The 70,441-nt window shown below is 37.6% G+C and overlaps 4 protein-coding genes across 20 annotated transcripts; 2 read left to right on the forward strand and 2 right to left on the reverse strand.

Moving 5' to 3' along the window:
- Positions 1-5,900: 5,900 nt before the first annotated feature.
- LOC144703306 (amino acid transporter AVT6A-like) lies at positions 5,901-8,335 on the reverse strand. Of its 2 annotated transcripts, none has more exons than XM_078575455.1 (6): positions 7,902-8,335; positions 7,531-7,683; positions 7,204-7,407; positions 6,512-6,977; positions 6,286-6,409; positions 5,901-6,222 (listed from the first exon to the last, which is right to left on the reverse strand). In XM_078575455.1, the coding sequence occupies exons 1-5, from the start codon at positions 8,320-8,322 to the stop codon at positions 6,286-6,288; spliced, it is 1,368 nt and encodes a 455-aa protein (XP_078431581.1). In that variant the 5' UTR covers positions 8,323-8,335; the 3' UTR covers positions 5,901-6,222. The 2 variants fall into 2 exon arrangements, with proteins under 2 accessions (XP_078431581.1, XP_078431589.1); XM_078575463.1 differs by having other exon boundaries at positions 5,901-6,236.
- Positions 8,336-17,103: 8,768 nt separating this feature from the next.
- On the forward strand, positions 17,104-20,921 carry LOC144703321 (amino acid transporter AVT6A-like). The gene is made up of 5 exons (XM_078575474.1): positions 17,104-17,805; positions 18,745-18,897; positions 18,985-19,188; positions 19,617-20,082; positions 20,476-20,921. The coding sequence occupies exons 1-5, from the start codon at positions 17,376-17,378 to the stop codon at positions 20,615-20,617; spliced, it is 1,395 nt and encodes a 464-aa protein (XP_078431600.1). The 5' UTR covers positions 17,104-17,375; the 3' UTR covers positions 20,618-20,921.
- Positions 20,922-26,846: 5,925 nt separating this feature from the next.
- Positions 26,847-33,520, forward strand: LOC144703332 (putative transcriptional regulator tpeD). 5 transcript variants are annotated; one of them, XM_078575498.1, is made up of 6 exons: positions 26,847-27,214; positions 28,763-28,898; positions 30,176-30,277; positions 31,120-31,190; positions 31,282-31,931; positions 32,003-33,520. In XM_078575498.1, exons 5-6 carry the CDS (start codon positions 31,881-31,883, stop codon positions 32,795-32,797), a joined length of 846 nt encoding a protein of 281 aa, XP_078431624.1. In that variant the 5' UTR covers positions 26,847-27,214; positions 28,763-28,898; positions 30,176-30,277; positions 31,120-31,190; positions 31,282-31,880; the 3' UTR covers positions 32,798-33,520. The 5 variants fall into 5 exon arrangements, with proteins under 5 accessions (XP_078431624.1, XP_078431643.1, XP_078431618.1 ...); XM_078575517.1 differs by lacking the exon at positions 28,763-28,898 and having other exon boundaries at positions 30,176-30,274; XM_078575483.1 differs by lacking the exon at positions 28,763-28,898 and having other exon boundaries at positions 26,848-27,214.
- Positions 33,521-36,647: 3,127 nt separating this feature from the next.
- Positions 36,648-55,894, reverse strand: NMNAT (nicotinate/nicotinamide mononucleotide adenyltransferase). Of its 12 annotated transcripts, none has more exons than XM_078575548.1 (12): positions 55,672-55,894; positions 54,935-55,020; positions 53,386-53,441; positions 45,463-45,627; positions 45,023-45,096; positions 43,723-43,823; positions 42,975-43,058; positions 40,123-40,207; positions 39,543-39,622; positions 38,086-38,187; positions 36,981-37,039; positions 36,648-36,863 (listed from the first exon to the last, which is right to left on the reverse strand). In XM_078575548.1, exons 4-12 carry the CDS (start codon positions 45,570-45,572, stop codon positions 36,770-36,772), a joined length of 789 nt encoding a protein of 262 aa, XP_078431674.1. In that variant the 5' UTR covers positions 45,573-45,627; positions 53,386-53,441; positions 54,935-55,020; positions 55,672-55,894; the 3' UTR covers positions 36,648-36,769. The 12 variants fall into 12 exon arrangements, with proteins under 12 accessions (XP_078431674.1, XP_078431665.1, XP_078431697.1 ...); XM_078575539.1 differs by having other exon boundaries at positions 54,935-55,083; XM_078575571.1 differs by lacking the exons at positions 54,935-55,020; positions 55,672-55,894 and adding an exon at positions 54,266-54,348 and having other exon boundaries at positions 43,723-43,808; positions 45,463-45,515; positions 45,594-45,627.
- Positions 55,895-70,441: the final 14,547 nt, after the last annotated feature.

Raw genomic sequence — 70,441 nt, forward strand, 5'->3', positions numbered from 1 at the left:
ATTTGTAAAATGGAAACTGAGAAGAGAGACATTGGAGTAGTGAGAGGATATTGGTGTTAATATAAGGGATTCATGAATGAAATTCAAGGTGAAAGATAGAGATTAGGAGAAAAAAAATACAGATAGGTAGAAGAATATGCTTTGATATTTTAGAGTTGTGGTTAGTAACATTAGGAGGTGTTTCTTGATTAACTGATATCACTAGCATATGTATATTTCTCCCAAACCATGTGCTTTAATCAATAAAAATAGGAGAAATCAAAACAAAAACGACTCACTGGAATAAAATACAACAGTTCAAAGGGCTTGAGGATGACATGTTTCATTCAGACAGCCACTGTTGGTGGAAAGTTTGTAAAGTGAGGAGAGAGAAAATAAATTGGGTTTTATAGAAGAGGCTTGTGTATCCCTAGGTGTCATTTTATTCTCCTAAATCAACCCAAACTAGGAATTTTATAAGATTAATTTGTTTGTCTCCTTTATAGATGAAAATTGGGTAATATATTGTCTAGGAAAATATAAATTTCTGCTCAAATATCCCACCAAAAGTTGGTTTTTGGCTCAGCTCCCTCCATGGTCCTTTAGGCCTTCAAATTGGCACTAATCTTGACTCATCCCATTCACCAGTGGTGCTACTCAATAATTATGTTCCAAGGTTTTGAATATCATGATGAAAAATACGAAGGAACCAACCTGTGTGCTGTGGTGGGGCTGGTGATAGACTTGGTGCTCCTTCTTCAATGTGCATCCACACTCTAAAATGTGAGAATAATTTTGGTTGCCTTAAAATAGTCAAGTGGGATTAGTACCATAAATTAATTAGTGTAGAAAAATAGTTCATAATTTTAACTTATCCACAAACAATGAGTAATATGTGCCCATAATGGAATATAAATTATGAAATTAAGCATACAATCACGTGAGTAATAATATTAATATGATGTTTCAAATCATGGAATTGGTAAGAGACTTTAACAAGTAGAGGGTGATAGATCTATGGAAAGAAATCATTGGATGCCAAAAGGGAGATGACACAAACCCCATTTTGATGCTTTTCCTAAGTTGACTGGTATGCTGACTCCACAATCTCTTGACCAACCATAAAAGTTTTCCCCTCAAATGCACTCTTTTAACAAAATGGTACTTGGACCTCAATTTTTTCGTTCAGATTAACATTCCTAAGGCAAAATTTGGGAAAACATTTATAAAATATCTGGAAAGGGAATCTTACCCTTCATCATTTATCTCTCATACCCTCCTAGATCTGGTGAAAATGGGGATGGGTGCTCAAGATACAACAACGATGGAAAATACGTAGAAACGAACCTGCCTGCTGTGGCGGGGCAACTTTTTTGTTTCACAAAACCACATTTTCTCATCCTTCTACCATTCCCAAAATTACATACCTAATTATATCTATATATACATATACATATTGACCTCTTTCTAAACCCCATATTATTTCTCATTCCTTCACTCCATATTATTATCTTTCTTTATCATTCTCTCGCTACATCACAATAATATTTCTTTATCATTTTATTTATCCTTTTATCCTTCCATTTTTAATATTATTTATTTATAGTATCTATAAATATTAACAATAACCTTATCACCACACAATTTTGATCATATTGTTAGATCTTACCATTTAATTATCAGTTCTTACAGCCTTAAGCATGCTTAAAGAATAATAAATTTCTGATAACATTCCGTACAGAGACAATCCTTTCTTGTAACTAATACCCATATTCTAGAATCTAAAGTTTTATAAGTATTTTTTACTAAACCCAAGTACCGACAAAATAGTTCTCACACCTGATTTTGAGTTTATCAGGAACACCCACCATAAAAGAGTGACCAAGGTAATGAGAAATTTGAGATCCACCCTAGAATTTTAGTATCATACCCATGAAGAAAAATGATTCAATCCTCATGACCACAAGCTCTTTCTGGAACTACAAGAGATTTTATCATGGATGTTCTAGATTTCATGGGGACATTCATACCAAGACATAAAATTTATATTATTAACAAATCTTACTCAAAATATATAGTTTTTTAGGGTCCCACGGTGATTAAAATGTCTGAGGAAAATTCAAGTTCATTGCTAAGGGACTGGAAACTTATTAAGTTGGGTGAGGGGGATATTATATCACAATAATTATAAGAACATTGTGAACATTTCTGTGTATATATGTAAAAAATAATGCTCATAGGTCCTTTGGGTACAATTTTGGATTATGATCTGTTCTGTTTTAAAACATATTGGATTTTTCGAATTTTTCTGTTTTTTATTTACTTATTTTGATGATTTCATCAAATTATATATATATATATATTACACTTTATTTTTCATTCAATATTTGGAAATTTAATAAAAAAATTTCTACAAATAACTTAAAAATAAAAACTGGATGTATACATACATATCCCCACTTTCACACTTCCTAATATTCTATACATCTCTCACCCCTCTCTATCTTCCATAATCCTTTTAATTTATTCCTACATGCACTAAATATTAAAAATATATTATAATAATTTTACTCCGCATCTTTATTAAATAATTCTATCCTTTATGTATCTCATGTATCTTCATCATAAAATTAAGTAACTCACTCCACTCTTACTTTTATATATATTATAATACATCATTCTCATGACTCCATAATAATAAATACCCATTTTATTAATATTATTATTAATACTATACATTGTTAGAAATATATGTGAATTTAAAGCAAATCGCAAATTCCACATATGGTGTTCAATACTTATTGATACAATCTATTCATTATAATGCATAAGTGATGCTTATAATTAGATCATAATACAGTGATCACTAGAATTTAAGCATATATTCTAAATATTCCTATTTAAAGGATAATTGAGATGAACATCAAAATATCAAATTAGAATTACACTATCAGTATGGATTGATAGCAGATAGTGTGGAGACTTGAAGGAGAGACAGTGGGTGGTCTTTGGGGAAAAATATTATTGAATTTATACATATAAATTTATTTATTGGCTGATTCAGTTAATGTGGTGAAATTATTATTAGTATGGCAGATCCCGCAACCATTTGTGGGACACATTAAGGACATATATTGGCCGCTCTTTGGGGAAAATTTTCAATGAATTGATATGTATGAATCCGTGAATGTTGTTTTACATAATGTCAAACAAGATGATTCATGTCATGGTTAAGCAGTCCTTATATCTGAGACACCAAATACACCTTGTGGATATGCAGCTTTATGCTCATTTATGACCTCTGACTCTGTAACCATGAGATTCTAGACTTTCCTAGATGGGATGCAGCATCAAGTGCATGAAAGTGATTGTGTGGTCCAGATAGGATTTTTTGCCCAAGTATAAGAGGAGATAAGTACTAATTGACTCAAGGAATATTATACCATAAAGTTATTATCCAAGGACGTGTAGTTTCTATCATCAGCGACTACTTTTTGAAATACATTAGTACTAATTGGGATGGCCAATGGGGGTTTGATAGTTGACCATATTCAAGTCTTCTAAGAGGCTAAAAGTGAATGATGAATTATATAATAAATATTAAATAATCATAGCATGGTTCAATGAGAGACTTACCATTCTCTTTTGTGTATAGCACGGGGTGTAGCTTGACTCTACAATGTAGCAACTTAACCAATAGGTTGCATAAAATTAATTAATCTCTATGTTGGTATAGTTAATTAATAATCCTTTCCAATAATAAGTTATTGGGCCCATAAAGTCATTAATTAAAGTGATATATGGCCTAGAGAGTCATACACATAATATTTTAGAATTTTAATAGATATATTCCAATTCAGACATTTTTATAAAACTTTCTTGCCAACATGGATTTTTATGAAAATTTGACTAAGAACTTTATGATTTATTTCCCTATGAATTTTATGAAATTCTTGGTAAGAATTTCATGAAAATTTTCTACACAATATAAACAGAGGGTGCACCTTCATGTGATACCTATGTTAGTCACTTTTTAGTGCTCTGCTTTCTTCTCTTGCTCTACGTGAGTGGTGTTGTACTTCTGGTGAAACTAGTTGGTCATAGGGATGGTCCTTTGGTGCGACCGATGTGGATTTAGGCCGATGTGCAGTCCGGTTCGGATTTTCAAACCGCACATCGGACAGCCATATGATCAATCACACCGCACATTGGTCAAGGCCCCGTGCGGTGCAATTGTGCAATTTGCGACCGATTTTTAATAAATTACTCTTTCGACAAATGACAAATCTCAGTACGACGAGCTCGGCAGTGACTACCGCCTCCCCATCTCTGGCTCTCCACCGCGCCGCCACCCACGATTTTCCTCTGCCGCGCCTCGCCGCCGCCGCCACCATTCTATTCCCGCCGTGCCGTGCAGCCGCCCCCACCATTCTCTTCCCCCACGCCGCTACCACCGCCCACCATTCTCCTCCGCCGCGCTGCCGCTGCCGCCCACCATTCTCCTCTGCCGCGCCGCGCCGCCGCCCCCCACCATTCTATCTCTGCCGTGCCACGCCGCCCCCCTCCCACCATTCTCCTCCGCCGCCCCCGCCATTTTTGGATTCCATATGGTTTTACTTAGGGAAATATGAAAGACAGAGACGTGGAGGGGCATATCTATAAATAAAAAAATGCATTCCATTTATGTTCAACGGTCCAATTTTGTGCGATGTGCGGTCCGATTTCGTCGCACAAAATCGGTCCGCACATCGGACAGAGCTTTTGTTCGATCGAAAAATTCACACGCCGGCTGAAAAAATCGGACCGGGCTGCGCGACCTACTCTAGTTGGTCTAGAAATCCTCTCGAATTTATGGCATCTTGATTTTAACTAACTTAGAAGATATCTCACACTCTTAATATTATGTGAATACATCTAAAGGTGAGACATCTGAATGGCTTCAAGAATCTCTTCAGACGAACGGAGTGAGTGCAAAAGTTGTGAGTACGGTGAAATGATCATTCATGTGTTCAATTTTATGATCTGTTTTTAATGCAGTATTCTATTGTGCACTCAATTTTAGATTGCCAAATTGAAACCACAAACCTGAGCACAACAATTTTTATCATATGATTGGAAGAAGATAATGTAATTTCATACATATGTTTTTGATGTCCTTACTATATACCACATTAACAAGAATATTTGGAATATTTGTGTAAAGGCAAGTGATTACCACATTAATCATCTCATATATTACTGGACTTCATTATAAGCATCACATGTGCATCATAATGACTATATTTATATTGATAAATACAAAATGAGATGTAGAATGTAAGATTGACTTGTAGGCCATATCTCATTCCTTTACATCCATCAATCATTATCAGATTTGTTGCATAAGAGATCATCTTACCTTCAACCTAGGTATTGTGAACATTCATCAAAACATTAACTCATCCATTTTGAATCAAATGCATTGACCTTCACTTCGATATTTTAATCAATGTCCAAAACTATAATATATTGACTTGATTAAAAGTTATTATGTGTATAAACCCAATATTGATGAGGTTACTCCCTCTATTTCATTCAGTATGATTGATGGGCAATCTGGATTAATGTAAGCTCTTATTGTATTTATGTGTAAGTGAATGTCATAAGGCAGAAATAACAGAAAGGAGTTGAATGAGAGGGTTTAACAAGAACTTGGGACCACGGTGGGCGACTATTTATGGGGATATTAATTAACTTTCATCTAATTCTAGAGCTTCTACATACAGGAATCAGATGACAAACTATTTATATCCTTTGGTTAAGTCATTCCATTTTTTTACAAATATTGATATAATCCCTAGGAGTTGGCAATGACACTAAAACCAAACATCTGCCGATCAGAAGTAACCACAATAGAGATTTCCTGTCCTTATACAGGGATGTAACAACACCTACTTCGAACAATTTCTACAGTCATAGAGAACTATGTTCTTCAAGAGAGGATTCATACATGGATAACTAGTAGAAAGAATTCTAAATATATGTTATTGTGGAAACTTGGGGAGGTTTCCACAACAAGGAATATCAGCTGCCTTTACAGAGAATTGCTGAAATTTATAACAGATATATTTATAAGATAGTTTGTATAATGCTGGACCAAAAGAAAACCAGGGCAAATTTATTCCTGGCACCCGCCATTATAGATGATGCCAAGCATAAAATGGGAAGAATAACTCATCCAGCGAATCAAATCAAGCCATAATCCTGTGGAGAAAAATCTGAAATCTTTATCAGAACATATTTAAGAAGTATTAAGAAGTAATATACCTAGTTTTTCTGGAATATTGAATACAGATCACTTGATAAAGCCACTGCATTTGCACAAATCGCAAGGATGATCATCACAGCTGATAGAATCTTATCCCTCCTTGTTGCAATCCCATGGGGATCCCTGAAAAAAGATTAGTGCATATTTAATGAAAAATGGAATTGAACGTCAAAGAAAGAGTGGAATGTAAAAAATAAAACTATGATGGTACAAAAGATCACGCACTTTAGGGAGATGGCAGCTGGGAAGATGAACCCTACACAGGCTGCAGCAGTTGCTCCAGTCAGCTGGAAGGCAACCCATATGTTGGGTATAAAATTCGCCCCAACGAAAATCAAACTAACAAGAATTAGAGTAATCAGGATGAATCTCCTGTTGTTCGAAAGAAACGGATCAGCTGAAGAAAATATGAGGCCATCCACATTGAGCCTGAGAGCAAAGAAGACGACCGGGAACACAAACATAAGGTGCACGGCGTAGCTCAACCGCACTATATCATTGATAACCAAGCTAAAGGGAATGTTAAGATCCAAATCAAAGTTGGCAAGCACATCGTCGAGAGTGTCGTCTCCGAACAGAAGGAATCCAAAGAAGCTTGTTGTTATGTAAATGGTTGAGCAAAGTGAAAGTGAAGTCTGAACAGCACGCTTCATTTGAGAGGAGTTTGCTAGTTCGTTGCTCACTGTGTGAACTGTGGCGCAAGCACAACAAAAACGAATGGTTAGAGAAGTTTTAGGTCAATTTTAATCAAATGAAACGACTGAGAATAATGTTTAACATCATGCATAAAAGATGGATACTGATAGAATGCCAACCCCTGTCAGGGTTACTTCCATCATGCTTGATGAACTTAGAAGAAAATATTCAATCACTACGGTTTATAAGAAAGATAAAGAGGATTTTGGGAGAGGTCATACCGTTGTAATGGCAGATGAAGGCAGTAACAATGACAGGGACAACAGTGAAAAGTTTCCAAAATGATGCCAGATCTTTAATTTCGGGAAATAGCCGGACAATTGAAACACTTCCTTGCATCAATTTCACAATGGAGATTCCCACTGTTATAATAACGAAGACTACAGCAAGTGCAACCGATATTGCAGATGTATACTTCAGAGAGTCTGAGGAAGAAAAGAACAGACTTTTGGAGTAAACATTGGGGAAAAAAAAATATATAAGAATTCAAAGAGAAAGAGAAGTAGAGAAATTCATAAAGGAAAAATATATAGTCAGATGTTGATTACCAATACGCCTGAAGCAGGCCAAGGGGAGGAACACAACCAGCGTAGTTATGAGAAGAACAAAGAATCGACCAGTCCACCAGTGAACACCAAGCCGTTCTTCTAAGATTCCTTGGTGATGAACGCCGTTTGAAGAAGTTCCAGAGAGCACATCACCTAAATTCATAATTCTACGGCTTTAGCACTTAGATCTATTCAAATGAACAATTACAAGCTGAGTAGGTAATATTTTTCAAAATTCAGAATCATTCTAATTTTTCTCCCTTACACGAATCCAAGAAGAACTGAATAAGTTAGTTCAAGAAGAACGAGAAATCGAAATTTCAATCATCATTTAGCAAGAATTATTCTAAAAAAAAAAACTGAAATCTCACCCACAATGATCACGTAAATGATTAGCACCCCAATGGCCTTCACAATCACAGCGACCTGGAGAACGATCCTACCCGACGTTCCAAAAGCATCTTCCATGACCCCGGCATAGGATCTAGTATTTCCCGCCCGGCTGAATCGAAGCAGCAGTTCGATCGCGGCATCGGTGAGGAAGGCGATGAAGATGATCAAAGCAAACGTAGGGATCACGCCCAAAACCTTGGCGCAGGCCGGCAAGGCCATGATTCCTGCACCGACGATGTTCGTGGACAGATTGAACACAGCGCTAGCCGTGGAGCTCTTGATAACCCGCTCGCCCCCTCCATCTTGACTCTTGAGAAGAAGGGGAATTCCGCCATCGTCGGCCAAGATCTGGTTGCAATCTCTCCTCTCCTCCTCTCTTCCATCAACGCTCCCTGTCATCTCTGGGACTTAAAAAATTCTAAGAACTCTGGATAGAACTGCCAGAGTTTATATACTGCTGGAAATAATAATATTTTAATACTATGGTTTGAAGGATATTTTACAGTGTTATCCATTTCTTTGTACCCCACTTTTGGAAGTGCATAATTTAAATTCCTTCCTGGGTGACTGGTTAGGGGCCTACTAACTGTATCCAATATACGATATTCGATATCTTGTATCTGTATATCAGGTACGATATCGATATATAAATCTATATCGATATATAGGTAGAAATGGTCGTTCTGTTCTTTTTGTACGAATTTGTGCGAATTGTTCGTTCTGTTTGGTTTTCCGAACAGAACAAAAAAAAATTCGAACAGAACATTGCACAGACCCGTGTGCGGTTCTTTTGTTCGCTTTGTGCGAATTTTGCTCTAGTTTTGTGCGAATGTGCGAATTTTGTTCATTTTTGAAAAAAAAAAGAACAGAACAAAGAACAAGGCCCTCTGCAAATTTTTTGTTTTTTTTAAACGAACAGAACAGAAAAACCATGTCTATATATAGGATATCATCACTATGGTGGATAACAAAAGACCAGCAACAGGACCGAGATAAGGATAGAACAGCCAGTGGTTATATACAAATGTAAATAAGAAGATCTAGTATGGTGTGAACCATATTTTAGTATCATCCTTATATCAGGTACGATATCGATATAAAATCTATATTGATATCGGATATCCTCACTATGGTGGATACCGAAAGGCCAGGAACAGGACTGAGATAAGGATCAAAGAGTCAGTGTTTATATACAAGTGGAAATAAGAAAGTCAAATAGTATGGTGTGAACCATATTTAGTAACATCCATTTTTTTTGTACCCAAGTTTTGGAAGTGCAAAATTTAGAGTTCTTTTGCGTTACTGGTAAGGGGGCTACTAATGGTATCCGATATCTGATATCCAGTATCTTTAAATCAGGTACAATATTGATATTGGATATCAACAGTATGGTGGATAAGGAAAGACCAGGAACAGGACCGAGATAAGGATAGAAAAGCCAGTGGTTATATACAAAATAAGTATACATCACAAAGATTGTTCACAATTTTCTGAATATTTGAGTTCATATTGTACTGTTAAAATTATTTTCTAAACATGGAGAGATTTCAATTTAACTTCTAAGATAGGTTCATAAAATACTCTACCCATGGTTTGTGGACACCTCTACAAACCAAATCATATGGGGATCTTTTTATCTATAATAACTTTGGACCTAAGTTTAAATACGTTGATGTATCCGTCATCCAGATAAAATTTAAAAGATGTAAGGCTTCCCCCCAAGTTTTATATTTTATTTGTTTTAAAAAAGGATGGCTTTTCTTGCACTTTGCAGAAAGTGGGATTAGTGAATAACTGAGCACTTTTAAATTTAATAAATCCATATATTAATATTTAATAAACTCATTCATACTTGGGGTCAGAATTTTAATTGTTAATTGCCTCATTTTAAATAACTGGAACAGGACCAAGATAAGGATAGAACATCCAGTGTTTATATAGAAGTGGAAATAAGAACATCAAATAGTATGGTGTGAAGCATATTTCAGTATTATCCATTTTTTGTACCCAAGTTTTGCAAGTGCATATGTATCCGATATCTGTTATCCTTAAATCAGGTATGCTAATTGATATCTAAATTGATATCAATGTCGGATATCATCACATCATCATGGTATCGCAATAATGATACCGCAAGACCTTGAACAGCACCAAGATAATGGTATCATTAAGTTGATAACCGAATGGACAACACATAACATGAATGATAAACATAATAGTGTGGTTGATATAGAATTCATTATTATATCTTCTACATGTCCTTATCAAATGAGGCTGGTTATGATGCAGGGCTCATGAATTCATTGAAAGTGACTTAGGCATTCAAGAAATGATAGTTTTCTGGTCATTGTCTCAGATATCATCATTGTCATTAACATCATCGTCATATTATTTTCATTCAACTTTTACTCATCATGGTCATCTTCTTTTTATTCTCATTCTTATTTACATTCTTCATCGTCTTCGTGTTGTTCTTCTTTTTCTGGTCATTGTCACAAGCATTGCCATTGTCATGAACATCCTCATCACCATCACCATATTTTTATTCATTTTTTACTCGTTAATCACATATTTATTTTTCGGTGATGAGTTCCACAATCTTTGCAAAACATACTTATCATTCTATAAGAGAGGGTAAAAATAAAAAAATCAATTATTCACAATTTTATGAGTATTTCAGCTCACATTTTAGTGTTAAAATTATTTTTTAATCTTGGAGAGATTTCAATTAAATTTCTAAAATAGTGTCATAAAATACTCTACCCATGGTTTGGGGGCACTTCTACAGACCAAATGATATGGGCATCTTTTTATCTATTAAAATTTTGGACATAAAATTAAATCCTTTAGTGTACCCATTCTCCAGCTAAAATTTCAATGATGCACTACATGGTACGACTGCCCCCCTCTAACTTTAGATATTTTCTGTTTTAAAAAAATATAAAAAACTGATGGCTTTTCTTGGAGTTTGCATAAAGTGGGCTTCAGTGGGAAACCTAGCATTTATTTAAATAATATATGAGTTTACTGAATCAAGAAAGTGATTAAACATAATATTATCATATACATTGTTGTTTAGTTCTAAATTTAACATACAATATCATATTAATTGTAAATTAATAAAGTGGGAGCGCACTGACTCAAAAACCACCTCTGATTTGGGAGGGTTCAGATGGGCCTACTTTGATAATTTAATTACATTCCTTACACTGAATTGAAGTTTTATTTTAATGTTAGTATATCTTGTCTGCTGTCCCCACTGATTAATAATCTGATACTGTGGAGATAGAAAATTATAATCTGCTTAGATATTCATCTATTAATATTTTGATCTCAATGGTTTGGCCCAAAGTTCTTCCTACATGCCACAAGACATGTATTATGTTTGTTTCATTATGCTTATGACCAAATAATCAAAAACGTAGGAAAGAGACAAAATAAAAGCATGTATTATATATTGGGTTAAAAAATGTAGCTAAATGAAATTTGGAGGTCTAGATGCTAAAAAATAAGCCATTGTTGAATTCCATAACTTGATCTGGGACAAATGAATGTATAATGTAAATTTAAAAATGATGTAAAAGAAAGGTTGAGCCATAACCAAATAATGTTATGAAGGATAATACTAAAAATGTATTGAGAGGACAGAAAATTACATTTTTTTTTAGTATGGTCTGATTTAACAAATCCATTTATTAATATTTAATTGATTCATTGATATTTGGGGTCGAAATTTCAATTGTTAATTGCCTCACTTTATGCGTCATGAGCTCCACTTTTTATTTAAAATTTAAAATATTATGTTTAATAATAATTGAAATATAAAAGGGTTCAACCGTGACTAAAGTGTCTTTTTGGAGAATATAAAAATAAGATTGGCAACCAGAACTATAAAAAGGGTAGAAAGAAATGAAATGAAAAAATTGGCCAAAGCGTACACAAGATTAAAGTAATAACAAAAACTTTGGTGGTCCAAACCGGAAAATGAACCAGGGTTAAAAGGTATAATAAAAAACTAAATTAAAAAAAAGAGTTAAACTAACTTAATAGTGTTTTAGAGCATAATAATATTACAATAATATTATAAATATAATAATAATCAAAACAGTAGTTGGAGTCTTCAATCCCAAAACTGAAAACATGTCAAAAAACAAAGGTGCCACATAAAGTAACAATTCAGTTACAAGCAGGGTTAAACCATAACTTTTGCTTTTATATGTTAATGATTTAATAATAAGAATAATCAAACTAGAAATGACGGAGGCTTTAATCCCACAACCGAAAACCTCCCCAAAATGAATATATTCCATATATTAACAAATTGAATAACACACAAGGTTAAACCATAACGAAATAACTTTTATAGGATACAAATATACAATCAACAATAATGAAACTAGAAAAATTAAGGAGACTTTACTCTCACGACTGAAAACCAACCCAAAAATGAATATATCGCATAAACAAGAAATCCAATTTTAAACGTGTTTAAATCATAAATTGTGTAGGAAAATAATAATAATCAAGCTAGAAAATCAAGAAGACTTTACTTCGAGAACTGAAAATTTTCCCAAAAGAAAGGTATGAAGAAAATTAGCTGTTAAGTTAAACAGAGGATTAAACTATAACTTAATAAATTCTGGTGGAAAATAATAATAATCAAAGTATAAAACGAAGGGGACTGATCCAGCAACTGAAAACTTGGCCATAAAAAAGATTTGGAGAAAATTAACATACAGGGTTAAATCACAACTAAATACTTTTTGCATCAGAAAGATATAAAAAGTCAAAAAAGAAACTGAATGACTATTTCAAACTTGCCCAAAATAAAGGTGACACACAATCTAAAAAAAAAACCCAAACAGGGTTAAACCATAATAGATTACTTTTTAAGGACATTAATATAAAAACCACCTGGTATATTAGTGGGAACACATGGAAATCTTTCCCTGTACTGATTATTTAGAGTCTGGATTTGTTAATTTCATTTTTTGATCAAACGTGCATGGATTGGTTGGAAAACTGCTGACAATACTTGAATTGCAAGTTGGAAATCACAAACTTCACACATGAGACTACCGAATTCCAACATTTATTGGTCATGGGTCAATTTTCATTTGTGTAATTTATTATTTCGACCTTGGCTTTAAGTGTGATAAATTATAAGAGTGAATAACGTGTACTCATCCTTGTATCTGGATCGTGTTATGACTGACTTCTATTTGTTAAATAGTTGCTTCATTCTTTGATTCCTTCTTGCCTTGTACCGCTTTCATCAAATTTTCTGAGCTACAATTCAAAATAGAAATCAAGATCCCCTTCATGATATTCGAAATCAGAACTCTCACCCTATGATAGTTTTCATTATTTTCTAGTTTATTTTAATAAATTCTATTCTGACCAAATACATTTATACACTGATCATTCAACTGACTTCGAAAGATTTTGTTTCTTCCTATCTCGGGCATGAATTTTGAATTTTCTTTGTGTCTTATAAAATTGATTTAAAAACCTGTCACTTTTTGGAACAGTTTGTTAGATCCGAGTACTCATATAACTGATTATTTAAGCCCAAAATCAGTGATGAGGTGGCTTTAAAAGGATCATGGTTAGTTTCAATAAAGCAGCTAAGTAAGTTTGCGTGGCCCAAGAAAGGCCTCCCCAATCACTAAATTGCATATATCTAGCTATTTTTGAAATTCTAGCATCTCCTAAAATCAAACGAATTTCAGGTTTTCTGTAATTCTAAATTGATTTTTACTTTTTAAACTACTCTCCGGTGACCAAAAAGTAAGTGCTCTCCTGACTCCTTGCCTCATACCCTTTCATCAAATTTTCTGAGCTACAGTTTAAAAAAATACATCAATATTCCCGTCATAGTATTCAAACTCAGAACTCTCACCCTATGATAGTTATTCTTATTTTCTGGTTTATTTTAATAAGTTATATTCTGAAAAAATACATTTCTACTCTGATAATTCAAGTGATTTCATACGATTTTGCAACTCTCTAGAAAGTAGTTTCAAAAGGATCACAGCCCTATAGAGGCCTTCCCAATCATCAAATTGCAGATATCTAGCCATTATTGAAATTATTTCATGTCCTAAAACTCATTAAATTTCAGGGTTTCTACAATTCTAAATTGATTGTTCGAGTTTAAACTACTTTCTGATAACCAAAAAAGTAAGTGCTCTCTTGCTCCACAATATCAAAATTTTGTTATTATCTTCTACAAGTTTAGTTCCTGATTTTTTATAATTTTTTCTATCATGTCGCATGGGTTAGAACTAATCTGGGTAGAAAAAGCTGCTAACGAAAAAATATATATTAAAAAAAACTAATATATTGATTAATCTTTGATTAACTCGTGGTAGGAATCCAAAGCAGCCAATGAACTGAGACTTAGAAGATTCCTGGCGAACTGTGGGGACCACCAGCTTATCTTTCCACGTGTCGCTAGATAATTGGATGTTTTAATAAGTGGCACGTGCCAGCTCAGCTCGGACCCGCCCACGGAATCTAATACGTGGCTGAGAAATCGCCGCCCGTTTCTCTCTCTACCATTCCACGTCATCAAGGGAGAGGTTTATATCTATCTACCTATTTATCTCTTTCTACAGAGACGCAGTGAAAGCGAGAGGAGAGAGAAACGGACAACATATAGAGATAGAGATAGAAAATAGAGGAGAGAGAGAGAGAAAAGCAGACAAAATGCATGAAATGGAAAAGGAGAGGGGTTGGCCCACGAGAGGATAGAGAGGAGAGAGAAGGGAGGGTTTAGAGAGAGAAAGTAGACAGGGCAGAGGTTATAGAGAGAGAAAGAAAGATTAGAGATAAGACAGATTTTTCAAAAAAAGATTTTGAGACAGATTAGAGAGAGTGGATGGGGTAGAGAGTTTAGAGAGAGAAAGAAGATTAGAGAGAGTAGATGGGCAGAGGGTTTAGAGAGAGAAGGAAAGCAAGATTAGAGAGAGTAGATTGGGGCAGAGCGTTTAGAGTGAGATAGAAAGAAAGATTAGATAGAGTATTAGAGCGTTTAGAGTGAGATAGAAAGATTAGATAGAGGTTTTAGAGAGAGAATGTGTGAGATAGAGAGAGATCAGATGGGTAAGAGAGCAGAAGGGCAAAGAAGTGTTTTGAGAGAGGTATGTGATTAAGATAGGGAATGTGTGAAATAAAGAGAGATGGAAAAGAGAGCAGAAGGGGAATATAAGTTTTTAGAGAGAGAATGAGGTAGAAAGAGAGGGAATGTCTGAGATAATGAGAGGGATGAGATGGGTAGTAGAGAGCAAAAGGACATTAAAGTTTTAGAGAGAGAATGAGGTAGATAAAGAGAGGGAATGTCAGAGATAATGAGAGGAATGAGATGGGTAGTAGAGAGCAAAAGGACATTTAAAATTTTAGAGAGAGAATGTATGAGATCAAGTGAGAGATGTGATGGGCAAGGAGCAGAAGGGCATATAAAGTTTTAGAGAGAGAATATGTGGGATCAAGAGAGAGATGAGATGTGTAAGAGAGAAGAAGGGACAAAGTTTTAGAGAGAATGTGTGAGATCAAGTGAGGGATGAGATGGGCAAGAGACAGCAAAAGGGGGCATCTAAGGTTGTATAGAGAGAACGTGTAAGAGAGAGAAGAGATGAGTAAGAGAGCAGAAGGCTTCTATAAACTTTTAGAGAGAGAATGAGGGAGATCAAGAGAGATGAGATGGGTAAGATAGAGCAGAAGCAGAGAGATTAGGTAGTAAGATAGAGAGAGATGAGATGTATTAGAGAGAGAAGGAACAGTGCATTCTAGAGAGAAAAAAAGAGAGAAATGCGATGTATTAGAGAGAGAAGGAACAGTGCATTCTAGAGAGAAAAAATGAGAGAAATGCGATGTATTAGAGAGAGAAGGAACAGTGCATTCTAGAGAGAAAAAATGAGAGAAATGCGATGTATTAGAGAGAGAAGGAACAGTGCATTCTAGAGAGAAAAAATGAGAGAAATGCGATGTATTAGAGAGAGAAGGAACAGTGCATTCTAGAGAGAAAAAATGAGAGAAATGAGATGTATTAGAGAGAGAAGGAACAGTGCATTCTAGAGAGAGAAAATGAGAGAGATGAGACATTTTTTAATGGCAAAATCACGGTGCCGGCTACGTCCAACCTTGCAGTTGTGCCTGTAGACCAGAGAGATGAGACGTATTAGAGAGAGAAGGAACAAAGCATTCTACAGAGGGAAAATGGAGAGAGATGAGATGTATTAGAGAGAGAAGGAACAGTGCATTCTACAGAGAGAAAAAGAAGAGAGATGAGACATATTAGAGAGAGAAGGAACAGTGCATTCTATAGAGGGAAAAAGGAGAGAGATGAGATGTATTAGAGAGAGAATGAACAGTGCATTCTAGAGAGAGAGATGAGATGTAGTAGAGAGAAAAAGAACAGTGCATTCAAGAGAAAGACAAAGGAGAGAGATGAGATGTTTAAGAGAGAGAAGCAACAGTGCATTCTACACAGAAAAGGAGAGAGATGAGATGCATTAGAGTAGGCTTCGGGGATTCGGACCGATCGTTCGAATGTTCGATCGGATCGGGCATTCGAACGATCGAATCCGAACACCGATCTGCCCCGTTCAAATCCGATCGGAACTCAATCAGAGCATCTGTTCGGATCGGATTGTTCGAACAAGGTGGCTGTTCGGATCGAATGTTCGAATACGATCCGATTCGAACACGTTGTTCGAATCGGATCGAATTGAATGTTCGAATCCGGTGGCGCCAGCGGCCGCCAGCGCGGGCCAGTGGCCGCCTGCGCCGGCCAGCACCAGCCACCGGTGCCAGTGGCCAATTTCGAACAATTTCGAACAAATGGCAATCGAACACGGACGAACTAAATTGTTCGTTCGAAACTTCCGATCGAACACGAACAAAGGGTCTGTTCGAATCTGTTGATCAAGATTCGAACGATGCCTACATTAGAGAGAGAATGAACAGTGCATTCTAGAGAGAGAAAACGGAGAAAGATGAGACGTATCAGAGAGAAGCAAATTAAAGAGAGACCAACGCCGATTAAAGAGAGAAATAAGCAACATGGGTCAGATATTAGGAGAGAAGTACAGAGGTTTTAGAGAGAGAAAGTAAGAGAGAGAGAGAGAGAGAGAGAGAGAGAGAGAGGGAATCTACCATGGGGGGTCGGAGGGGATAAGAAGGCGTGGAGGTCCCCGGCGAGACGTGAGCCACACGGGACTGAGGAAGAAGACGAAGGTGGGCTCCTTCTACGCCGCCGGGAAAGGAATCAGATCGCTACAAACAAGCGAGGCAAGCCACAATCCCGAAAACCCACATCTTCTTCTTCTTCCCCTCTCTTCCCATCTTCTAAAAATCCCAACTTTCACCCGAAAAAACCCTAGATTTGATCTTCAATCGCCTTTTTTCTCGAACAAATCCGCCGAGAATTGATTGATTGCGGAGCTGGGATGGGCGTGATCGCGGCGGACAAGAGTTCGATCAAGGGGAAGAGCGTGATTTGCGAGGTCAGAGAGCCATTGATCGCGACGAGGGATGAAGAGAAGGGGTGCAGCGGCGGGGAGTTCGTCGAGCTCGACGGGGCGTCCTTTGGCGGGGCCGTCTTCAACCTCTCGACGACGATCGTCGGAGCAGGGATCATGGCGCTTCCAGCCACCATGAAAGTGCTCGGTTTGGTGCCTGGCGTGCTGATGATTCTCTTCGTCGCCTTGCTGACTGAGGCTTCCATTGATATGCTGATCCGCTCCAGCCGAGCCGGGAAGCTGGTCACGTATGGCGGAGTCGTCGGGGACGCGTTCGGCGATTTGGGAAGGATTCTTCTTCAGTCCTGCGTCGTCGTCAACAATGTTGGGGTTCTCATCGTGTACATGATCATCATCGGTGCGCCAAATAAAAATCTCTATTTATTATTTCATATATAGATCGTTGTTTTCAGGTTGAGAATTGATTGCCTCTGATTTCGTCGAGTTTTAGCTTTTTTTTTTGTTCGTCCGGTTCATGAGAAATCCGGATTTTCGTAGAAATTTTTCGTCTTCGGTACGCCTCAGAAGGAACCTTAATGCCTCGTTTATGAATTGATCGTAGCGTTCAGGTTGAGAGTTGATTGCCTCTGATTTCGTCGAGTTTTAGTTTTCTTTGTTCGTCCGGTTCATGATAATTCTGGGATTTCGTAGAAATGTTTCAGCTTCGGTACGCCTCAAAGGAATCTTAATGCCTCGTTCATGAATAGATCGTAACTTCCAGTTTGCGAAATTAATCCGTTGGAAGTTGAATTTCTTGGATATTACCGAACCTCTATTATCTTTGATTGTACAAATCATGCATTATCTAGAGTTTTATTGAAAGTTTTCATCATTGGTAACCTCCGGATTGCGAAGTTCAGCTGCATGTCGGAGATCACTTTAGATTTTATTGAATTTTATTCTTTTTTGTTTGTTCGAATCATGATAAATCTGGAATTTCATCCTAGTTTTTCATAATCGTCTCAGAAAAAACCTCATTTTTATTTTATTTTTTTGAAGAAAAAAAAACCTCATTTTAATCTCTCGATCGTAGCTCCCAGATGTCCAAATTCTGTTGTAAGAAGTTGACTACCTCAAGTTTATCCAACTTTTATCATTCTTTGTTCTTCCAAATCATGCAAATTTTGGATTTTATCAAAAAATTCTGTCATTTGTACGCCTAAGATAAACCCTATTCCATTCACCTCTAGATTGTAGCTCATAGAAAACATCCGCTGAAGTGCAGTAACCACCTTAAGTATTATCGAATTCAATCATTCTTACTTCAAGTGAATCATGAAAAATCTTTGGATTGCAGGCGACGTGTTGTCTGGAACATCATCCAGCAATGATCACCACTCAGGTATCCTGGAAGGATGGTTCGGGTCTCACTGGTGGAGTGGGCGGTTCTTCGTCCTCCTCATCACAACTTTGGGAGTTTTCGCGCCATTGACGTGCTTCAAGCGCGTAGGTGAGCTTGATTGGAAGATCTATCCTCTCCGTAACTCGCGATCATCGTTAATTAGAAGCATTTTTCTATGATATGGGTTCAATTCAGATTCCTTGAGCTACACCTCGGCTCTATCGGTGGCCCTTGCCGTGCTGTTTGTGGTCATTACGGCGGGCATTGCTATTGTCAAGTTGGTTGGAGGCAGCGTGCAAATGCCCATGCTCTTCCCTGAAGTAACGAGCATGAACTCCGTCTGGAATCTCTTCACGGTCGTTCCTGTTGTCGTCACTGCCTACATCTGCCATTACAACGGTAACTTACTGATATGGCTACCCTAATTTCCAATAATTTCATGGGATTCTGTTGTTTTTCAATGGTATTTACTCTAGCCTGAGTCTTGGATCCATCTTTATGTCCAAATTTGAACCTTGTTTTGAATAATTTTACCATTTTAACGATTCCTACCTCTAGGTCTTGTGCCTAAAATAATTCTGGAAATTTTGGCATTATCTCTTAGCGCTGTTGCTCGTTGTCAGAGGTTCTTGTTTGATGCACCCTGATATATCTTTTCTTGGAGGGCTGAAATATGCATTTCTTTTCTTATCCATGTATCATTCCATCCATTTATCAATCATCATGTCTGTCTCTTCATTCATTCATACACCCATGCCAATATTCCTTCTATTACTTATTAGTCCCTCTGTCCATCCTTCCATCTGATTTTGGTGTTATTGAGGCAGTCCACACGATCGACAATGAGCTGGACGATTCAACCCAGATTAAGCCAATTGTCCGTACATCCCTGGGGCTGTGCTCAACAGTGTATGTGGCCACAAGCTTCTTCGGGTTTCTGCTCTTCGGCAATGGCACCCTCGACGATGTCTTGGCCAACTTTGACTCTGACCTGGGAATTGCCTACGGCTCTTTTCTAAACGATTTGGTTAGAGTCAGCTATGTCGTGCACCTCATGCTCGTCTTCCCAATTGTGTTCTTTGCTCTGAGGTTGAATGTAGATGGCCTCCTCTTCCCCACTGCTCGTCCGATCTCCATGGACAATCGAAGGTTTGCGCTGGTCACAGCATCGCTCATCGCCATAATCTTCTCGGGAGCCAACTTCATTCCCAGCATCTGGGATGCTTTCCAGTTCACCGGGGCGACTGCCGCGGTTGCCATTGGATTCATCTTCCCTGCTGCCGTCACCCTTCGGTAACATTTTTTTAATTTTAATTTTTTGGAATTACTGCTAAGAATTTTATTGCTCAGAATTTGGAATTGTTTTTGTTGATATGGTTGATATTAAGTTGCATTTCCACTGCGGTTGTGATATCCTTTTGCACTTTATTTTACCGTGCTTTATCCTGGAGAAACTTTTGTTTATCAATCAAGAAAAGTTGCGCATTAGCTTAGGTGAATTCAACTTTTCTATATCATGATTTTGCTGTGAAAGGCAGAAAGCCCGTTTATGACATAATCTTCAAATGGCCTTCAGTTATGAAAGTAAACCTCAGAACTTTATGACCATTAGAATTATAACTACTTCATTAGAGAAAAAACATAAAGTTTAAGGATAATGAAACTAATGGTGACATGCTGATGCAGGGATATGTATGGAATCGCGACGAGCTGGGATAAGATTCTATCTGTGTTCATGATTGTTCTAGCAGTGGCCTCAAATGCCATTGCCATTTACAGCGACGCCTATTCTATATTCCACAAAGGTGGGAGTTCACCGAGAGCGTGATCTCTCCTACACGACGCTCTGCTTGCTCAGAATCTGAAGCGGGTCTGGCCCATGGAGCTATCTTGGAACAATAGATTGTTCTGTGACAATAAATCTTACTCAATCTCTGGGTTGAGTCTGTCAAGGTCATGGTAGGCATTTATAGTTTGTGTGTACAAATGCTCTCCTTGGGTCTGTCTTTTTTTGAGAGCTTGGAGAGCCCTGATATCTTATTCCTCATGTCTGTTGAATTCTGTATAGCGCGTGCCTTATATCATGTACATGTCATATTGAAGATTTAATAAATGGATGCTTATTGGGCTTACCACTTGTGATTCAGAGAGTGGCTCTATTGGCATCGTGCCTTATGTTACAGTGCACTGACATGATATCTCCCTCTCCCTCTCCCTCTCCCTCTCCCTCTCCCTCCTATCTCACATTGGCTAAGGAGACTACAGGAAGAGAGAGGGATTGAAGATGATGATATGAGTAGATATATGCTGCCAACTGGCATAATAGGGCATACATTTATTAAAGATAAATGGGTAAATTTAATCTGATAAAAAACCATGAAAACAAGTACAACACTGGAAACTACCGCAACGGCAATATTGGAAGCATATATATCTAACGCTCGAGATAAGATAATTATGGATGTTAGACATGCTCATGGTGGACACCAATTGATGAAAACGTGGCCCTGGCAGCGCTGTGGGGAATATAGTGCAGGATCGTCCAGGATGTGGACCAAGGACAGGACAGGGCGAAGATCATCCCATCCTACGTCCCAATTTTTACAAGTTCATCCATTTCGCCCCTTCCAGAGTTTGTCACGTCCAAATATTTTTCGTCCACATCGTGTGTCGTTCAAAAACCATCCCATCAAAGACATTATTGTCCCGTCCCACGTCCGGGACAAGGCAGACTGATACACGACTCCCACAGGACGCACAAACCATCCCATCCTCTGTACAAGGCCACGAAGGGGACGGTTATTTCGTCCATGGATGAAACAATTGTACCGTCCGGGAATGGGCATACGACTCTTTGTCTCCTCAATCGTCTGAACTCCAGGACGTGATTTTTTTTGTCCACCGATGAAATTACCGTCCCGTCCGCATCCCTGCACTATAGTGGAGAAAATACATATGTCACCTGCTGAGGTGATGATGCACTCTGGATTCAGGTAGTTCTGGGTTATGTTGGAAATTTGTCTCAGTGATCTAAGCTGAAGGGATGTTTATTAGGTACTTAAATATTATCTACAACCAATAGATGTATATTTATTTTCTAAGTAGACTTATTCTTTGTATATTATTATATTATCAAAGAGGAATTACATATTTTATACAAGTTCAAAGCTAGCCTGTCATCCTATCATAGGCACTCCTTTTCTTGACAGCATCACTCTCAACACTTCCTTATTGAAAAACTTGGCCACCAAGGCCTTAGCCCTAATAGATGGACTAAAGAATTTACAAAATCACAAATAGATACTGTCTCACACTTTTAGATTTTAAACACATTTTCGTTGACCAAATATGCCTCCCGAGTTCAGTATTTATCTCGTTCTCCTCCATTGCAACAAAGGCCTCAACTCACAACGTCATGTCTTATATGGGTTGTGAATGACATATTAAAAATGTGTTTTAATGACCGGAAATTTTAGGCTTAATATAGAATCTGAATGTATACGTGCAATTAGACTGGCCCATGGTCACCATATGTAACTTCATGTATATGTATATGTATTTTCATGTGTAGTATTTTATGTATAACACAAAAAATAAAGTAGATAGAAGGATAAATATTTTTTACACATTCAGGAAGTCCCCTACATCCTTTCTTGGGTACACATTTTTGCTTGTTCCTCACAATCCACTAAAGATTAGACTTGTAGGCACCCACAACTTCAACCCAATTAATTGGGCTTTTTGCGCTCACCATCGGTAACCAACTAAGGTTGATCAATCATCATACTTAGTCTTACTGTCCCTCAACATTGACAACATCCACATGTGTCAGATTTTCTATAGTTCGTCGAGTATGTGAAACTAGAATTGATGCCTTTGGTCTTCACCTCAGCTGCTCAGGCTTCCTCTCGGGAAAGTTGATTTCACCTCTCCACTTGCTTAGCCCGGACAAGCTTTCTCATCTTGATGGTAAGTCGTGTTGAGTTAGATAAAAGGTTAAAATCATATTCCAAATTTGTTTTTGATATTTGACATCCACCTGTTTATTTTAATATGATATATTTGATACTTGAACTGAGCCTCCAATCACTCTCAGTACTTATAAAATCACTTATCAGATTTACCATTTCTATTCAATCCAGGATTTGTGACAATAATTGTATTTTGTGATATATCTTCTGGTGGATAATATGTGAACCCAAGGTAATCACACTTCTACGTCCTGTTTAAGCTTGCTGAAATAAATATAATTATTTGTTATTATTCTCTTGTTCTGTTTATAATTAAGTCCAAATAAACCTGATTGCACTTATATCTCATTGAACAGGACATCTTCTATATCATTGAAAAAAAAACATCTCTATCTCAATGAGATAGACGATGAAATCAAATTTAGGGTGTTAAAAAAAATTAGGGTGTTAATTTGTTATTGCTATTTGAGTTAATCAAGAAAAAATTATAACATTTACTCACTATAATTTGACTAATTAGTGACGAGGAAGGTTCATCTCCACATGAAACTGATATTAGGGTAATCAACAAAAATTTAAAGCATTTACTCATAAATGATTTGACTAGTTAGTGATGAAGAAGGGTCATCTCCACATGGAACTGACATTAGGGTTATAATACTCTTTAAATGATGATTCAAGAGGGATGAGATGAGATATGTATAAAATAGGGGATTGTGATGTGAGGAATCGAAGGTGGTGAGAGGGTGATAATAATAATTTAATAAGGACAAGATGAATAATAATATGATGAATAGGTAAGATGATGTGGTAGATCAAAAAGAAATGAGAGAGTGAGATGGATGAAGAAGTGAAGTGATGATGGATTTAGAAGATGAATAATAATAGAAGATGATAAAATGGGGAATGGATGTGATTTTCTGTGATTAGATGTGGATGGATTATGTTGAAATTATATGGTGGAAGAAGATGCGATAATGATCTAACTAATTGATGTGATGGAATAATAGTTGAGTGGTTGTTAGATGGAGAAGAGGATGATGAACTATATGATTTATGCATTTTTATGAGACGAAGGTGTCAAGACTGAGATCAAATATGGCTGAGATAGATTAAGATTATGGAAGATGGTAAGGAGAAGAAGATGATCAAAATAAGGATGTAGATCTAACTTACGGGATGTGAAGAAGAGAAACAAATGTAAGGAAAGGGACTAACCCTATATCCCTATGTTATGCCATTATCAAGACTTTTTCTTGATGCTCATTAGCTTCTTAAATTTTCTGTTACTCTTCCCCAAACACTCAAGACACCAAGAACACTCTTGATAGGCCTTCAAATGTTCTATTTCTGTCAATTTGCCTCTCTAAGAGAAAGTGAGCTTAAATATAGTTTTTTAAAAAATCTGAGGGTCTATTTATAGATCCAATTGTATTGATAGAAGAGATGGGGTGGGGGGAAGAAGAAGCTATGCTAAAAATTTCAGCTTGAAAATCATTTTAGATCGTCAGATATTGTGATTTGATCATTCTAAACCTCTAATTTTTTCTCTCTCATCAAATTTCAGACAAGTCAAAGAGCCAATAAATAAATAAAAATATTATTAATTCATAAAATATTAGAAATATATTTTTTGCATTAAAAAATGATATCTCTTTGAGCACATCGCCAAACATTCAGGGAAAATTATATTCTGACTCAAAAAATTATGTTCTTTTATAATTCAATGTCAGAAAAAACATTAAAATTACTTTAAAAGGACCATAAAATCAAAATATTGTCATAAAATTAAATTTAATAATTTAGGCTTAACTCACTTATATAATCAATTTAACCCAAATAAATATGTAATTCTTGTCATATTAATTTACTTAAATGCATGTTACCAACAAGCTCAAGTAGGGACTCCCATCCCAATCTTAGCTAAAGACTTTTACACAATTTATGGTCCTTTTGCATGAAGCACATGTTCACCAGAGGTGGTGCTGATGTGTGGCACGTGGATCTCATGCTTGGTATCACCATTTGTAGATGTTGTACAGTCAATGGAAGATCTTGAGTCTCGCATGGAGTGCGTCTAATAAGCCTAAAAATGGTATGATTAAATGTAAGTTTATTGTGACGTTTGTATATAAGCTTGTGAAATAACTTTATAAAATTACCTTTTCAAAATATAGAAAGTATAGAATGAGAAAGGAGTCGATCCACCGGGAGGCAACTGTCCTTAATATCTTAATCTATTTTATGCTTGTAGGAGCTAGAAATTGTATGAACTAATGGAAAGCCTAATAAACAGAGAGATGATGCTAAAAGAGACAAAGGGATCAAGAAATTTGAACCTTTTCCTGAAGATTCAGATCACCTGAATGAATGATAAGAATGATTGTAGTGTTTACGACTTGATCCTCTTGAAAGGATAAATACCTAAGTGAAGAAATGGATGGAAAGAAATCATACCCCTTCTAGATATTGATTCTCCCCTGAGGGAATCAAGATCTTGAAGGGCAACTGAATATAAGTGCTAAAAAAGTTGTAGTTACTAATAGATTCAATCTAAATACAACCCTAGAAAGGTTAGATTACCTATATAATTTGTTTTTGATTTTAGATTGCACTCTTGAACTAAGGTGATGCTCTCCCCTCAATAACTCCTCCTAGAGCATGAATATTTTGCCCTTGCTTTGCATTTTGGCAACAAACAAGAAGAATAACAAGAGGGGAAGAATAAACTCACCATATTAACTCAAGAACTGCATAAATTTTGACTCCAAAAGATTTTTCTGACATTCCTGACCAACTAGGGTTGGGGAAAGTTCAAAGTGGTTTTCCCACCCCTTCTTGACATTAGTGAAAAATCCGTCCAGTAGATTAAAAGATCATGAAAAGACAAAACTACCCTCAAAATTTCAGGTCGATCTGATGGTCGTATATAGAGATATCAAGGTTTCAATGTTCTTGAATCATGGCCATCTGAATTATTCATTTTTCTCTCCTCCCGCTGGCACCAGCTCATCCACGTGAAGGAAGGAGTATCTCTGCTAATCTGGTGTTGAAAAATGTGAGAAAATATGGAAAAAAATCCAAAAAAGTTGGGAAACACCCCTAGTAATTATAAATAAGTAGTCTTTGCCATATAAAATTAACTTCTTCACCAATAAAGTCAAATAAATATGTGAAAATTCCAGAGAATCTTGAAAGATCATAAATTCACACTAAAGGCAATTTTAATCAGTTTAAATCATGATAACATGCAAATATGAACATTTAGATGTAGATATTAATGATTATGCATGATATTTCTACAATATTTTGCATGTTATCAACGTCAGGTGTTGATGATCCATGGGCACATAGTGTGAGATAGTGGGATTGACCTGTGTGTGCAACTTCCCTGCTTCCTGATAGAGGAAGAATTACAACTCCGGTTGTCGGGTCATAGGAGGAAACTCATCGGGCAATGTGAGATGCATTCTCGCCAAAATCTGATGTAACTCTAAATGCCACCATATTCATGAACCATAAAGTGGTGAAATGTACTATTTACTCCAAAAGATTATTTATTGTTGATCCATTCACGAACTAACTTCTTGATAACGTGCATCAGGATTTTCTGAATTAATTTATCTGTCTCAAGATAGGTGATAACATGCAAATAAGAGCTAAAGTGCTAATTCCATCAGATTTTTTGGGCATTTAATGCATAAAACATTTATTTTTAGCGCATGTTATCATGATTTTAGGTTAAAATAATAAATTCCTTGAATTTCAAGTTAACTAATAATATTTAGGTCAATTTACACATTTAAATGGCTTAAAATGATGATTAGAACAATTTAAATGATTTTAATTGACCTATTTCTATAAATAAAAAAAGCTAAAAATTAAAGGTCTTTTCGAAATGAATAAATTAGTTTTTATTATGCATTTAGAAATGATTTTTACAATTTATTTTATGTGTTCATTTAATAAAAAATAAAAATAAACTTTTTTTATTAAAATCGGCCCTTAGTGGGCCGGTTTGAGTGCTAAATGTTTCTTTTAGAATCCGCAGAACGTACGAAGAAGCGCACCGCACGCAAATGCGTGCGTGTCGCGCACGAAAGGGAGACACACGAAGGCTCCAAAGCCATTCGCGTCGCGTTGTACGCACTGCGTACAAGGCGAAACGAATGACATTTCTAACGGAATCGGAAGAACTTGTTCTTCCGATTCCGCGGCGATAAAAGGCAGGAAAATGAAGATTATCAGGGCATTCTTGATTTTCAAGCTCGAGGAAAGAAGCCTAGCCTCCTCGAAGTCTCAGGAATCCACTAGGAAACAAGTTGGAGCTCAATTCTTTGAAGAATTCTGCAGATCCGGCGCCGCCATTTCCAGCTCATTCAAGCCAAATTCATCGAAATTTCTGTGCGTTCGTTGCGCGGAATCAAGAACTATCGAGACTCTGATTGTTTCTGGTATCTCTAGGCACAGTTTGAACGCATTTTTACACTTCATTTTGCATTTTAGTGTTCTCAAAGTTTCAATCTCGGTCACGTTCGCCGTTTCTTTTATTTGCGAAATTAATCGTCTTGATTCATAGATTTTAGTCGTTTTTAAAGCAGTTCGAGTCGATCTATTATGACATTTCTATTTGGAATCCTACCGGTATCTTGAATCGTATATAATCGTGAATTAGATTCACGATTCCGTTCTTCTTGAATAAGCAAATCGTGAATCGTATTCACGATTTGCTGTTTTAGGACATATCTACAATTTAGAATTAAATAGGATACAATAAAAAATATAAAAAATGCTCTTAATAATAGCATAAGTATTAGTTCTTTTTATTCTTAAAAAGTAGTAAAGCACCTGATAAACAAAACGAATTAAAGAAATACACTAAATTAGAGATAAACCTATTTTAGAAATAGATCTGACATTCATTAAAAAGAACAAAAAAATATATATATAACCAAAACTATCAAAGACTTTAAATCAAATAAAAGATAAGGTTAAGTGATTTTGAATCTCTGTTAATTAATAACAGAGAATTATCAAAATCATATGATTTCATAAATAGATATAATTTTAGTTGCTAATTACAAGTATTTGCATTTAAATAAATAGTTAAACATCATTTCATTTAGGTGTCAAATTCTAAAACCCTAATTAGAGAAAATTTGAATTCACTGTCGCCTCCCTAGGATCGACCCCTTACTCAAGTATTAAGGGATATATGAATTTAGTGATTAAGTTTGAAAAACTCCCTAAATAACGACAAATAACCACGTATTTTTTGAGCTTATCATTTGAAATTCAAGGAATTTATTATTTTAACCTAAAATCATGATAACATGCGCTAAAAATAAATGTTTTATGCATTAAATGCCCAAAAAATCTGATGGAATTAGCACTTATTTTAGCTCTTATTTGCATGTTATCAATAGGACTCCTTAAATGCTTAAATCGTTTCATTAATATATTAACTCATTATATTAATTTCTCCAAATATTTTATTTCCCTATCTAATTAAAGTTCATCGAGACTAAAATCTATAGCTATGTGGATATGACCATTACTTGCCCAATTCTTGAACTATCTCCTATAATTAAAGAAGCCGGCCCAACAATTTTATATAGACTAATAAAAAATATCAGTATGCTTTTATGAAAAATTATAGAATTTACCACCTTTATAATTGAAAAAATATGTACCCCATCCTGGAAAAAATGTTACATTTAATGATAATAGAAAGGAAAAGGTATTCCTTTAAGTTATGCATTAACTTAAAATCTTTATAAATAATATTTCAAGGATGAAATCAATAAATATGTACGAGTCCCTTCCTTCAAGATATTTTTATCTCTCTTATTGTTTCTTTCTTTTTTTTCTGTTTTTATCCTAAGATTTTTTGAAAAATGTTAAAAAATAAAGGAAAATAGGAATATTGAATGATTATTTTAAATACCAAAAAATAATTAGACTAAATTCGAAATGACCTGGATTGTATTCTCTTTCTACAGATCTCAGCTATTCTACGCAGATGTTAGTTCGAAGGAAAAAATATAATATCAAATCTAAATCGAGGATAACATTTCATTTATAGGAGATAAATATCTAGATTTTGTGCTTTGAATGTAGCCATTTCCACTTTTCCAGGTAATGGTTTTTTTATCAAATAAACATTATTAAATACATTTTATGTGATACTTTCATCTTGAAAGTTAAAACAGAAAATACAAATAACTTTATAATATTAACTCAAAGAGAAAATTTTACCTCTTGTATAAATATTATTAAAAATACTTAACAGAGATGAATGTATATTATGATGCATGAATTGATATGTACAAAAAGCTAAATAAATGCAATTTAGTTTTTTACACAAGAGTGATTTGTCAAGTTTATATGATCGTAGATAGTTCATAAGTTACCAACTCCTGGCAGGCTTACGGTTGGTACATTCCATTTAGTATCTTGAACTTTCATCTCCTTATGGCATTCTAGTTGTTAGCTGTATTATCTTTAGGTGAAGTAATCGATGACTTATATGGCTGAAAACTTGTGAGATCATGGATGATCATATCACATTGGTTTATGGTGGAAAATGAGGATTTAAAAGAACGTCAAGAGAAGAATGAACTCCCCTCTTCATCAAAAAATCTTTTTTTTTGGAAAAATCATACTTTTTTTTACATCCAGGTTTCTTAAGGGTATTCATTTTTCCTCAGAACTTTTACACATGATGTGGTATTAATGCATCGTGTGTTCTATCTTTTTTAAAAAAAATTCTTAGGCCGGGTGGAATATTTTGACAAACTTCTTGCCTGACCACCCATTCCAAATTTTCACAAAGTATTCATCCAATCTTGGGTATTGTTTTCGTAACAATCGTTTTTTTCTCGCTATTCATACTTTTCACAAATTTTGAAGTCACATATGGTAAAATAATTGTCTCTAAAAATGCAAATGAAAATAAAAATGAAGAATTATTCAACATTGAATCGAGCTAGTCATATCTCACTCCTCAAGAGCGGGTGGTCAATTGTAATCTAAGTGGAAGAAGTAAAATAAAAAATTGAAAAAAAAGAGACACTTTTTATGTGTATGCTTTGTAAGCACACAATAAATTTCAAACAGTATAAAATGAAAATATCTGCCTCTCAAGTAATGTTCGCCTGTCCCGATACCGGTACCCGATGCCGGTATCGGGACGGATGCTGTATCGGATACCGGAAATGAATTTTCCGGTATCCGTTTTTTTTGATATCCGGATATCGGATATCTGTTTCTACAGTGCCGATATCTGATACCGATAGCCGTCTTGATGTCGACATCCATCTCCGTCTCAAGGGGACAGATGACGGTGCCAGATATCGGATGTGGATATCGAAAATCGATATCCACATCAGATTTTGACCTAAATACACGGTCAGACCGCAGAGGCCCAGTCGAAGGAGGGGACGGCGGACGGTGGACATCAGAGGTGGACGGCGGCAGCGGCGGAGGGTGCACGGTGGACGGCAGCGGCTACAGTGGTATTATTTAATCTGTTATTCTTCAAAGTTCAAACTCTGTTATTCTTATATCTCCCTCTCAAGTCTCAAAACTTCAAAATCGTACTCTCTCTTCTCATCTCTTAAGTCAAACCCCTTTTCTCTCTAACTCTCTTCTCCAATTTTCAATTTCTCTTAAATTCGCCATCTCTCAGTCTCTTAAATTATCCATGTCCTAAATTCTCCACATTTCACTCTCTCCTCTCCCATTCTCCCAAAATCTATAATTCTCACTCTCTCAGTCTCTCTTATCCCAATTTTTTCTAATTATCGACATCTCTCTCTTCTCCCAATCTCTTTAATTCTCCATCTCTCACTCTCTTAAATTCTCCCAGTTCTCTTAAATTCTACACAATTCATTCTCTCCTCTCCCATTCTCCCAAAATCTCACTAACTCTCTTCTCATCAATCTCTTTTTCTCTCTAAATCTCATCTCCATCTCTCACTCTATTAAATTATCCCAATCTCTTTAATTCACCATCTCTCACTCCCTTAAATTCTCCATCTCTTAAATTCTCTCACTCTCTTAATTCCCAGTCTCTTAAATTCTCCATCTCTCACTCTCTCTATTGCTCGGTTGGTTTTTCATGTTATCTTTATTATGACCACTACTTTATTTTGATGTCCATGCGTAGATCATTATCATGCGTTAATGTTATCTGCATTGTGTCCTTTACTTTATCATGCATATATCGCTAATATTACTTTATTTAGACTTCATTGTGTGCATTACTTACCAAATTATGAACCATCCAAAGACATGCGTACATCATTATCATGCGTTGACATTATCTTCATTGTGTCCACATATTTTTCATATGTAGAACCATGAACCCTCCCGGAGACAGTGCCTCATCCGAAAACAGATCTGGATCAAGAGGTATTGGTCCAGAAGGTATGGAGACGGGAACTTCCCGTGCAGTACAAAGTCACCCTCGTTCAAACCGATCAGTCATAATTGACTACTTCGAACATATTGGTGACAGATATTAGGAATGCTTATTGTGTCGGGACATTAACCCGCACAGTAAGAGAAAAGTAATAAAGTGACAGGCGGACAAAAGCACCAACATCTTCTGGAGACATTTCAAAGCGTTCCATCCCTCGTGTCATGCAGAGCTTAAGGGCGAAGGGTTGAAGGACTCTGATCAGCCTCGTATCTTTGAGAAATTGCGAAGCAAACAACAAGGAGAGTCAAGCCGACGAAGGCCGGTGAGAGGGCATACGCCAGAGGAGACAAAGAATGTCATTGCACGGTTTATATGCATGACTGATTCACCATGGAGCATAGTCCGATAATGTCACCTTCAAGGAGATGTGGCGCTACACGACACTTCTCGACTTAGATCCGCCCAGTGCGAAGGGCATTAAGCAATGGACCATCCAAATGCATGGCCTCATGAAAGAAGAAGTGAAGAAGCTATGGGAGAACGTGGACCGAGTGTCCCTCACCGTAGACGCCTGGACTGCCAAGAATGGTACTGGACTGTTAGGCATCGCCGTCCATTGGGTGGACGATAAATGGGTGTACTGAGAGCGGGTACTCACCATTCAAGAAATCGTCGCCAAGCACAATGGGGATAACATGGCGTCCATCGTACTCCAGGCCCTAGAAGAATTCTGTCTACAGCCGAAGGTCAGCATTCAGCGTCAAGCTTATCATATTAGTTAACCATGTCACTTTACACGTGGCCGGTTTTTGTTTAGATGTACGCCGTGACTACGGACAATGCATCGACAAATAAAAGGATGTTGGCTTTGATGGCGAGGAAGATGAAAAGCGTGAACCCAACATTTAGCGCCCGAAGGCACGTCCCATGCATTGCCCACATCCTGAACATTGTTGTGCAAGCCGCAATAAAAAGCTTCACCATTCCTTCGGCCCAAGCTGTGGTGCCCGAAGAAGGCAGCGTGACAAGAACAGCAGACCAGTACAATAGTGACGAGGAGAACAAACTTGGAGATGTGTTCTCACTGTCTGAGGAGAATGATGGAGCACATCGGCCGTTATGTTTGGGGGATGTAGTTGCAAAGGTGCAGACACTAGTTCGCAGTATTCGATGCTCTACACAGCGGAGAGAACATTACGCAAAGGTGTGTGAAGACGACCCAGAAGTCAAGGACTGTAACATGGTTGTCTTAGATTGTCAGACGCGATGGAGCAGCACTTACAGTATGTTGGCAGCCGCAGTGAAGAAGCGTGATGTTATTGATGAAGTGTCGAAGGCTTTTGGCCGAAAGGGGAAGGCAACAAAGATGTCGAAGGACGAGTGGGAGTTGGTAAAAGAATTCTGTCGCATCCTTGGATGGATTGCTGTTTCAACAGATCATGTTTGCAAGATAGTGACGCCGGCGATATGTGATGTACTATATCTCATAGATGGCCTGAAAGAACACATGGAGGAAGTGGTTCAGCAAATCGAAGATGGCACTTTATTCTCATGCGTATGTCGCTTGCACGAAGGAGATCGTTCGAACATGGCGCAAGCGTGTAAGGAGTAATCAGTGCCGCGGCATTGATCGATCCATTCCACAAAGGATCAATGCTCCGTCTGGGCGTCTGGGTCGCAACCATCGCATACGTACGCTTCTTGTTACCTTGTGACCCGTCGAGGCATGGACCGACAGGGCATGCAGAAGATGGGCACTCGAGAGGTGAAGAGTTGGATTCCTGGCTACAGAACATTATGCGGAAAGTCCAACCCGCACCTTCGTCAACGTGGACGGCATGCGACAAGTTCAACCAGTACCTTGCCGAGGTCGTGCCTAATGAGGGAGTGTTCACTCCACTGTCTTGGTGGGCCAGCATAGGGTCGAAGTGCTTCGCCTTGCACCCATTACGAGGGAGTTGTTGTCCGTATGCAAGACAAGGGCTCCTGCCGAGCGCATGTTCTCGGTGGGCAACACAATTGTCACGTACAAGAGATCACGTCTTTCGCCGATAAGCATCGAAATACTCATCACTGTGAAGTGTTGGTTCCGTGCGGACAACAAACGATGGTAGGCTGATGTTGAGCTGGAATCAGACAGCGAGGATGGACAAGATGGGGTACTCGCATGTGCTCGAGGTACAGATCATTTACATTGACTATATTTTTTGCACTTTTACATAAACATGGATATTTATTCCTTATCTATCGCTATGCGTGTGATGAGCAAGTAAGCACAAACCTCTGACATGCTCGAGGTACACATCACAAGAGAGGAAGGACCACAATTTCTGTCCTCTTTCATCTCCTCCGCTCCTCTCTCAAAGAGATGTAACAAATTGGGTCAATTATTCAACAACTTTTGAAACGTTTAATCAAGATATAAATATTAGTTATATAAAGTTGTTGAAACCAAATAGTGGGCCATAAGCCATTTAAATATTTACCAACATTTTGCTGTGAAAAATGCTGCATTTTCCACAACTCGCTTTGCACACATAACCAAACAGGTGACTCATTAACATCAAATTTTCACCGTATTTAACTGTATAAACTGGTTAGAGCACCTAGAAGTAGGGGAGAATTTATATAATTTATTTTCAACGAAAATAAGAAAATTTGTTCACTCTTTGGAAATAGGTGAATTAGGCAAAAAATGAAACTTAGACTAAACCAGACAGGCAAATTATTTTTCTATATTTCTTACTTTATTTAAATAAATATTTAATGGTTAAATACACTGGTTAAAGCACCTAGAAGTGGGGGACAATTTATATAATTTGTTTTCAACCAAAATAAAAAAATTGTTCACTCTGAAAATAGGTGAATTAGGCAAAAAAACCAAACTAAGTCTAATCCAGACAAGTAAATTACTTTTTTGTATCTTCTCCTGTATTTAATAAATATTTAATGGTTAAATACTGGTTTAAGCACCTAGAAGTGGCGGAGAATTTGTATAATTTATTTTCAACCAAAATAAGAAACTCTCTGAAAATAGGTGAATTAGGCAAAAAATGAAACTTAGACTAAACAAGACAAGTAAATTATTTTTCTATATTTTTTACTTTATTTAAAAAATTATTTATTGGTTAAATTCACTGGTTAAAGCACCTAGAAGTGGGGGAGAATTTATATGATTTGTTTTCAACCAAAATAAAAAAAATTGTTCACTCTCTAAAAATAGGTGTATTAGGCGAAAAAACCAAACTTAGACTAAGCCATACAAGTAAATTACTTTTCTATATTTTTTTACTTTATTTTTAAAATTATTTATTGATTAAATTCACTGGTTAAAGCACCTAGAAGTGGGGGAGAATTTATATAATTTGTTTTCAACCAAAATAAAAAAAATTGTTCACTCTCTAAAAATAGGTTAATTAGGTGAAAAAACCAAACTTAGACTAATCCATACAAGTAAATTACTTTTCTATATTTTTTACTTTATTAAAAAAATTATGTATCGGTTAAATACACTGCTTAAAGCACCTAGAAGTGGGGGAGAATTTATTTAATTTATTTTCAACCAAAATAAAAAATTTGTTCACCCTCTGAAAATAGGTTTAATTAGGCAAAAAAACAAACTTAGACTAAACCAGACAAGTAAATTACTTTTCTATATTTTTTACTTTCTTTCAACAATTATTTATTGGTTAAATACACTGGTTAAAGCACCTAGAAGTGGGGGAGAATTTATATAATTCATTTTTAACAAAAATAAAAAAATTTGTTCACCCTCTGAAAATAGGTTTAATTAGGCAAAAAAACAAACTTAGACTAAACCAGACAAGTAAATTACTTTTCTATATTTTTTACTTTATTTAAAAAATTATTTATTGGTTAAATACACTGGTTAAAGCACCTAGAAGTGGGGGAGAATTTATATAATTCATTTTTAACAAAAATAAAAAAATTTGTTCACCCTCTGAAAATAGGTTTAATTAGGCAAAAAACAAACTTAGACTAAACCAGACAAGTAAATTACTTTTCTATATTTTTATTTATTTTATTTAAAAAATTATTTATTGGTTAAATACACTGGTTAAAGCACCTAAAAGTGGGGGAGAATTTATATAATTCATTTTTAACAAAAATAAAAAAATTTGTTCACCCTCTGAAAATAGGTTTAATTAGGCAAAAAACAAACTTAGACTAAACCAGTCAAGTAAATTACTTTTCTATAGTTTTTAATTTATTTAAAAAATTATTTATTGGTTAAATACACTGGTTAAAGCACCTAAAAGTGGGGGAGAATTTATATAATTCATTTTTAACAAAAATAAAAAAATTTGTTCACCCTCTGAAAATAGGTTTAATTAGGCAAAAAAACAAACTTAGAATAAACCAGTCAAGTAAATTACTTTTCTATAGTTTTTAATTTATTTAAAAAATTATTTATTGGTTAAATACACTGGTTAAAGCACCTAAAAGTGGGGGAGAATTTATATAATTCATTTTTAACAAAAATAAAAAAATTTGTTCACCCTCTGAAAATAGGTTTAATTAGGCAAAAAAACAAACTTAGAATAAACCAGTCAAGTAAATTACTTTTCTATAGTTTTTAATTTATTTAAAAAATTATTTATTGGTTAAATACACTGGTTAAAGCACCTAGAAGTGGGGGAGAATTTATATAATTCATTTTTAACCAAAATAAAAAAATTGTTCACTTTCTGAAATATACGGGCTTCTGCTCTATCACAAATAATTTTCTATCAATTTTCCCTTATAAATCCTTCAAATATGTTTCAACTATTCATGAGAGAGACATTGTGGACGCGCGACTTAAGTTTTTTATATGTATTGCATCAGCCAAATTTATACTCTACAAGGTTTTAGAAATCTCTGGTATGGGATTGTGTTAGAATCAAAAAAATATCGGATCCGATATCCGGCATCTGGTATCCGCCTCATCCCTCCACCTTCGGTATCCGATACCGATATCCGTCTGAACCCTTTTAGATGGATATCGACCGATATCAGATATCCGATATCCGTCTAACCCCTTTTAGACGGATATAGACCGATATCCGGCACCGTCCCACTTTTTCCCGGATATCGGATATCAGTTGTCTGATACCGGATGACGGAGGGATACCGGTTGGGCAAACACTACTCTCAAGTTAGAATTAAATTTAAGCAGAGAGAGACAATCTTGGATAAAGCACATTGAATGCATCTGGAGCCAACTGAATACAAATTATTTTTCACATGTCAAAGCTCAGTAAGAATACAGTAGACGCGCATAAAACCTGTTTCAAAATCTTGTAAATTGTCACAAAAGTTTTGCATTCAGAATTTTATCAAGCGCATGCGCGAAAGTGAGTTTATGAGTGGGTTTTGACAAAGGTTAAGAAGGCTGCAAAGTGTAGGTATCTATAAATTCTCCACATGGACCTAGCCCCTTTGATGGTTGTCACCCACTGTGAACAAAATCAAGTTTATAATGAGCTATCAAAAATTTCAGGGCCAAATGCGACCAAAAAAAGAATTTATCCAATCCTCCAAATAATAAATAGAGAAATAAATATTGGGAGAGAGGGGGGATTTAATCTCTCAAGTAAAGCTCCTTCTCCTTGATGTAACTAATAATTTCATCCGCAGTAAGGTACTTGGCCGATAAACCTCTGCTTATACATTCCCTGATCAGGAAACATTGCACCAACAAATCAATTTCAAAAAACAAAATAAATCTCTAACATACACTTAGTAAGCGAGTAAAACTTTCTTCGAAAAAAAAACAAGCATATAGAACTTGCCTTATTTTGCTCGAACTGATCTTGTTTGGCACCAAATCATCTACCAGAAATATGTTGCTCTATCACAAGATCCCAATACCATAAAAAGAGTAAAAAACGCCCAAATGGAAAGTTAGTAGATCTGGTAGTATACAAAGGAAAACTTAAACAAAATAATGTTAAATATATGTTGCCGCTCATGATGCAAAATTCTTGATCTAGATCCAATGCTCAAATACTTAAAAAAAATGACAATACCACAGTTTGATCCCAGTTTAATTTATTAAGTAGGTACCGTTACAATCTTAATAAATACGGTCTTAATAATCTGTGTCGGATTGGGAGCATATTTGAAAATGGGAAACCAGAAAATATAAAGTATGATTTGATATGAAAACTCTTACATTCTATAGCTATTTTAAAAAATAATTGGTATTAAATTAGATACCCTCATTATCATTAGATCAAATTAAGTTTGAAACTTTTTTTTTTATTCCCCCCATTTAAATGTAACTTAAAATTTGAGATTTGTTCACGGACCAATGGCTTTTTAAAAGAAAAATGGAATAATGTTTTAGTTCTGGAAATCAGAAAATAGAGCCTTCGATTTCGATAATGAAGCTTCAACCTAATTTAAATATTAAAAAATTAGAGACATTTTAATAGTACGCCAGTGACTATCAAATCAGATTAAGTTTGGAATTTCTTTTGGATTTCCCCCATTCGAGAATAACTATTTTAAAGATGAGTAATTCAAACATCTATTATCTGGAAAAATACTTTAGATTGGGAAATGATAGAGTAGAACCTTGAAATTTGATAATGAAGCCATTATATCATTTAACTATTTTTCTAAAAAGTGGCTTAATTAAGTAACTCGATTATCATCTGATCAAATTAAGTTCTGAAAGAAGCCTGAGATCCTACCATTAAAGAGAAAAAACGAATTAAGACTGCTAATCTTGATGAATGATTTTCATGTCTAACTGAACCATCTATAAAAGGAAATGGTGGTCAACTGTTGTTTCTCGTGATGAAGGTGACAAAGTTGCCGTCAGACATTTTTAGGAACATGGGTGAAAAATAAAGCAGAAATCAGATTCCTTGTGGCATTTTGAATCCGTACCTTGTGTCGATTTAAAATTTCATCACGGTTAATCAGCTCATCAGTATCCTTGTCCTCTCTGCGGATGCACACAATGCCAAAATCTCTGCATATGATCTCCACCTGCGCAGATCTCATCAAAGTCCTAAGTGAAGGCTTAAGTGTGGATTATAACAAAAAATTTACATGATAAGTACATTAGATGGCTGCTAGTGAAGAAAATATTGCATGAGATATTAGTTCTCTTACCAATATTCCCACCCTGGATTTTTTTTGATGAGATCTCTTTTCCTAAGGCAGTATCACAAATGACATGATACTTCCTTAGCAAAGTTGCCTTCGGACATTTTTTATGAGAATATCCTTCTTCCTCCACATTTTTTAAACTTCTATGCGCAATTCAGGAGACCAGAACATGAGGATACCGGGAAAATAAAGATAAAAATATGACGAGAAATGTCACAGAGAGGCAATGTAATGAGGAATGATCGGAAATACTTTAAGGAATTAATATCAGATCTAAAATAGATCTTGATTTCTATTCCCCTTATCAATCTTCACAATCCAGTCTAGTTTATTCTACTTCATCCATTTGAAGTCAGCCCTAAAATAAACTCAGTACTCAACCCCTTTGGAACCACCCATCTCATCCCTATCTTGCCATGGAACCACCCATCTCATCCCTATCTTGCCATTTAATGTTCCAAGAGGTTTATCATTGATTGAACCCACTAATAACCTAAATGAAATTTAAAGCTGAGATATCACAAACTGAGCTGTGTTGAGATGATGCAATTGATCGAATCCATAAAAGATAAGGTTTTATGGTATATTTAAAAGATCCGATGTTATCTGTGTCCAAAATTAAATGCAGACAACAGGGCATGCCCTCCCATTAGAGGTAATATAAGCGTTCTCTCTCCCCCTCTCTCTCTCTCTCTCTCTCTCTCTCTCTCTCTCTCTCTCTCTCTCTCTCTCTCTCTCTCTCTCTCTCTCTCTCTCTCTCTCTCTCTCTCTCTCTCTCTCTCTCTCTCTCTCTCTCTCTCTCTCTCTCTCTCTCTCTCTCTCTCTCTCTCTCTCTCTCTCTCTCTCTCTCTCTCTCTCTCTCTCTCTCTCTCTGTAGACATCCATTCTTCCAAGTCCTCTCTTGCTCTTACAGGCTATCTTTCCCACCAAGGAGCTTACAACTGGGCTCTCTTCTCTCTTTCTCCCTCTTTCCATGCTAACAACATCAATGGGAGGAGAGATAGTGGAGAATTGACTTTTCAGGAGAGAGGTGAGAGAAAATAATGGTGCTCTACTTTCCTGCACAGCAAGGGAGGCATACAGCTATTTAAAAAGAAATAGAGGAAAAGATAAAGGAGACCAAAGTACTGAAATTCTACAATGGGGATCCTAACAGAAGTCAAGAAAATGCAGAAAAATTTTAAAGCATTGAAGGTTCAAGTTCAAATAAATCGACACAAAGCAGGAAATACCTGATCCGGAATCCATACTCCAGGAATAGTGAAAGATTCCAATAGATCAGAGCCACATAATAGCATGACCTTAAGTGAGCCTATCATTTAAAATTGAAGTCCAATATAAGATAGTCTCATTGAAGAAATAAAAAGTTATTATTCAAAGAACTCTTTGCTGTGTTTGGGGTGATAGGAAATGGATAATTTGTAACAAGTGAATGATATTCAATGCACAGAAACGGGCTTCAAGTACGACATTAGACAAAAAAGTTAATTTAAATAAAATAAATTACTTTTAATATAACACTCAACCACAAATCTACTTAACAAGAATTGGCAAGGAAGACATCATGTTTCTAGGTAGACCCTCGCATAAGTTGAACGCAAGAGATAAAATATACATATGGATTACACAACGGCAAACAAGCATATAATAAAAACCCGTAGAAAAGACTATATTAATACAATATAATGACACACAGAAGTTCCTCAATGAACTAGAGGAGAACTGTGAAAAGAAGGGCTCTTGGTAAAATCACATAAAGGATGAACTGTGAAAAGAATATGGTATTCAAGGTGCAGATATGGTCTCACTCACCTTCTGACATGCGAGCAATATCACAAATATAGCTTCTAATTCTAGAGAGAACAGTTAGGGTGCGCTGGTAGCTGGTTTGTTTTGCCTGAAATAAAGACAGTTTGGCACTTAGGCATTCCAGCAAAAAAAATTTGTTAGGAGCTTACAACAACTGAACTTTGTTGGGAGTTAAAATAATGATCACATTTGGGCTGTAAGCCGTTTCCGAAAAAGATATATATTTTGAAAGATGACCAAGAGAGGGCGGTCACCCGACAAACCGGTAACCACCCAAAGTACACATGTATACCCCTAAAGCTCTACCCGTACATTTTTTTGAAAAATCTACCCGCATATATTTTTTTTTAAAATCTACCCGTACATTATCTTCCCTCCCCTATCTATGTACCACTGTAGGAAACCATGACGCCATGAGGTCCTTGATTATGTGGGTGAGCCTGTCCGTAGAAGCCATCCTCCCCCTAAATATTAACTCATTTTGGTGAAACCAAATTTCTCAGAGCACTGTCAACGCTCGGCCCCCCTCTTCCCTTGGAGGGTCACCTCTCTCGACGGAATTTCAGAAGGCCAATTATTTTCACAATTTTGTTGTCACCGTCGAAAGATAAGAAGACCTTCGAAATGGCAAGGAAGCAGAGAAGATAAATGAGTAGAAAATGATCGATTAGATTATGACTGCTCATTTAATCCTTGTCACAAAGGTTTGAATCAGATTGCCCAATTATTTCCGCCTCAAATAAAAATGCCTCGGAAAATAGCTTTTGCAAATTACCCTTTATCCGGAGCTTAATCATCTTGATGCAGCCTTTGTACGCGAAAAGCGTAGGAACATGACTTGAATCCACAAGCCTTTCTCTACTTGAAGGAGCTAAGTCCTGAATCCACAAAACTAGCCTCTCCAACCCTTGAATCCACAGGGGGCTGTACTCGAATCCACAAGCACAGAAGCACTCTCTAGCAAAGAGAACACTCAAAGGGGAGAGACACAGTTTCAACAAGACAATAGATTTCAATCATGCTCATTCAGGGGTACATGGGGGCCTTATATAGGCCACAAGAAGTGCAGGGTCGTCCATAATGACTGTACCCATGACAAGACAAGTCAAAATATTGAGAAAAACAATTAGACAAGCTAAAAGAGAGGATAAGCAGCCTGACAGGCCTGAGTAGAGATATCCTGCAGATTCTAGGGCCTATAGAAGTTGTCGAGATATTCGTGTGGCTCAAGAAGATCCTGATGGGACAAGACAAAAGATATGCAACTCTGACAAGTTAGAGCAGAGATCCTGGCAGAAGAAGAATCTGGCCGAGGATTCTGTCAGAAGATCTGGTCAGAGAAAATCCTGTCAAAAGACCTTGTCAGAGAAAATCCTGTCAGAGGATTTTGAAGGGCTCTAGGAATATTACTGCAGATCCTGTCAGTTCTAGAAGAATCTCCTACTTGGTCCACAAGTTGCCAATGGGCCTCAGAAAATGGGCTTCTGGGCTACATCAGGCGCCCAATGTTTTCTGTTTTCTTCCCCTTTCCCATGTGCTTGATTTGGGCAACATGCATTTTCCCTCGACATTGATGAGTACAGGATTGGGTAATCTCATATTTTATCATATAAAAAATGTACTTGTATCCTATGGATAACAAAATAAATACTTCTGTCTGAACCTATTAAAAATGTAATCATGTGCAAACACTAGTATATACAGGAAAAAATAGATAGTGTACCATGAAGAAAATGAAAGCATTTGTTTGAATCATCTTAAATCTAAATAGTGGAAGATGTGAGTAGCTCAAGGAACTCTAGGAGGCTTGGGTGGGGCCTTGCTCTTAAGGTTACTAACAAAATACATGGTAAACTATCCCGATTATATCCCTATCGGTAAAAAGTTGCAGGGAGAATCTAAAACGTTTTAGTTGTCTCACAAGACTACCGAATGACATTCGGCAAAAGCTAAAGCATATGCATCATACTTAACTCCCTCAGACTTGCATGGGGAGAAGAAATAAAAACGCCGGTGTCACAAGTGCTAATTCAAGCGATACCTGAGCAGAAGGATGGCCGGGAATCCCTATCTATAAATAATGAACTAGGGACAACCTGAAGGGGGACAGGTCTTTCAGTCTGTTAACATGGCAACGTAGGGCTGGAGCTCGAGATCCTCCCAATCCTGAGGGAGACAAGGTTAATTCGGCTGGTCATCCAATCTATCCATGTATTTCTTCCACCTGTACCCCCCAGCTCTCCTTGATATCTTTCCTTCCTTGTTGCATACTCTCATCATCCTCATCCTGTATTTCTGGGAACAGATTCTTTTTTTTTTGGAAAACATATGAGGCAATCACCCGAACAAATCGGTAACCACCTGAAAAGTACATGGCTCGAGCCCTAGGACTCTATTACATGTATACATTTTCCTCTTCCCTCTTCATCCCCATGATGCTATGAGACCTTCTATCTCATGGGCGAGCCTGTTTGTAGAGGCCTTCCCCCCTCAGAAGATCACCTCATTTTTGTGTAGCCAGATTCCCTAGAGCAATGTCAGCACTCAGACCCCCACTTCTCTATGTGTGGGACCGGTCCTCTGCATGGACTCCCAAAGGGCCTCTTCTGATGACGTGTTCACCGCCAACTGTGTCTGGGAACAGATTATAATTCTGGTAATTCTGGATTTTTGTGAAGTTTTGATGTTCTGATCGTCATTTTTCTACAAACAATTTTTTATATTGTCTATGGAATGTAAAAAATACCCTCTCCTACACAAAAATGTAAGTTAATTTTTACTAAAACTCAAAATTCCAATAATGTGAATACGCACTTCTGTTCTACAGTAAATTTAAGCATCTACAACACAATTACCTCCCATGGATCTACCATCACAAAGGAAGAGCTTTTGCAAGCAAGATCACACATATGAATTCGATGCTCAGCAGATACTAAACCCTGAAATATATTACAAAAAAACTTTTCAGACTTCATTTTGTTGAAAGTAATAAAAACTTCATTAATTGTCTTCACCGAAAAGACTCCTAACAGAAGCAAGTGTTTCCCTTGCTCTGACTTGCCATCCAGTTATGTATATGAACCGCGTAATTGACATCGAGGCCATAAAATAATCAGGTATGCACCTCTGAAAAGGTGTACCACAGATATCTGAGAGATTCTGACAGAAGAGGAACCTGTCAGAGGATTTTGTGGGTCCCTAGGCCCTTTTTCACAGATCTTGTCAATTTCTAGAAAAATCTCTATCTTGGGAAACCACCTACTAATGGGCCAAACAAAATGGGCTTTTAGGTTATCCCATCATTAAACATGTATCCAGGAATCTGTACCTTCTATTGTCTAAGTTGGAGAAGCTCCATCAATCTCATTTTCATAAATTAAACACGATAACGAATTCTCTGGTTGGGCATTGACCTGTCTAATAATTTATTCAAAAAACAATTGACCCGTCAAATAAGCACTGTGTATAGATCCTCTTAAAAATTAAAGGACTAATGCCTAGTAAGGATATGCAAGAGTTGAAATCTTTGCCAATGGACGATCCATGCTCCCACTGGACTAGGTTCTTTTCAAGGAAAATTTTGGTCAGCATTCACATGAGTACCTTTTTCTTGTATGAATCATTCACGGGAGACATGTAGCCTCCTAGGACAAGAAAACCTTCTGCCTTTAACGCATCTCTGGCCAATTCTATAGTACAAGATACTACATCAGTGGAAAAAAATATATTAAATACAAACAAAGGATGATTAATTAATACTATCATGTCATTTTTTTGTTGTCGACGTACTTGTTTAAAACAATTTATTGGATCTTAATGCGAATTGATGACAACAATAGCTCGAATCTGTACATCACCCCAATTTTGAGTCAAGAAGACCACCCAAACATTCATAGAATCTAAAATCCATGGTGAGAGCCAAGAATAACAATGGAGAAAGAAGAGGAGCACATGATTAGAAAAGGAGATGGATGAATGGAGAACCCTAGTGGAGACCTCTCCCCTGGACAACAGATCTGATCCCATTACACCAGCCTCTTAGTTACTCTCCGCAACCTCTTTCTTAAAATAACCAAGAATGGCCCTCCACTCCTTTTCTGATTAACTTATTTATAGGTTCCCACGCATGTTGAATAAGGGAACTTTTATCGTCTCTTGATTGGCCTTCCACTTCATTCTTCTTCAGTATCTCATGGAGAAGAATAAATGTGCATTAGAGATGTGGACAGTTTGTTTTGTAAGCACTATTCTTCAAAACTTGCTCCTCGTAAAATGCTTCTTGACGTAGTTTACGTCTTGTCGTCTAAGCATTGATGTGGCTCTTTGTTGTTGCCCATCTCTTTATCTACCACTAATATGATCTTGGATCTTTTGCGATGATAGTGCATCATGGGACACTCTAGCCTGCGCAGATAGAAGGAGATAAAGGCGACATGGCTCCCGCGGGCAACAGGCGCAGAGGGGATGGTTTGAATATGATCCTGATGGGGGGTTTACCAATTCATCAGGTGTTCACCCCTTTTAAATTTCAAAAAGAAAGATATAAGGAGATAAATGACTGAGTCACTTAGGCATTCAGGTAAGCGACATAGACACATCTCTTTATCTGTGAAACCCAATATATAGGAACATTTTACCGAATAGCAAATAAATAGTCCTTCATGCTAGTGGACAGAAGTTCCTTAATACTTCCGTTCCAAGCTAGGAGGGGATTCATCTCCAATTCTTGCATAAATATGCTACCAGGTAAAAGAGGTAGCACACAGAAACAAAATCCAAGAACCCGAAAAAACTGTTATTTTATAAATTTTATGGTACATCATAAAGATATTATGCTGTCAATGGTTCCCACATCATGAAGAACAACAAAATTATGAAAATAAAAGAATGCATTGGAACGTACCAAACATTCGCAAGTGCATATAGGTTGGTGGATTGAAACTTCCAGTTGAAACCAAGACAACATGAGCCGGATCCCTGTTCATGTACGTATTATGAGAAAGGAGGATCACCATCATGTTTAAAAGGAGTTGAGGACAGAAAATAACCATCGATGGTGATCCCCCATTGGAGACTGTAACTGGTGGAAATTGATTCATTATGTAAAACCAACAGACATAAAATTGAGTGGAAATCTCATTACAATTTAAAAAAAAGAGATCTATGTATTCCACACTTTTTTTGAAACCTCATATAAATAAGTGGACAGGCGAAAGGTTTTTCAGAAAATTGGAAAAAGATAAACGTAAAAAACAGGAGAATAATTTGTTTTCTTCTGAAAAATTCTAATGCATTTTTTAAGCCAACGTGACAAAAAGTCTGAGTACAAAATATCGAACTCACCGTAACTTATCACTGATGGATAGCCCTTCCATTGCATAAAACGTTTCATCTATCTGCATTGGCGGTTCTGATGGAAATGTGAACTTCGACGTTGGAAGGGGAACATCCATATCACCTACAATCTGTTATACCTTAGGTGGAGACCAACCTTTTCAGCACCTTTTCCTGTAGGTATAGATTAATACCAGAAACTTATAAATTAAAACACCCCCTATCTCATAAACTTATAAATTCTCATAAAAAAGCTGAAATTGTATTCAGTCATTGTTGCAAAACATGAAGAAGAAAATAAGAAAGGCCTCCTGAGTGACTTTCTCTCATTTCTGTCTCCATAAATTCAACCCAATTTTCTTCTTCCACGTGATTTTCAAGGACAATAAGTGGGAGATAACATCGGACAGACAAGCAGTGCTGAGCTAGGTGACCGAAAAACTTTCACTAATTTTAAGGCACAAGAAAATTGATTCAATTTACTTCTTCCAAATGATTTTTTTGAAGAAAAAAGGAAGATCACCCAAAATCGGTGACCATCCCAAAGTGCTAAATAGATACAACTATTAAGTACATATTAAGCCTTGAGGGTCACTTCTCCCTCTGGTGGTCACTTCTTGGATCTCTTGATCTCACCTCTTGTCAACAAGGGTTTGGTGATGGAAAGATTGTCCATCTATCAATCCAATACATATTGCCCAGAGTGGTGCAAAGGGTTGGCCACGTCCCTCCTCCCCCTAAGTGCTATGTAAATTCATATATTCATGCAAGTGCAAACAGGCATGGGAACTCTGCATTTAGTGTACCCCTGGCCTACCAGTTGTCTAGCCAAAAGTGGAAAGTTATGCCCTTCACCAGCTTGGTCTTGAAAAATAGAACTCGAGGAAAAACTTGCCTCAACCCCTACTAGATGACACTACAACTGGAGCTATGCAAGTTTCCCAGTCCAAGCCAGATCCATAATTGCTCCTCAAAACATGTGTAACCATATCTACCTTTTGGCACTGAAGGTGTACCCACCCACTTGGCCAGTAATACTGTTTTCAAAACTTTCATTTTCAGTACTCCTACCCTCCTGTGCAGACTAGTCTGCACACAATGCCCAATATCAGGGCTGTCCAATCCCTTATGCCAACCTTGACCTTTTCCAGAAAAAATTCAAAAACCTGAAAAGGCAGTTCCCAACTTGTAATCTTACTCTCTTGGCATTATGAATGTTACCTAAATGCCCCCCAACCAACCAAATGCCCCCAGGGGGAGGACAGGTTTTTCAATCAGGAAAAGTCACCCTGAATCAAAACACTCAAAAATTAACTATCCCTCTTCATGAGCGGACTCCCCATATGCAATCTTCTTGGCGTCCTGTGCTTGGCTCCACCCTCCAATCTAGCTCCCTCATATTTGTCACCCCAACGCGATGTTTGACGACCTCCTTCCAGCTCATCCGTTCTTTCTAATCTCCGACAGAGTATGTGGCGTGATATCCTCTAGTGGCATCAATTTATAGATGGTGTTTGGGTTGTCGTAGAGGCCTACAAAGTCATAGTCTCACTGATGTCCTCTTGGTTAACAACTGTTGTGATGCAATCTGAAAGCGCACATGCGAACATCATCCCTGGCCCAAACAGGGAGAGGTCTGCCCTGCCCACCCTAGTCAAGAACCCCGCAGCTCTTTAGCCCTCTAATGCAGAGGGCAGGGCGGCTTTGGTCCTGGTGAGTGTTCTTGCACCTCTCTTTACACCAGGCCAAAGCTCAATGTATTCTCTCACAAACGACCAATACTGTAAGCAAGTAACAACTGTCTCTACGACACGCTGCATCGTCCACTCCACCGAAGTCGCTTTCTTCCCTTCCTTTTCTTCTACCCTCTCTCACCCATTTTCATCATCTCCACATTCTGAGGCTTGAACTTGTCAATCGAATTGTTTTTTTCAAAAACTCATCAACTGAACATGAATTGATATTATTATTCTGGTGGAACGTCCAGGACATTTGGGTACTACAATGTTTCTTTGCCGAGTTCTTCACCTAGAGACTCCACCCTTAGATAAGCCACCAGCATTAGTGGGACGATATTCCGATTTTCCTATTACGTAAGTCTGGCAACACAGTTGCCTTCCCCTGGCATCTCTTTGTCTGCCCCCTCTCATCTCACATGGTGGCGTCGATGGAGGTTGATGTTTTGATACCCTCACCTTGAAGGCACATTTCTGGTTATCGCAGGTAACCCATAGAGATGGTGGGAGCCCCCTAGCCACCTCTACCTTCGGTACTACAACATTTGGGCTCCTAGAGTCCAATCTGGTTGGTATAGTATGGCATAGTCATCTAAAAGGCCTAATTAAGGGGCCGGATGAAAAAAAAAGATTCCCAACTGGTTATAAAGAAGGTAGAATGGCAACTGAGGGGTGGAAGCCAAAGTGTTGTTAAGGGGGGTACGCATGGTGTTGTTGCCATCAATACTTTCAGCCATCCCTATCTTTCATCTTTTGGCATCCAAGACGTCAGCGGAAATTGAGAAAATACTCAAGAGCATGATGAGATGCTTCTTATGTAGAGGATCCAGGCCAGAACAAAGCAGTGGGCTTGCAATGGGTACATGGGACATAGTGTGTCGACCTAAAGCACTTGAAGGATTATGACATGCAACAATTTTTCTCCAAAAAATATCAGAGGAAGAAAATAAGACATGTGTGATCCCGCACGTGCAGATCCAGTATAAATAAGTAACGGGCGGGAAAAGCTTCGTCCAAGATTTCAGTTGCCAAGACTGGCGAGAGGTCTGGGGGAGGAGGATCATGCCTGCCAACCAGAGGGGAGAGCTCCAGGAGATCTCCATTTGAGCTACCTACTTCTTCTAGTGTTTTTTCTGTCTCTTCTTCCCATTCTCCCTCATTTGGAGGGCAACATTATGGAGTATTGATGGCACTATATCAAAGGACATTGATCTTTCCTGAGGCAAACTGATCGGATCTATGTCAGACTGGGGGCCGTGCACATACCAAGTATGAACAAAGCGTAGCTAATGAAGTGGTGGAAAGGATCATGAATCCCTGAGATGACCTCACCATTCAAATACTATGGGACAACTGTGGCAGCGGTTGAATTGAGATAGACAAGTAGCTCCGGTCCGACGGGTGTCACCCTTTTGACAAGGATTCAGACAGATCCTCCCCCAGGTAAGGGACTTCTTCTCCGCCAAGTTAGGCAATAGCTTTGTAATTCAGTATTCATTGCACGCATGGCCATCATAAGGCACGTTGTGCAATCCTCGGTCATATGCAGTCACACAGAACACTAATCCCAAGGTTCGGGACTGTTGAGATGGAGCGTGCAACCTAATCTTAGTTGGTGCCATGTCGGACAAGAGGGTTTCAGATTTCTTGGACATTCATCAATCTCTAGCATAATTAAGCCCAAGGTGCAGTGCACGAAGTGGCTGGAAGTGGATCGACAGCTTTTTTCAGTTTGAAAGGCTTACTCGAGGATCTGAAACGGGCAAGAGGAGGACCTGAAAATTATATGGGCATCTAGGTTCATATGGCGGCAAAAAGTCCCTATGAAGGTGCAGATTCTTGCTAGGCTTCTTTTGCAGAGAAGACTAATGACCTGGGCCTCTAGCGAAAGGCTATATCCAAATACATCGTCGACATGTTTGTTATGCTCAAGAGGGAAAGAAGACAACCAATAGCAATCTTTGAGCAACATTTTACTCACACAATTTGGACCAGCCAACACAAATCAATCGTGGACGTGAATTATGGAGTGGCTTTTTTGGGATCAATCCAGAGCTGCGTGTGTAGAAGGAAGGCAGAAGGCGGGTGGGTACTAGCAGTACTTTGGACCATACAATTGCAGCGGAACGAGGTGTTGTTCAGGGGAAAGACTACTTCTCCCGATGGGGCTATCCATGAGTTGAAGGAACTTAAGGCTGTTATCCATGACTCTGGTCGTGGACAGAGAGAGGAGGGTTTGAACATGTTTGGATAGCCCAAGATGGGCTTGTAAGGTTTTACAGGGAGGGTTCCCGACTCGTCGGGTGATCATCCCTTTTAATGTTTAAAAAAGGCCTAATTAGGACACTATCACCGTATGGGTTAAAAATCCCAACAACACCCCACAGACTTCTAGGATGACCATCTATGGTTCACCATGCAATAACCTGTTGGTGCGGAGAACTCAACGTCATCTTGTTAATCCATTCATGCCTACTACTTGTGAGCATCCACACATTAGAATATATGACGCCATAAGCCCCCCCCCACCCGAAATTCTGCCCAGTGTCTAGAATCCATAATTCTGCCCTTCCCAATGTCATTGACTTTCCTGCACATTTCACCCCTAATGTCCTCAAAATCTGGGGGTCCACCCACCATTTTTCTTTCTAGATAGTCTTAAAGTGTTAGTGTCTGCTTCCCCTATGTCTTAGTGTCTTCTAGGGGTGCCCTTCTCTCGCCATGCCCTTGCACTTTTCCTTGGGAATCTCCTTTTATGGGTCATGTCTGTCTGCCTTTGGGTAGGAGCACCATTAGTGGGTTTCTACAGTCCTGGGCGTAGTGTCCCTGGGATAGGCAGTTGTTATAACCTCGTGATTTTAACATCAGTCGTTCTTGAAGAAACCCAAAGATACAATGTTCACAATGCAATAGCACGAGAGTAGAAGAGAAGGAAGAGAGGAGGAAGGAGGAATTGAGAGAAGACCAGTGGATTGGACAACGCCATCGAGCAGGCAGAATGGACAGCACTGTGTACTCGTGGTAGCTCCCCAATCCATCTCAGGGCTGGACATCTCCGAGAGAGATGGGGTTACGGGAGGGTCGAGATGAGAAGTTGCATGAGGGCACTTACATTAGTCAAAAAGCCGCTTTCACCTTTCGGATAGTCGGCTTAAGTAAGCCCGGCTATTGGGCCTATCTAGGTTGGGCCATTGTCCTTTGGCTTGGTCCGGGGACGACACTCGTAGATGCGATTGAATATCACATCAGTAACTGATTCATTTCTGCTCCCAATCTTTGTTTTTACTTGTTTGCGTCCCTTAGACTGGCCTTAGAGCAGGTTTCCTGCGTGGCCCTACCATCAATCAGCCTGCTACATCACTGTCATTTACCATCCTCCTCGGGCCATGAGCACATGATTTGATGATGCTGCTCGTCTCCTTCATCAGAATTTGCATGCCCTCCCACATTCTATAAAACATGCTCAATTATTTCACTCGGTACAACCTTTCATAATGATGATCTCGGGTTTTACCCACAGTGGCATGGGAAGCCAAATGTTTGTCCCTCACTGCTGTAATGTGAAGCCTCCCTAGGTATTCAATCATGGTTGTTTGACCATGGAGAACATTGATCGGAAACGTTCATTATCATCCTTGGAAAGAACGTACACAAGAAGAAATTTGGATCAATTTTCGCCACAGTTATATAGTAGCTAGGATCGTTTCTATCGGTATCATCTCCTTTTAATTTTCCATCAAAATTATATACAAGAAGGCGATAGCGCTCCCAGTTTGTAACAATCGAGCTAGAGAAATCCAGACCTGGCCCGGGGAACTTCACGGCAGATATTTTTGGAGAATTTCCTCAGAAGGAGAAAACCTTCCTCGATCCGAAATTCATCTCCTGCAAAATTATACACAAGAACAGTGCAACAGACTTGTTATCCATCGGCAATTCGGTCCATCCAGATCAGGAAGAGATTGAATACCTGCGAAGAAGCTTGAAGATGAAGAAAGGGGGTAGAGAGAGAGAGAGATGCCACGCTCCCGCTCATTTAATCTGAAACGGACCATTCGGTTACAAATTGGGATCCCCGCCCGACCCGAAATACGAAATTCGGGTACTATAAATATGTTCGAATTCATCAGTTCTATGAATTCATCTCTCTTCCTCTCTTGGAGGGCGGGCAAGAGGAAATGGAGCAGAATCCTGCAACTGAATCAAGCTCGAAGCCGTTCTGCGCAGCCGATGATGCAGAAAATGGAAGCGATCACGTTGTTACGGTAGATCTAGTAACTGTAATGGCAGAAGAGCGAAGGTGGAAGCTGTGCAGTTGCCTGAAATGGCGGAAGAATTGCCCCCTGTGAAAGTCCCCATGGGACCTCCCCCGCTGGGGGCCCCCTGTCGATGCGGATTTTATCTTCTTGGATTCCCTTTTCTTGGCCGACTCTCCGCTTGGATCAGCGAATTTCAGCAAGTAGAGTATCCGGTCTAGTTCAGATTGGAGAGTAGACACCTCCCCCTGGATTCGAGTTGTTTTATCCATTTTATTCAATAATGTATTCAAGAAAATTGACCTGGATTATCTTTTCTTAGCCGACTCTCTGCTTGGATCAGCGATTTTCAGCAAGTAGAGTATCCGGTCTAGTTCAGATTGGAGAGTAGATATCTCCCCCTAGATATCTCAGCGGGGAAGGTCCATGGGGACTTTAGGAGGGCAGCCAGCAGGAAGCATTATGAAGTTGAAGATTCGTGGCTCTTTTCCTCAACCTCAAAGTTTTATCTCCTTCTACAATTCCTTGTCCTCGTGATCATCTCTCCATTACTGCATCTTCAAGAGGGTCATCCCTGATTGATCCCTACCTCCTCAGTTCAACATCTCATCCTGTTCTCCTCTCTACCCCAGGAACTTCTCTCTCTCATCTCCCTCTCTACCCCCAATGCCATCTCTATGACTGAACATGGAACAGTGATCAAATTGAGGCATCTCATTATCTATATATGTGGAGTTACATCGAAGAAGATAGGACCTATGTGGTCTGTATCAGACTCAAAACAACAGATTTCTAACAAAAGCTTCAGATTCTGCTCTTGTCGGATTCTTGAACATTTTTCTTTAACTCATCAATGTTAAAGCCAGAGGGGGGACTCCACAATGTCCTGCATAGGCACCGTAGCAGACTCCGAGGGGGACAAGAGCCATCTTCTGACAACCGACGACCCCCCATCGAACCCGAGATCTCACCATTGTATCTCTTTACTTTGTGCCGTGGGCATGGGAGAATGAGGTCCACGTGTAATTGAGATATGTACGCTCGCAACATGCCAACAAACTGTAGCGAACAATATATAAAACACCCCTGGATGGCTTCCGGGGTTTGGCTGGATCGGTCTATGAGCACGACCGTAGGGTCGATCATATCCTACCCGAGGGTCGGTTACGACCTGCCCATGGGAGCCAAAAAATACTCTTCAATGTTAAGTGTGAGAGCGGAAGCCTTTGAGGTGGTCGAAAACGAAAGTTCTTTTCATTTCACTTAGGTTAAATATATACAAAAAGGGAAAAAGGAAGAATTACAGAAATAACCCTAAATGGGAAGATAAAGAAAAGCAACGATGGGAAAAATAGCAACAGCTATTTTCCTCAAACTATGGACCCACGTGAGTGTCACATGTGGTCCCTTGTCAACATTAAGAAATGTGAGAAACTATCTGTTAGTGATGCCCCCATTCCTATTTCCCAGTCATTTTACTTTTATGTGAGTGGGCCTCGTGTTATAAGTGGGCCACCTTTCTTTCTGTTCTAATAAACTATGGTCGTGGGCCATGCCTTTTGAGTGTCTCACTTGAATAATAAGTGACTTAACTTAGCGGGTTGTTGCCCAGTATTAGTTACGCAGGTATCTATACCTGCTATTCACATGAATAGAAATTAGAGGTTCTATCCCTTCCACCTGTCCAAACCCGAGCGGTGGGACCTAGCGGGCACTGACTGCTGTCACACAGAGTTAATGTTATTTTCCTTTTTCTTTGAAAGATGATTTAAGGCAATCACACGACAAAGCGGTAACCACCCAATGGTACACGTGAAGTGCCCTAAAGCTCTACCCAAAGGTATCCAATTCTCTTCTTTCAAAAAAAAAAATTATCCGATTCTCAAATAGCTAAAGGAACAGAAAACGGCAATGTACTGCTGAAGAGAAAGAGTACATACTGCCCAAATCGAATTATATCACCGACATGCACTTCAGTGTACGATTTCTTCATGATCTGACATGAGTTAAATGAAAACATTATCAGACAAAGACAAAACCATAAACAATCCCACATAAAGATGCTAAGCTACAAGAGTGAGCTAAATGAAAACATTATCAGACAAAGACAAAACCATAAACAATCCCACATAAAGATGCTAAGCTACTTTCACTTTTTTACCCTCACAAGAGAAGAATATATGGTTGTTAACGGACAAAGCCAGCTCGGGGGACCGTATTTTAATGCACTTTTATCTAGTTGTTTACCATTTTTCAAGCATTTAAAATTCGAATAAAATGCATAAACCTTAATCTTCATTTTAAATACTTTATCCGTGTTTTTTTTGTGAAAAGTTAACTGTTCGACATCAACGCCAAAATGAAACGTTAAATAAACCTACATCAACAATACTTAAAATCATATTACGAGGTCATTTAAAATGTCTGTCTCTTCGTCTTGCCCCTGTATTCATAACGTGATGAAAATATGCTGGCATAAATGTTATGCAAGTAAACCTCCAATATGCGTTACTGCAATCAGAACAACTAGCTAGATGATGCTCAAGGTCACCTTCAATGGATTGGGCCACTAAGCTGTGTTCATCTGTCATCATTGTAACACCGGTCCATAATACTAATTTCACGAATCTCAGGTTGACCCATAAAAATTAAAAGACGCATAAATTCCACTATCATTAACATCTAGAATCACTTCAGGTTGACACAAGTAACTCAAGAAGAGTGAGATCCCTTCTTACTAAAAATATTTTTCCATATATTATATATTGTATTTTTGAAAAAAAAATTCTCATAGAATATGTCATGAAGTATGCGCTGCACCTGACGCTTGTTGAGAAAGGTGCCATGCGTACTTCCCAAATCATAAATAAACGCTTCACTTTCCTTCCTATACTGAAGCACTGGAAAGAGAAAAAATTAACTGTGTGTCAAAATGTATAAGTTAAACAGCTCCAAACCCTTAGATACACTGCTTACAAGAAATAGATATTTCGAAATTATACATAATTTCCCTGTATCCTAATCAGAAATATGATAAAGAAACATATGATGGTGTGCAATAATGAGATAGTCCACACGCAATGGTTCCGCACTTGTTGGCTGGATACTAGTCTATCATTTCGACAGAAGACTTTATCAAGTCGAGTTGTCAGTACATAAAAAAGATTTCCAAATAAATGCAAATATCTATCTATAAGCAGTGTCTGAAATATTTTTAGGCCAAACTAGATGTATAAATCAAAATTTGTGCATTAAATATATTGTTCATTCTTAGGAAATTTAAGGATAGCAACGGTGAGACTTTCTGCCATAAGTATTACAAACTCATCTCACCCTCCTTGTACTTCACATAAATATCATCTGGTCTTAGAGGACAATTCTGAAGCTAATGAAAGACTTATTATTGGGAGTTCCAAAAGGACCGCTTGAAATTAATGGAAAAGGTTCTTTCAAAAAAAAAAGAAATTCATGGAAAATGGAAGCTCGTACCTGCATGGAATCTAGAAATTGTGGGGTGCTCAAGCACAAAATCGCAAAGATCTACGCGTCCAAACATGTATGCACCTTTTTCTGACCTGAATCAACCAAATTATCTGTATATCAAACAGAAGACGCCCAAAAAGATACCACGTATGTTCCTGTACCGATACCAATATTAAAATTTCGCAAGATTCAAAAGGATTGTAATATATCTCAAGTCCCGACCGTATCGAACAAAAAAGCTCTGAAAAATGATCTGTTGACCGTATCGAACAAAAAGAAGATATCAAAGCTCTGTTGAAGGCGTATTCTATCTAAATGTTTTGAAATGATCCTGGACAGTACTTCCCGTTCACCTATGAGTGGATGTATTGGATGAAGCACTGAAAAATCGGACTCAACAGCTGAGAATCGGTCGAATAATTTTTTCTGAATTTCAGCATCATAAATTTGTATAATGATTTTATTAAAGGCTCTACCCAACTACTTCGCTCCAGAGCATCTCAGCTACAAGCTTAACAAAAAAGTGAATATCGTTCAAATCTTTCAGAATGACAAAAAACGAGGATCTTCTTCTTAGGCAATCCATAAACCATTAAATCATAATGCCTGATAGTTACATGAGTTGGAAAGAAAACTTTCGAATGCCACATGGAATAAAATGCAAGAAATCCCCTGCACAGTAGTTTAGGAATTAACAATTAAACATTCAAACAAACAAAACGAGGTGAACGACGATTACTTACACGTCCAGTTTCCCGACGATGGACCCATCCTTGAGGACTTGAAAGAAGAAAGGTTTCCCCGGAGGTGCGCTCCACGGCGGAATCGCATATGTCGGTGAAAATTGTTTCCCTGATGAACTATCCCTCGAAGTCGGCTTACCCAACGCTTCATTCAGCGGGGGAGGTCCGATGGGGACTCGTGGTAGCTCCCCAATCCATCGCAGGGATTGGCAAACGTCACGTCACACGTCACCGTGACGGACAGGTCATGCTAGGCATTTATAGTTTGTGTGTACAAATTATCTCCTTGGGTCTGTGATCTAGGGATCATCAAACGTCATCCGTCGTGTCACACGTCACCATGACTGTCACGTGGCCGGTGACGTGACGGTGACTATATGCATGGGGTGTGACGGCGACGGTGACGCGTGGCAGGCTGTATGTGACGGTGACGTGACGTTGACGGGTAGCCGGATGCGTGACGTGACGAAAGATGCGTCACAGATGATTTTATGTATTTTTTAATACATTTTATGTAATGCTTATTTTATGTATTTTTTAATACATTTTATTTTTATATAGTTTTATTAAATACATTGAAATAATTAGTTTTATTGTTTTATTAAATACATTTCAATAAATAATGTGCAAAATTTTTAAAAAAATATATTGATTTAGTGACGCTTTCTTTAAAAGAATTGAAGAATTATTTACGAATTAAAAATTCTTAATTACAATTTAATAATGTGAAGTATGAATATATCAATTTGATAAATTAATATACTGGTGGAGAAAAAACGATTATGTGAGTTCTGACTTATGGTTTAATATGTTGTGGTAATCAAAGTAATGCCGTATAGTTATGGGAGTATAAATAATTTAATAATTAAGTTCTTGTCTGAAATTCTAGTTGTGTCTCCCATGACGTTTGCAATATTGAGAAAATAAGAAATGAATAGGTCAACATAGGAGTAAAAAATATACCTGCACTCGGGGAAGACATTGTCTCACTCAAGATTGGTCCGTGGGGCAGTCGACATAGGTGTAATCACTCCTAATCCGTTTGTTTAATTTTCATTTTTTATCTTCTTAGAGTTTTCTTACAGTTTGCATGTGATCTTCCCAAATATTAATCATGTCATATTAAACATAAATGAGTGGGGAATTATTCATTTCTATATCTTGTATAGATGATGATTCTCATGTTTATGGCAAGTGCTTTCTTTTATGAAGTATCGGTATAATTGGATTAATTTATCTTTTTCGGTTCTTAAAACCGTATGTTAATGAACTGAGGACATGTAGACGAATCGGCAAATATAAGAAATGTGGAATTGGATTCAAGACAGAAAAAACATTAAAGAGTAGAAAATTCAGACTATATAATCTCCTGGGGTGGGTGAGGATCGTCTTGAGTTTATTGCTACTGGTTTTCTTTACAAATAAGCATAACTGGATTCTATAACCTAAAAATATGGAGATAAAGGAGTTGATCCTAAGTAAGATGATTCAATGACCTTATTGATGCATTTCTCCAGAGATATTGGTTTGTCATCAAAGTAGATGACGATGGTCTTTAGATTATCCCAAGAGGAAATTTTTGAAAAGAAAAAGTTTAGGTAGTATTTTTAATGAATTTTATTCCATGTCACTCCATATCCAAAAAAATCGTATGTTACTGATCTGAAAATTATAGAGGTTGTAAGCGATGGGTTCATGATCTAGAAGACGGATAAGCTACACAGACAACAAAAATTTCTGCTCTGCCCATGCCCGTTGTATCAAAGTCTATCATATAGATATCTCCACTTGTTATCTTAAAATTTTGGAAAGAGCAAAAACTGACGCAAAGTTTTAATTGACTGAGCACCGATTAAAAAAACGAAAAAACTACCTTTTGACGTGGACAGTTGGCAGCAATAGCGGACAAGGATCTATCGTTGATGAATGTCCCTGCCACATTCAAATCCCGTAATGATCTTGCTTTTGTCGCCTGCATTTAGTCTCAGATGAAACCAGACCTCTCTTCACCAAATTCAAGAGAAAAATATTTTAAAAAAACAAGCAGGCTATAAAGAGAGTCTGCACGTTTTATACTGAAAATTTAAATCTTTATGCAATATTTAAACCATGTGGTCTTCAAATGAAACGAATATTTTTAAAATCTGATGCAGGGATATGTATGGAATCGCGATGAGCTGGGATAAGATTCTATATGTGTTCATGATTGTTCTAGCAGTGGCTTCAAATGCCGTTGCCATTTACAGTGACGCCTATTCTATATTCCACAAAGGTAGGAGTTCACCGAGAGCTTGATCTCACCTAAATGACGCTCTGCTTGCTCAGAATCTGAAGCGGATCTGGCCCATGGAGCTATCTTGGAACAATAGATTGTTCTGTGACAATAAATCTGACTCAATCTCTGGGTTGAGTCTGTCAAGGTCATGGTAGGCATTTATAGTTTGTGTGTACAAATGCTCTCCTTGGATCTGTCCTTTTTTTTGAGAGCTTGGAGAGCCCTGATATCTTATTCCTCATGTCTGTTGAATTCTGTATAGTGTGTGCCTTATATCATGTACATGTCATATTGAATATTTTAATATATGGATGCTTATTGGGCTTACCACTTGTGATTCAGAGAGTGGCTCTATTGACATCGTGCCTTATGTTATAGTGCACTGACATGATATCTCCCTCTCCCTCTCCCTCCTATCTCACATTGGCTAAGGAGACTACAAGAAGAGAAAGGGATTGAAGATGAAGATATGAGTAGATATATGCTGCCAAATGGCCCCTAAGGTTTTAAGGCAAGTAAGAAGGGGCCCAAAGTGTTTGAAGTCAAAATTAAGAGGGGAAGGCGCGAGGAGCATAAGGGAGCCGAAGCGAGTTTACGAGCATTCAGATGAAGATTCAGGCGTGACATACTTTGGAGTAGGAGCGAAGAAAGCGAATGAAGAAGAAAAGTCAAGTACTAAGTTAAAATATGGCATACATGCATCTAATAAAAAACCATGAAAGCAAGTACAACACTCTAAACTACCACGATGGCAATATTGGAAGCATATTAATATATATATAATGCTCCAGGTAAGATAATTATGGATGTTAGACATGCTCATGGTGGACACCAATTGATGAAAGCGTGTCCCTGGCAGCGTTGTGGGGAATATAGTGCAGGATTGTCCAGGACGTGGACCAAGGACAGGACAGGCCGAAGATCATCCCATCCTACGTCCCAATTTTTACAAGTTCATCCATATCGTACCTTCCAGAGTTTGTTACGTCCAAATATTTTTTGTCCACATCGTGTGTCGTTCAAAAACCACCCCATCAAAGACATTATTGTCCCGTCCCACGTCTAGGACAAGGCAGACTGATACACGACTCCCACAGGACGCACAAACCATCCCATCCTCTGTACAAGGCCACGAAGGGGACGGTTATTTCGTCCATGGATGAAACAATTGTACCGTCCGGGAATGGGCATACGACTCTTTGTCTCCTCAATCGTCCGAACTCCAGGACGTGATTTTTTTTGTCCATCGATGAAATTACCGTCCCGTCCGCATCCCTGCACTATAGTGGAGAAAATACATATGTCACCTGCTGAGGTGATGATGCACTCTGGATTCAGGTAGTTCTGGGTTATGTTGGAAATTTGGCTCAGTGATCTAAGCTGAAGGGATGTTTATTAGGTACTTAAATATTATCTATAACCAATAGATGTATATTTATTTTCTAAGTAGACTTATTCTTTGTATATTATTATATTAGCAAAGAGGAATTACATATTTTATACAAGTTCAAAGCTAGCCCGTCATCCTATCATAGGCAAACCCATTTTTGACAGCATCACTCTCAACACTTCCCTATTGAAAAACTTGGCCACCAAGGCTTTAGCCCTAATAGATTGACTACAGAATTTACAAAATCACAAATAGATACTACCTCAAACTTCTAGATCTTAAACACATTTTCGTTGACCAAATATGCCTCCAGAATTTTACACAATTTATGGTCCTTTTGCATGAAGCACATGTTCACCAAAGGTGGTGCTGATGTGTGGCAGGGGGATCTCATGCTTGGTATCACCATTTGTAGATGTTGTACAGTCAATGGAAGATCTTGAGTCTCGCATGGAGTGCGTCTGATAAGCCTAAAAATGGTATGATTAAATGTAAGTTTATTGTGACGTTTGTATATAAGCTTGTGCAATAACTTTATAAAATTACCTTTTCAAAATATAGAAAGTATAGAATGAGAAAGGAGTCGATCCACCGGGAGGCAACTGTCCTTAATATCTTAATCTATTTTATGCTTGTAGGAGCTAGAAATTGTATGAACTAATGGAAAGCCTAATAAACAGAGAGATGGTGCTAAAAGAGACAAAGGGATCAAGAAATTTGAACCTTTTCCTGAAGATTCAGATCACCTGGATGAATGATAAGAATGATTGTAGTGTTTACGACTTGATCCTCTTGAAAGGATCAATACCTAAGTGAAGAAATGGATGGAAAGAAATCATACCCCTTCTAGATATTAATTCTCCCCTGAGGGAATCAAGATCTCGAAGGGAAACTGAATATAAGTGCTAAAAAAGTTGTAGTTACTAATAGATTCAATATAAATAAAATCCTAGAAAGGTTAGATTACCTATCTATTTGTTCTTGATTTTAGATTGCACTCTTGAAGTAAGGTGATGCTCTGCCCTCAATAACTCCTCCTAGAGCTTGAATATTTTGCCCTTGTTTTGCATTTTGGCAACGAACAAGAAGAAGAACAAGAGGGGAAGAAGAAACTCACCACATTTACTCACGAACTGCATTAAATTTTGACTCCAAAAGCTTTTTCTGACCTTCTTGACCAACTAGGGTTGGGGCAAGTTCAAAGTGGTTTTCTCCCCCTTCTCGACATTAGTTTACAAATCCGTACAGTAGATTAGAAGATAATAAAAAGACAAAACTACCCTCAATATTTCAGGTCGATCTGACAGTCGTATATCGAGATATCAAGGTTTCAATGTTCTTGAATCATGGCCATCTGAATTCTTCATTTTTTCTGTCCACCCTCTGGCACCAGCTCATCCACGTGAAGGAAGGAATATCTCTGCTAATCTGGTGTTGAAAAATGTGAGAAAATGTGGAATATTGAATGATTATTTAAAATAACAAAATATAATTTGACTAAATTCGAAATGACCTGGATTGTATTCTCTTTCTACAGATCTCAGCTATTCGACGCAGATTTTATTTCGAAGGAAACAATATAATATCAAATCTAGATTGAGGATAACATTTCATTTATAGGAGATAAATATCTAGATTAGGTGCTTTGAATGTAAGCATTGCCACTTTTCCAGGTAATGGTTTTTTTATCAGATAAACATTATTAAATATATTTCATGTGATACCTTCATCTTGAAAGTTAAAACAGAAAATACAAATAATTTTATAATATTAACTTAAAGACAGAAAATTTTACCTCTTGTATAAAGATTATTAAAAATACTTAACAGAGATGAATGTATATTATGATGCACGAATTGATATGTAAAAAAAGCTAAATGAATGTAATTTAGTTGTTACACAGAGTGATTTGTCAAGTTTATATGATCCTAGATAGTTCATGAGTTACCAACTCCTGTCAGGCTTAAGGTTGGTACATTCCATTTAGTATCTTGAACTTCCATATCCTTGTGGCATTCAAGTTGTTAGCTGTATTATTTTTATGTGAAGTAATTGATGCGTTATATGGCTGAAAACTTGCGAGATCATGGATGATCATATCACATTGGTTTATGGTGGAAAATGAGGATTTAAAAGAACGTCAAGAGAAGAATGAACTCCCCTCTTCATCATATCTTTGTTTTTTTTAAAATCATACCTTTTTTTTACATCTGGGTTTCTTAAGGGTATTCATTTTTCCTCATAACTTTTACACATTATGTGGTATTAATGTATCGTGTGTTCTATCTTTTTTAAAAAAACTTCTTAGGCCAGGTGGAGTATTTTGACAAACTTCTTGCTTGACCACCCATTCCAAGTTTTCACAAACTATTCATCCAATCTTAGGTATTGTTTTCATAACAATCGTTTTTGTCTCGCTATTCATACTTTTCACAAATTTTGAAGTTACATATGGTAAAATAATTGTCTCTAAAAATGCACATGAAAATAAAAATGAAGAATTATTCAACATTGAGTCAAGCTAGTCATATCTTAGTGCTCAAGAGCGAGTGGCCAATTGTAATCTAAGTGGAAGAAGTAAAATAAAAACTTGAAAAAAAATGAGACACTTTTTATGTGTATGATTTGTAAGCACACAATAAATTCGAACAGTATAAAATGCAAATATCTGCCTCTCAAGTTAGAAATAAATTTAAGCAGAGAGAGACAATCTTGGATAAAGCCCATTGAATGCATCTGGAGCCAACTGAATACAAATTATTTTTCACATGTCAAAGCTCAGTAAGAATACAGTAGACGCGCATAAAACCTGTTTCAAAATCTTGTAAATTGTCACAAAAGTTTTGCATTCAGAATTTTATCAAGCGCATGCGCGAAAGTGAGTTTATGAGTGGGTTTTGACAAAGGTTAAGAAGGCTGCAAAGCATAGGTATCTATAAATTCTCCACATGGACCTAGCCCTTTTGATGGTTGTCACCGGCTGTGAACAAAATCAAGTTTATGATGAGCTTTCAAAATTTCAGGGCCAAATGCGACCAAAAAAAGAATTTATCCAATCCTCCAAATAATAAATAGAGAAATAATTATTAGGAGAGAGGGGGGATTTCATAAGTAAAGCTCCTTCTCCTTGATTTAACTAATAATTTCATTGGCGGTCAGGTACTTGGTCGATAAACCTCTGCTTAAACATTCCCTGATGAGGAAACATACAAATCAATTTCAAAAAACAAAATAAATCTCTAACATACATTTAAGGTTTGCCATTTTTTACCAAATTTCGGTAAAACCGCACCGAACCGATACCGTCGGTTTGGGCTTCATGGTTTTACCGATAGTTACGGTAAAGGTTTTGGTTCTAACCGCCAACCAGACCGAAACCAAGCTGAAAGAGAAAGAAGTAAAAACATTAATTTTATTTTAGTTGCAACCATGGGGGCTTGAACCCTTGCCTACACGCCTTCAGCACACAAACCCTTTAGCCAACTTAGCCATGACACTTTTACGAAAACAGTAAATAAATTTAATATATAACCTTATAAAAATGTATTTATTAAAATATATAATCATGTAAAAAAAAGTTTAGAAACTAACCTTTTTCCTTCGTTAATTTTTTAAATAGAAAACCCTTAACACTCTTACATGGATATTCTTTGATTATGTGGTGAATCAATAGTGAAAATGTTTTAATTACATTCTAAAATTGATTGATTCACTTGTGAAGATTTTAATTTTTTAACTCTGATCATGATTTTCAGTTGGTATTCATTACCGAACTATAGGTTTTACCCAACCGAACCGATCTTTGACCGAACCAAGACCGTACCAAAGTTTAGGTATAGGTTTAGGTTTTTGCAAAAAACTGGTACCGAGCCCAACACCGTCATTCTACATACACTTAGTAAGCGAGTAAAACTTTCTTCAGAAAACAAACAAGCATGTAGAACTTGCCTTATTTTGCTTGAAATGATCTTGTTTGGCACCAAATCATCTACCAGAAATATGTTGCTCTATCAGAAGATCCCAATACAATAAAAATAGTAAAAAATGCCCAAATGGAAAGTTAGTAGATCTGGCAGTATACGAAGGAACACTCAAACAAAATAATGTTAAATATATGTCGCCACTCATGATGCAAAATTCTTGGTCTAGATCCAATGCTCCAATACTTTAAAAAATGACAATACCACAGTTTGATCCCTGTTTGTTTTATTTAAGTAGGTATCGCTACAATCTTAATAAATACGGCCTTAATAATCTGTGTTGGATTGGGAGCATATTTAAAAATGGGAAGCCAGAAAATATAAAGTATGATCTGATACCAAAAATCTTACATTCTATAGATATTTTAAAAAATAATTGGAATGAAATTAGATACCCTCATTATGTTTGAAAATTTCTCTTTTATTTGATAAAAAAATTAAGTTTGAAACTTCCTCTTTTATTCCCCCCATTTATATATAACTTAAAATTTGTGATTTATTCACGGACAAATGGATTTTTAAAAGAAAAATGGAATAATATTTTAGTTTCGGAAATCATAAAATAGAGCCTTGGAGTTAGATAATGAAGCTTCAAACTAATTTTAATATTATAAAACTTAGAGACATTTTAATAGTACGCCAGTGACTATCAAATCAGATTTTGGAATCATTTTTTTGATTTCCCCCCTTCGAGAATAACTATTTTAAAGACGAGTCATTCAAACGTCTATTATCTGGAAAAATACTTTAGATTGGGAAATGATAGAGTAGAACCTTGAAATTTCATAACTAAGCCATTATCCTTTAATAAATTTTTAAAAAAGTGGTTTAATTAAGTAAACCGATTATCATCTGATCAGATTAAGTTCTGAAAGAAGCCTGAAATCCTACCGTGCAAGAGAAAAAATGATTGAAGACTGCTAATCCGTACCTTGTGCCAATTTAAAATTTCATCACGGTTAATCAGCTCATCAGTATCGTTGTCCTCTCTGCAGATGCACACAATGCCAAAATCTCTGCATATGAGCTCTGCATATGATACTTCCTTAGCAAAGTTGCCTTCGGACATTTTTTATGAGAATATCCTTCTTCCTCCACATTGTTTTTTATCCGCAAAAAATTATTATCATTTTCTCCCCTTGATAAACTTCAGATCTAAAATATATATTGATTTCTATTCCCATTTTCAATCTCCATAATCCAGTCTAGTTCATTCTACTTCATCCATCTGAAGACCGCCCTAAAATAAACTCAGTACTCAACCCCTTTGGAACCACCCATCTCATCCCTATCTTGCCATTTAATGTTCCAAGAGGTTTATCATTGATTGAACCCACTAATAACCTAAATGAAATTTAAAGTTGAGATATCACAAACTGAGCTCTGTGTTGAGATGATGCAATTGATAGAATCCATAAAAGATAAGGTTTTATGGTATATTTAAAAGATCCGATGTTATGTGTGTCCAAAATTAAATGCAGACAACAGGGCATGCCCTCCCATTAGAGGTAATATAAGCGTTCTCTCTCTCCCTCTCTGTCTCTGTCTCTCTCTCTCTCTCTCTCTCTCTCTCTCTCTCTCTCTCTCTCTCTCTCTCTGTAGACATCCATTCTTCCAAGTCCTCTCTTGCTCTTACAGGCTATCTTTCCCACCAAGGAGCTTACAACTGGGCTCTCTTCTCTCTTTCTCCCTCTTTCCATGCTAACAACATCAATGGGGAGGAGAGATAGTGGAGGAATTGACTTTTCCAGGAGAGAGGTGAGAGAAAATAATGGTGCTCTACTTTCCTGCACAGCAAGGGGGAGGCATACAGCTATTTAAAGAGAAATAGAGGAAAAGATAAAGGAGACCAAAGTACTGAAATTCTACAATGGGGATCCTGACAGAAGTCAAGAAAATGCAGGAAAATTTTAAAGCATTGAAGGTTCAAGTTCAAATAAATCGCGACACAAAGCAGGAAATACCTGATCCGGAATCCATACTCCAGGAATAGTGAAAGATTCCAATAGATCAGAGCCACATAATAGCATGACCTTAAGTGAGCCTATCATTTAAAATTGAAGTCCAATATAAGATAGTCTCATTGAAGAAATAAAAAGTTATTATTCAAAGAACTCTTTGCTGTGTTTGGGGTGATAGGAAATGGATAATTTGTAACAAGTGAATGATATTCAATGCACAGAAACGGGCTTCAAGTACGACATTAGACAAAAAAGTTAATTTAAATAAAATAAATTACTTTTAATATAACACTCAACCACAAATCTACTTAACAAGAATTGGCAAGGAAGACATCATGTTTCTAGGTAGACCCTCGCATAAGTTGAACGCAAGAGATAAAATATACATATGGATTACACAACGGCAAACAAGCATATAATAAAAACCCGTAGAAAAGACTATATTAATACAATATAATGACACACAGAAGTTCCTCAATGAACTAGAGGAGAACTGTGAAAAGAAGGGCTCTTGGTAAAATCACATAAAGGATGAACTGTGAAAAGAATATGGTATTCAAGGTGCAGATATGGTCTCACTCACCTTCTGACATGCGAGCAATATCACAAATATAGCTTCTAATTCTAGAGAGAACAGTTAGGGTGCGCTGGTAGCTGGTTTGTTTTGCCTGAAATAAAGACAGTTTGGCACTTAGGCATTCCAGCAAAAAAAATTTGTTAGGAGCTTACAACAACTGAACTTTGTTGGGAGTTAAAATAATGATCACATTTGGGCTGTAAGCCGTTTCCGAAAAAGATATATATTTTGAAAGATGACCAAGAGAGGGCGGTCACCCGACAAACCGGTAACCACCCAAAGTACACATGTATACCCCTAAAGCTCTACCCGTACATTTTTTTGAAAAATCTACCCGTATATATTTTTTTTTAAAATCTACCCGTACATTATCTTCCCTCCCCTATCTATGTACCACTGTAGGAAACCATGACGCCATGAGGTCCTTGATTATGCGGGTGAGCCTGTCCGTAGAAGCCATCCTCCCCCTAAATATTAACTCATTTTGGTGAAACCAAATTTCTCAGAGCACTGTCAACGCTCGGCCCCCCTCTTCCCTTGGAGGGTCACCTCTCTCGACGGAATTGCAGAAGGCCAATTATTTTCACAATTTTGTTGCCACCGTCGAAAGATAAGAAGACCTTCGAAATGGCAAGGAAGCAGAGAAGATAAATGAGTAGAAAATGATCGATTAGATTATGACTGCTCATTTAATCCTTGTCACAAAGGTTTGAATCAGATTTTCTACAATGAATTGTCAGAAGAAAATTATAATACAGACATTCCTCAAGCATTGACTCTCTGCAAGTGGATGGAGAGGGAGAGGGGGTGTGGTTTGTTGAGAACATCGAGGAATGAAAGCCCTAACTCTACATTGCCCAATTATTTCCGCCTCAAATAAAAATGCCTCGGAAAATAGCTTTTGCAAATTACCCTTTATCCGGAGCTTAATCATCTTGACGCAGCCTTTGTACGCGAAAAGCGTAGGAACATGACTTGAATCCACAAGCCTTTCTCTACTTGAAGGAGCTAAGTCCTGAATCCACAAAACTAGCCTCTCCAACCCTTGAATCCACAGGGGGCTGTACTCGAATCCACAAGCACAGAAGCACTCTCTAGCAAAGAGAACACTCAAAGGGGAGAAACACAGTTTCAACAAGACAATAGATTTCAATCATGCTCATTCAGGGGTACATGGGGGCCTTATATAGGCCACAAGAAGTGCAGGGTCGTCCATAATGACTGTACCCATGACAAGACAAGTCAAAATATTGAGAAAAACAATTAGACAAGCTAAAAGAGAGGATAAGCAGCCTGACAGGCCTGAGTAGAGATATCCTGCAGATTCTAGGGCATATAGAAGCTGTCGAGATATTCGTGTGGCTCAAGAAGATCCTGATGGGACAAGACAAAAGATATGCAACTCTGACAAGTTAGAGCAGAGATCCTGGCGGAAGAAGAATCTGGCCGAGGATTCTGTCAGAAGATCTGGTCAGAGAAAATCCTGTCAAAAGACCTTGTCAGAGAAAATCCTGTCAGAGGATTTTGAAGGGCTCTAGGAATATTACTGCAGATCCTGTCATTTCTAGAAGAATCTCCTACTTGGTCCACAAGTTGCCAATGGGCCTCAGAAAATGGGCTTCAGGCTACATCAGCGCCCAATGTTTTCTGTTTTCTTCCCCTTTCCCATGTGCTTGATTTGGGCAACATGCATTTTCCCTCGACATTGATGAGTACAGGATTGGGTAATCTCATATTTTATCATATAAAAATGTACTTGTATCCTATGGATAACAAAATAAATACTTCTGTCTGAACCTATTAAAAATGTAATCATGTGCAAACACTAGTATATACAGGAAAAAATAGATAGTGTACCATGAAGAAAATGAAAGCATTTGTTTGAATCATCTTAAATCTAAATAGTGGAAGATGTGAGTAGCTCAAGGAACTCTAGGAGGCTTGGGTGGGGCCTTGCTCTTAAGGTTACTAACAAAATACATGGTAAACTATCCCGATTATATCCCTATCGGTAAAAGTTGCAGGAGAATCTAAAACGTTTTAGTTGTCTCACAAGACTACCGAATGACATTCGCAAAAGCTAAAGCATATGCATCATACTTAACTCCTCAGACTTGCATGGGGAGAAGAAATAAAACGCCGGTGTCACAAGTGCTAATTCAAGCGATACTGAGCAGAAGGATGGCAGGAATCCCTATCTATAAATAATGAACTAGGGACAACCTGAAGGGGGACAGGTCTTTCAGTCTGTTAACATGGCAACGTAGGGCTGGAGCTCGAGATCCTCCCAATCCTGAGGGAGACAAGGTTAATTCGGCTGGTCATCCAATCTATCAATGTATTTCTTCCACCTGTACCCCCCAGCTCTCCTTGATATCTTTCCTTCCTTGTTGCATACTCTCATCATCCTCATCCTGTATTTCTGGGAACAGATTCTTTTTTTTTTTGGAAAACATATGAGGCAATCACCCGAACAAATCGGTAACCACCTGAAAAGTACATGGCTCGAGCCCTAGGACTCAATTACATGTATACATTTTCCTCTTCCCTCTTCATCCCCATGATGCTATGAGACCTTCTATCTCATGGGCGAGCCTGTTTGTAGAGGCCTTCCCCCCTCAGAAGATCACCTCATTTTTGTGTAGCCAGATTCCCTAGAGCAATGTCAGCACTCAGACCCCCACTTCTCTATGTGTGGGACCGGTCCTCTGCATGGACTCCCAAAGGGCCTCTTCTGATGACGTGTTCACCGCCAACTGTGTCTGGGAACAGATTATAATTCTGGTAATTCTGGATTTTTGTGAAGTTTTGATGTTATGATCGTCATTTTTCTACAGACAATTTTTTATATTGTCTATGGAATGTAAAAAATACCCTCTCCAACACAAAAATGTAAGTTAATTTTTACTAAAACTCAAAATTCCAATAATGTGAATACGCACTTCTGTTCTACAGTAAATTTAAGCATCTACAACACAATTACCTCCCATGGATCTACCATCACAAAGGAAGAGCTTTTGCAAGCAAGATCACACATATGAATTCGATGCTCAGCAGATACTAAACCCTGAAATATATTACAAAAAAACTTTTCAGACTTCATTTTGTTGAAAGTAATAAAAACTTCATTAATTGTCTTCACCGAAAAGACTCCTAACAGAAGCAAGTGTTTCCCTTGCTCTGACTTGCCATCCAGTTATGTATATGAACCGCGTAATTGACATCGAGGCCATAAAATAATCAGGTATGCACCTCTGAAAAGGTGTACCACAGATATCTGAGAGATTCTGACAGAAGAGGAACCTGTCAGAGGATTTTGTGGGTCCCTAGGCCCTTTTTCACAGATCTTGTCAATTTCTAGAAAAATCTCTGTCTTGGGAAACCACCTACTAATGGGCCAAACAAAATGGGCTTTTAGGTTATCCCATCATTAAACATGTATCCAGGAATATGTACCTTCTATTGTCTAAGTTGGAGAAGCTCCATCAATCTCATTTTCATAAATTAAACACGATAACGAATTCTCTGGTTGGGCATTGACCTGTCTAATAATTTATTCAAAAAACAATTGACCCACAAATAAGCACTGTATAGATCCTCTTAAAAATTAAAGGACTAATGCCTAGTAAGGATATGCAAGAGTTGAAATCTTTGCCAATGGACGATCCATGCTCCCACTGGACTAGGTTCTTTTCAAGGAAAATTTTGGTCAGCATTCACATGAGTACCTTTTTCTTGTATGAATCATTCACGGGAGACATGTAGCCTCCTAGGACAAGAAAACCTTCTGCCTTTAACGCATCTCTGGCCAATTCTATAGTACAAGATACTACATCAGTGGAAAAAAATATATTAAATACAAACAAAGGATGATTAATTAATACTATCATGTCATTTTTTTGTTGTCGACGTACTTGTTTAAAACAATTTATTGGATCTTAATGCGAATTGATGACAACAATAGCTCGAATCTGTACATCACCCCAATTTTGAGTCAAGAAGACCACCCAAACATTCATAGAATCTAAAATCCATGGTGAGAGCCAAGAATAACAATGGAGAAAGAAGAGGAGCACATGATTAGAAAAGGAGATGGATGAATGGAGAACCCTAGTGGAGACCTCTCCCCTGGACAACAGATCTGATCCCATCACACCAGCCTCTTAGTTACTCTCCGCAACCTCTTTCTTAAAATAACCAAGAATGGCCCTCCACTCCTTTTCTGATTAACTTATTTATAGGTTCCCACGCATGTTGAATAAGGGAACTTTTATCTCTTGATTGGCCTTCCACTTCATTCTTCTTCAGTATCTCATGGAGAAGAATAAATGTGCATTAGAGATGTGGACAGTTTGTTTTGTAAGCACTATTCTTCAAAACTTGCTCCTCAGAAATGCTTCTTGACGTAGTTTACGTCTTGTCGTCTAAGCATTGATGTGGCTCTTTGTTGTTGCCCATCTCTTTATCTACCACTAATATGATCTTGGATCTTTTGCGATGATAGTGCATCATGGGACACTCTAGCCTGCGCAGATAGAAGGAGATAAAGGCGACATGGCTCCCGCGGGCAACAGGCGCAGAGGGGAT

This window comes from Wolffia australiana, chromosome 1 (assembly GCF_029677425.1).
Source record: "Wolffia australiana isolate 7733 chromosome 1, ASM2967742v1".
NCBI lineage: Eukaryota > Viridiplantae > Streptophyta > Magnoliopsida > Alismatales > Araceae > Wolffia > Wolffia australiana.

Coding starts and splice junctions, on each gene's coding strand:
- LOC144703321 (XM_078575474.1), top strand. CDS start 17,376: ATGGGCGTGATCGCGGCGGACAAGAGTTCGATCAAGGGGAAGAGCGTG. Junction 19,189..19,616: donor CTACATCTGCCATTACAACG/GTAACTTACTGA, acceptor TTATTGAGGCAG/TCCACACGATCGACAATGAG. Junction 20,083..20,475: donor CCTGCTGCCGTCACCCTTCG/GTAACATTTTTT, acceptor ATGCTGATGCAG/GGATATGTATGGAATCGCGA.
- NMNAT (XM_078575548.1), bottom strand. CDS start 45,572: ATGGATGTTCCCCTTCCAACGTCGAAGTTCACATTTCCATCAGAACCG. Junction 43,059..43,722: donor ATGATTCATACAAGAAAAAG/GTACTCATGTGA, acceptor AATATATTTCAG/GGTTTAGTATCTGCTGAGCA. Junction 36,864..36,980: donor ATCAGTTCGAGCAAAATAAG/GCAAGTTCTATA, acceptor TTTCCTGATCAG/GGAATGTATAAGCAGAGGTT.
- LOC144703332 (XM_078575498.1), top strand. CDS start 31,881: ATGGCGTCCATCGTACTCCAGGCCCTAGAAGAATTCTGTCTACAGCCG. Junction 31,932..32,002: donor AATTCTGTCTACAGCCGAAG/GTCAGCATTCAG, acceptor GTTTTTGTTTAG/ATGTACGCCGTGACTACGGA.
- LOC144703306 (XM_078575455.1), bottom strand. CDS start 8,322: ATGACAGGGAGCGTTGATGGAAGAGAGGAGGAGAGGAGAGATTGCAAC. Junction 7,684..7,901: donor CATTTACGTGATCATTGTGG/GTGAGATTTCAG, acceptor TTATGAATTTAG/GTGATGTGCTCTCTGGAACT. Junction 6,410..6,511: donor CCAGCTGCCATCTCCCTAAA/GTGCGTGATCTT, acceptor ATCTTTTTTCAG/GGATCCCCATGGGATTGCAA.